This window comes from Ruditapes philippinarum, unplaced genomic scaffold, assembly GCF_026571515.1.
Source record: "Ruditapes philippinarum isolate M1 unplaced genomic scaffold, ASM2657151v2 ctg337_1_1_1_1, whole genome shotgun sequence".
In the NCBI taxonomy this organism is placed as follows: Eukaryota; Metazoa; Mollusca; class Bivalvia; order Venerida; family Veneridae; genus Ruditapes; species Ruditapes philippinarum.
Genome location: NW_026866767.1, coordinates 70999 through 143087, shown reverse-complemented (window position 1 = coordinate 143087; position 72089 = coordinate 70999). Strand labels below are relative to the sequence as shown.

The 72089-nt window shown below is 33.3% G+C and overlaps 5 protein-coding genes and 1 long non-coding RNA gene across 8 annotated transcripts in view; 3 read left to right on the top strand and 3 right to left on the bottom strand.

Moving 5' to 3' along the window:
• LOC132733631 (uncharacterized) overlaps positions 1–4118 on the bottom strand; it is a 22171-nt gene extending 18053 nt beyond the window's left edge. The window contains exon 1 of the mRNA XM_060720293.1: positions 3964–4118. The gene's annotated coding sequence lies outside the window, so the exon portion shown is untranslated. The remainder of the gene's footprint in view (positions 1–3963) is intronic.
• A 4401-nt stretch (positions 4119–8519) lies between these two features.
• LOC132733630 (uncharacterized) lies at positions 8520–13846 on the top strand. Of its 2 annotated transcripts, none has more exons than XR_009626189.1 (2): positions 8520–8921; positions 13437–13846. It is a non-coding gene; the product is annotated as an uncharacterized LOC132733630 (long non-coding RNA). The 2 variants fall into 2 exon arrangements; XR_009626190.1 differs by lacking the exon at positions 8520–8921 and adding an exon at positions 8991–9366.
• Positions 13847–20845: 6999 nt separating this feature from the next.
• Positions 20846–37214, bottom strand: LOC132733629 (uncharacterized). The gene is made up of 15 exons (XM_060720292.1): positions 37056–37214; positions 35097–35204; positions 33026–34153; positions 30658–30803; positions 29991–30121; positions 29287–29413; positions 28378–28626; positions 27712–27973; positions 26816–26923; positions 26168–26246; positions 25624–25734; positions 25123–25254; positions 23833–23922; positions 22308–22480; positions 20846–21507 (listed from the first exon to the last, which is right to left on the bottom strand). The coding sequence occupies exons 1-15, from the start codon at positions 37137–37139 to the stop codon at positions 21373–21375; spliced, it is 3063 nt and encodes a 1020-aa protein (XP_060576275.1). The 5' UTR covers positions 37140–37214; the 3' UTR covers positions 20846–21372.
• Positions 37215–40365: 3151 nt separating this feature from the next.
• On the top strand, positions 40366–51847 carry LOC132733628 (retinol dehydrogenase 12-like). Its single transcript, XM_060720291.1, has 7 exons — positions 40366–41130; positions 42104–42244; positions 42726–42917; positions 43779–43937; positions 44188–44307; positions 48284–48479; positions 51057–51847. The coding sequence occupies exons 1-7, from the start codon at positions 41046–41048 to the stop codon at positions 51157–51159; spliced, it is 996 nt and encodes a 331-aa protein (XP_060576274.1). The 5' UTR covers positions 40366–41045; the 3' UTR covers positions 51160–51847.
• An 833-nt stretch (positions 51848–52680) lies between these two features.
• Positions 52681–56720, top strand: LOC132733627 (solute carrier family 25 member 45-like). The gene is made up of 5 exons (XM_060720290.1): positions 52681–52895; positions 54055–54098; positions 54859–54939; positions 55450–55705; positions 56178–56720. Exons 1-5 carry the CDS (start codon positions 52847–52849, stop codon positions 56648–56650), a joined length of 903 nt encoding a protein of 300 aa, XP_060576273.1. The 5' UTR covers positions 52681–52846; the 3' UTR covers positions 56651–56720.
• Positions 56721–57007: 287 nt separating this feature from the next.
• On the bottom strand, positions 57008–71840 carry LOC132733625 (leucine-rich repeat-containing protein 74B-like). Of its 2 annotated transcripts, XM_060720288.1 has the most exons (12): positions 70997–71840; positions 67824–68008; positions 66763–66870; positions 65961–66054; positions 65420–65475; positions 64991–65008; positions 63040–63121; positions 61367–61452; positions 60551–60745; positions 59443–59538; positions 58290–58648; positions 57008–57910 (listed from the first exon to the last, which is right to left on the bottom strand). In XM_060720288.1, the coding sequence occupies exons 1-12, from the start codon at positions 71190–71192 to the stop codon at positions 57778–57780; spliced, it is 1608 nt and encodes a 535-aa protein (XP_060576271.1). In that variant the 5' UTR covers positions 71193–71840; the 3' UTR covers positions 57008–57777. The 2 variants fall into 2 exon arrangements, with proteins under 2 accessions (XP_060576271.1, XP_060576272.1); XM_060720289.1 differs by lacking the exon at positions 64991–65008 and having other exon boundaries at positions 70997–71839.
• Between the last annotated feature and the right edge of the window lie 249 nt (positions 71841–72089).

The following is a 72089-nucleotide window of genomic DNA, read 5'->3' as shown; positions in this document are numbered from 1 at the left end:
CCCTTCCGTGCATTATTTCAGGCACAAATGGGCACCTGAGTAGAACCACCGACGTTCCGTAAGCTAGCTGGATAGCTTCCTCACATGAAAGAATCCAAAGTCCCTGTTGGGATTCGAACCTCACAGCGGTGAGGGGCAAGTGGTTTAACATAAATAGTATGTCTCTACATATAAACACAAATGAACTCACATCAAAGTGTTTAAATATTCTTATTTTTAAATGGCTTTAAAATTATTACAAATTAAAAATGATTAGTGAGAAACACTTGCATACAACCAGGGCCAAAAAACCCTTCTTTGTATAGGCCGAATATAGACTGCTTCCCCAACCAAACTAGCCTCTTTTTTTCCCAATTTGGTCCTCAAAATTACCCAGTCTTTGAAATTTCTCATAGAATTTGGAACAAAATTAAATGAGGGTGTTGAATTAAGGTCTTTTACTGCCTTATAATTTTATTAGTATTTCCCAGTGCTTTTTGCATTAAAATTTTGTGTTAAATTTGAGACCCCTTTTCTCAAAGTATGCCAAAATCACGCACATTTTTCCCAAGAAAAAGGCTGTGGCCCCTTACACCATAATTGGAGCTTATATACTTATAAACTCCTGATTTAGAGCCCGTGGTCTATGCCAGGATATAGCCGAACCTGATCCGCAATAAAGCTTAAATAAATTAAATGTTAAAAAAACAGGTGCTTGACATTCCACGCATGAAATTGGATAAAATTTGTATCAACTAATCAAGTGTGCAAAAGGCGTTGCATTTTATGGTATAGACTAGTCCTACAGTACAGCTCGCGCGGAATGTACTTTTTTCCTTTTCCCTCCGCGGAACTTGAGAGGAAAATCGCCGAGAAACTCCATAAAACTCCGCAATTTTCGGAGGTGCCGCGGAGACAGAAATTCGCCGAAAGCGGCGGTATTTTACTTAAAAAACTGTGCATTTCAATCCTCCGCGATTCTCCGTGCCTTTTCTTTCAATTGGTGCAAATAAAATTCATAAAAATGATCAAAATAAAAGAAATTGTTTCTTGTAAATGTATGTTGTAGATCTACTTTCGATTTCAGCAAGGATATTATCTGTTACCTGGCCGGTATTCCGGACCATTGCACACGTGTTTATATTTATACCTATGACATAATAATAGAGATGAGCGTATATTATATCATATGCATATGTATATTATTTAAACTTGATGAATGCAGACTTGTTCATAATTTTATGAGACACCTATTATGCGTTGTCTTTCAACGAATTTATTTCAAACAATTCATGTTAACAGAAGATCTAAACTTTTGTAAAAGTGATTGTTGTTGTTGTTCTTGTAGTAACTGTGTACGGTTTTAATGTTAGGCCTAATTGTTTTTGTGTATCATCAAATTCAATACATTTATATACATGTTTATCTTTAGATCCATCGTCTCTTCCCATCATTTTATTTCTAACGAGTCATCTTTGAAAATAGATTGTACACTCGTGTTTGTAATAATAATAATTTCTATATTTGTTTTCATTTCAGGACCTTAGCAGTTTTAATAGTTCAGAAAAAGAAGCGAGTTGTATTCTCCTTAAGAGTTCAACTTCACATTCTCTTCCCTTTTCTTTTCCTTAATCTTGTACTTTTGGATTGAGATTATCTACATATTATATGAAGTTCGGTGGAGAAATTTCACGGATTAAGGCTGCGTCGATCTTCGGAAGATATGTACTGTAAGCTTTGAAGACGTCAAGACAGACTTTCTGAATGATAAAACTTAGGATTTGTCGGATGGTCCTTATCAAAAGGCACAATGTATCCTCATTACAAAAAAAAAGAATTATAACAAACAACTTTTGACAAGCATGTGCACATCTGAGCAAAAAGATAAGTACATGTATGTGCAAACGGCGCTCAGTCATTGGCGTTGACGTCAAACAACATACTCAAAAAATGTTCACTTACCAAATATATCATCTATGCAAATGTTGAATATTGAATAAATATGTTCCTCTACCATGAGGAGACTTACTGTTGGATAGTTCTTAATGTCTCCGTATGTGATTACATACCCACCTTCTGTAAAGCGTTATATCCATGTACATGTATGTTTGCCGGCTTTAAAAAAAAAGGGGGGGAGGCAATGAACAATGATACACAGTATAACATTCATAATATTCTTTGTTCACTTCTTTTATTTGTCAACCTTTGTAGAACAAATATTATTAGTATTAGTTATACTTCAAGTAAGAAGTTATTTAGATAAGGCACATCGTCTCTGGAAACTCTTGAAATCTTCCATGCATGGTCATCTTGCTGAAAAAAAAAACGTTAATGATTATAAATGATTGATAGAATAAAAAGTATTTTGAAACCAATATCATTATACACTAAATGAGAAAAAAGAACGTTCAATCTTATTTATTGAAAATGAAGTCGGTATAGTTTTTCACCAGTGTGTATACATTTATATTGAGAAGAGAAACTGTATAAAACACAGATATATTTTATCGTAAATTATTATAGAGAATTGTAAAAGGTGAAGACATTATAATTTTCGCTGTTGACACATAAAATTATCAGTGAGGACGTACTAGTTTTGTTGTACAAATTTGTGGACATTTGAAATAGACATCGTGTACGCGTTGGGAAACGTATAGGTCAAGAACTACATGTATATAAACAGGTAACCAATGTCTTATAAACTTTAAAATCTTAAAGAAAAAGAAACTTTATAATTTGTGTTGTTGACCAAATTAAATATGTGAAGTCATGAGCAAAGCATGGAGACCGACGTATTTTAAAAAACATGCATGTAAAATATAAAACAATATAGGTGTAGTATTACATGTACACGTCAAATTTTCAAAACTGTTGATCTTATTTCTTTACAAAATATAAATAGGGTTGTTATAGTTTTTCATGTTGACACATTTACCACAGAGCTATCTGTAATAAAAATCTCTGCATTTACGGGTGATTGAAATAACGGATATATCTACAGTACATGTATATCTAGCTCCGAGGCCTATTTCCAACATAGGCCAACATTTCCAATGGGCTTCAAAACATAAAAAAAACTTATATACACCTACAGTATCCTTGTCCTAAAAACAGCAACAAAAAATGCCAAATAAAGTATAAAACCAAAATACGATGCAGACATGATTCAGCGGTACGGTGTTCAAGAAGATTGTTCACAAGAAATACTACGATCGATTAATCAAGTGGACCTACAAATTTCAAAACAAAAATAAATAACAATTAAGATTCTTTAATGAAAAATGAAAATTACTTTAATGAAAAGGGATAATTTTAAAATATAATATCAACTTATAAATCGTGATTTTCTTGGAGAATCTCCGCGGTAATACCTTTACACTCTCTAAAACTCCGCGATTGTGGTCCAGGTTGTTTCTCCGCGATTACGCTCAGAAAAACGCGGTGGATTAAGAAGGAGTTTGCTTAAACGTCGATCGCGGAGGAAGCATAAAAAATGTACATTCCGCGCGAGCTGTACTGTAATTATAAGACCTTTAATGTAACCTATTTCTGATTTCATGTTTTTCCTTCATTAATCTGATATTTTACATTTTTCAATTTCCATTTTAAGTTAGGTCTTAACAGATCATTGCAAAAACGTGTAGCAAACAATTTGACATTAAACATCGATTTAGATCTAATGCATTTAAACGAATATCTTTATATTGGGAAATATGAATATCCTATGAAAAAATTATATTGTCCAATTATTTGGACTAGGTATAGACTAGAGGGGTATCTTTGTCGTTATTTTTTTATTATTTGCTAATATTTTTCAATTATTTATAGAAAGTCAAGCTCCTGTGGTTTAAACCACTAACAACGTCATCCGGATATAGACATATCCGAAACACAAACACTTACACACGTGTTGCAACTTCAAAAATATTGAGAAAAGTCATATGAAGCGTTATTCATTATGTAGTTCAAGATTCAAAGTAGTACCTTGTTTACTTATTTCCGTTCTTGTGACGACTAGGATTTAACAATTTAAAGCTGGATGCAAATAAATAGTGTTTTCTTCTTGCTCAAAATGTGTTTCCTGTTGTTGTTGTTGTTGTTGAATTATAGTCAAACGTCCTCACGTCGATTCGGTCTCAAAATAGAGGGAGAGAAAAAAAGAATCCCTAAAAACGTCTAAAATTGAAAATGTTGCAGGCTCGGTCTGATTGAGTTTGTTCATGGACGGCACTGGAAAGTGCAAGCTACCGTTCACCCCCTAAGAAAGATCAAGTCTCGCTAAAAAATCAAATTCAAATTGGCCTTATTCGAAATAGGTCCCTATAAAATATCTGCTAGCTTAAGTTAGACATCATTTAAGTCTGAGCACCCAAGTCGAAATGTTTGTGTAGTATGACAATAAACAAAAATATATATTTATATTATAACTGTAAACTAAGAAGTTTAAAAATCAACTGGTAAAAATATATTAATTTTTTTCAATTAAATAGTTGTGTTTTTCCCAACTTTTATATATATATTTTCAACAACAAAAAATGATTACTGATATCAGATAAGTAGCCTACTTTCTGGCAGAGTTATATAACACCAGGAATATTGTTTCCATTTTTATCATTCTTAACAATTCGTGCTCTACTGTATTAACTGGTGCATTAATTGTCATCCTAGAAAATGTAGCGATTTTCACGGAAATGACGAGCAAGATTAATTATCTTCTAATATTTTCTCTTTTTCTGCATTTAAACAGAGACGTCATAGCTTACATTTTATCTACATATCTGATTTAAGTTTCCTTTTACAGCAGTAAAATTTTGTTCCTACACCACTGAATGCGATGCAATCCCAAAGCGTTATTAATCATAACTTGGCAGGGCTAATTAAGGCACTTTGGAGTCCACTCAGACTCTTTAAGTGGCTAAACAAAACTCGACTATTTTTTCTAATAACAATGTACATTAATAAAAAAGAAATCATTTTATCCCACTGACCATTAACACTCCAATGTCTCTTACCTCTGGCCCAGGAAAGTATATAGATATATAATGTTGATAATAATAATTTTATGCATACTCATGCATTACCTTATAACTATAAGTGCGATCTGGACCATGTGGACAGCGCAATTTTCTCAGACTCTTTTTTCTAGTATTACGTACGCTGGCATCTCTCATTTTAAATATTACATGTAACAGGGTCATTTTTAGCATATTTCCCGTTATTAGTAATTTACTACTTCGCTACTGTACCTGTTCCTGTAACTTGATAATTGTTTCTTTATGATTTCTTCTTCTTCTTCTTCTTTCCGATTATAAATTAAACATGCACTGAAAGAAAATTCGATACTATATACAGTATATATCCAACTTATATATTTCATCACTATCTCGGAAATATGGAATCAAGTTTACTTATAAACATGTATATATACTGGTTATCTTGTAAATGCGGTTATGACCAAGCCCTAATTATATTAGGGCGTATAATTTACGTTTTTGATGTTAGTCTTGATTTCGTACCAAGTTACAGGGTGAGAAAAATGTGCAGCCTGACCGGGACTCGAACCCGGGACCCTCGGAATACCGTTCCGCGGCTCTACCGACTGAGCTATCCGGCCGCTTACACATCTTCTCCCCTAAATAGTGAACAGTTCTGAACCGTGACAAACTCCCCTGCTATATTGAAATTCGTCCTCGAATTTCACAGAGTTACAGAGCAATGTAAATTAAACTCTGAGCTATATCAGTCACGGTCCCCCGTTGGGCGCCAAATGTCACAGGGTGAGAAAAATGTGCAGCCTGACCGGGACTCGAACCCGGGACCCTCGGAATACCGTACCGCGGCTCTACCGACTGAGCTATCCGGCCGCTTACACATCTTCTCCCCTAAATAGTGAACAGTTCTGAACCGTGACATACTCCCCTGCTATATTGAAATTCGTCCTCGAATTTCACAGAGTTACAGAGCAATGTAAATTAAACTCTGAGCTATATCAGTCACGGCCCCACGTTGGGCGCCAAATGTCACAGGGTGAGAAAAATGTGCAGCCTGACCGGGACTCGAACCCGGGACCCTCGGAATACCGTTCCGCGGCTCTACCGACTGAGCTATCCGGCCGCTTACACATCTTCTCCCCTAAATAGTGAACAGTTCTGAACCGTGACAATACCTCTGTTTGATTGGTGATTTGACCTATATTATCGTATGGATGTGAAGTTTGGGGTGCTTATAATTATGAAGAGGTAGATAAATTTCATATTCTCTTTTGTAAATATACATCTACATCATACTGCTTCAAAATCGTAATCGATTACACTAAGCAGGCATATATTTATCACATAAACCGCGGCGCAGGAGTGTAATAAAGCCATTAAATAAAAACGATATTACACTAGTGTAATAACACTGACGTGACGTCATTTGCGCCATATAGAAACATAGCGTTAAAGCGCGCTAATGTTAGCGTTTCACTATGGGCAAAAAAATACTCATTTTAACAGTTTACTGTTCTTATTTTATATACGTGATAAATAGAATATCACATTCGTGTAGATTCAATACTGAATTTATTAAACTCGTTGAATAAAACAATATTATGCTCGCCAGAGGCTCGCATAATATGATTTTATTCAACTCGTTTAATAAATTTAGTATGAAACTACACTCATTCAATATCCTCTATATATTACACGCCCGTTTAACTCACAACGAGTGAAAAATGTCCATCGGTAAAAATGTTGTGAGCAACTTCCGTTCCTCGTTGTGAGCATCCATCTATGACGTGTGACACGATAAACAAGGTGAGTTTTTCATAATTTTTGAAGATTACAGTCATTTATGTAAAAATATCGAAATGCAGTTAGCTAGCGATGTGTTTTCCGAGTATGCACATGTAAAGATATTGCCTGTTGGTGGACAATTTGATGGAAATACCGTGCGACGCAGTCACTCGGGGTACGTAGCTGGAAAACTGGAGACAACTTCTCTTTGGACCTAATTTAACATTGAAAACGTCGATTCTGGTGACGTTTTGTGCATTCTAACCTAAAACAGATGCCCACAAGTCTTCAGCGTAAATTATTATCTGAAAGTTTTCATAGAAACGAAGAAATACCCTTTTTTGCTTTAAATGTTTTTGGACAATTTGACCTTCAAGGTAAAGGCCATTCAGGGGTCAAGGTAAAAAAATACAGGTCCGTAGGAAGGTCTTGTGCTAAGTGATGGTGTGTTCAAATATGAATCAAATCCGTTTACTAATAAGGAAGTTATGGCCAATGTTAAAGATTTCGGACGGATTGACGGACAGTTCAAAACTAATATGCCTCCCTTTGGGGTATGCACAACGTCTTGAAAAGAAATGCAGCTGTGCAACAACGTTTTAATTGCATTGGTAGATTGAAAATTATATTTTCACCATCTGAATTACATATTAAAACTATACACGCACTGCGCTTGTCTTGCTCACAACGAGGTTATGGTGCTCACAACGATGATTAAAGCAAAAAGGGTATTTCTTCGTTTCTATGAAGACGTTTGAACAGATAATAATTTACGCTGAAGACTTGTGGGCATCTGTTTTAGGTTAGAATGCACAAAACGTCACCAGAATCGACGTTTTCAATGTTAAATTAGGTCCAAAGAGAAGTTGTCTCCAGTTTTCCAGCTACCCCGAGTGACTGCGTCGCACGGTATTTCCATCAACTTGTCCACCAACAGGCAATATCTTTACATGTGCATACTCGGAAAACACATCGCTAGCTAACTGCATTCCAATATTTTTACATAAATGTCTGTAATCTTCAAAAATTATGAAAAACCCACCTTGTTTATCGTGTCACACGTCACAGCGAGGAACGGAAGTTGCTCACAACATTTTTATCGATGGACATTTTTCACTCGTTGTGAGTTAAACGGGCGTGTATTAGGTGTAAAGAAACAAACTCCTATATATATATACATATGCGGTATAATGGTGAACTCGTCCGATTGCCAATAAAATGAAACTTGGTAAAAAAAAGTTGTTTCATTGCACTGTCATACAACATCTGAATTTTTCTATATATTTATTTACCTTTATAGACAACATTTACTTAGTTTTTTTTTTCTGAAGATTTTTTTAAGCTCTGTATTTTTTTAATGATTGGGATAGCACTTGGTGTGCGGACGAAGGTGTTTATGAGACAAACATACATGTATGTGAGGAATATTTGTGCCCTAGGAGGACACGTTTTTGGCTTTGACCACGTCATTTTGAAATTTGTTTTTGATAAATGCTCGCTGTTCAAAAAAAAATCGCACGGAAGGTTAATTATAATTCGTTAAATATAACATCTTGTTAATATAGCCATGCCATAATCATTTCTTAAATTTCGTTATGCCATTTTGATAATTGACTACAATCAAATGTACCGATATTTAAAGATACAATTTAATTATGAGGTTTTTAGATATTCATTTGCAACTTAAAAATATTACTGAACAATTAAGAAAAATATTATCATTAATTCAATTTAAATAGTTTCGAAATTCTAAAATACTTTATTATCGAGGGATTAACAACAGTTATTACTCCCAACCATGGGTTAAATTATTCAACTGTAGCAAATGGCTATACAGCTCTACCATTTGGCGAATCATTGTAGTGGCGAATCATTGTTGTGGCGAGACATTTAAAACTCGAATTCATGTAAACAAATAGGTTAAAAATGGCTACACACGTTGGGGTAGATGTCGGAGTATTTGTTGGAAGTAGCACAATCGAGAAGAAGAATGCGTCAATATTCGCTGGGCTTGCCTTTCTTGTGGGTGTTTTTGTTGGATACAGTTTAAAAGGATTAAGAATAGCCTACTTAAAAAAGAAACACGATTTCTTTGATAGGCAGGCTAAGAAAGCGAAAGAACAGCTGACGAGATAGAGGTTAAGCATGCAGATGTGTTCGATTGTCGTAAGTTGAATTAATCATCTAACAGGCTTAATCGAGTAAAAATGAATTCAAACCTAACAGTATTATAATAAACAGTAGGATTTAATACGTCAAAACCTTGATGTAATATAATTATTCTCTTCTACAAGAAATAATGACAGAGTTGAGTGCACGTACACACGTGCGAAATAGGTTTAACGTTACCATGTATACGAATTGCTTTTTTGCGAGCAGTATACGTGTTTATACATGTACATGTATTGATGTAGGCGTAGTACAATAAATTGATACAAAAATGTCGGACGTACTTGATATTGAGATAGGAAAAGATGGTTTAGAGGTCGAAGCAAGTGGTACTGTATTAGTAGTGATAGCTGGATTAACATTTATTGTTGGATTAGCTGTTGGTGGTATGATAGGATTTAAAATCGGCAAACAAGTCGGCAAACGAGATTAACAAGACTTAGTAAGCATTGATCTTTTCTACACTTCTCATAATAAATAACGGGTGCTACACAGGAACATTATTTACGATTACAAATATCAATCATGATCAGTGTCTTTCAAAATTATTTCAATTCTATTTGAAAGACCCTGTCATGATTGCATGGGCTAACAAATTTTTATGCGCATAGTTCAGAACAAAAACTACAATGTATAAACAAAATAATCAGTTCTTGGAAAACATTTTTTTTGCGTTTCATAAAAACTATAGGAGCCTATGTACATTCGTCATTGTTTCCAGCCGGATATATTGTACAGTGTTTTATTATGTTAATCTTTTTTTGTCGAATTTATTTTAGTTCGATTGTGTTGGATCGATGCTTTAAGCTTATTGAAACACTCCCGAATCTGTTCTTTGATCCAACCAGTACTAAGCAAAAATTAAGTGTATTTATAATGTATCTGAAACTACGCGACCAACGATTCTTATTGAAACTGGTTAACCACATGGCCGATGTGTCCAACTTCGAATCAGCACTTCGGATAAGTATACACCTTCTACATACCCCCTTCTTTAGATATTTGCATATCAGATTTTAGCTCACCTGGGCACATGATCATGGTTAACTTTGTAGTTTCGGATCATAAGCTGTCCGTCCACAATTGTTTCTCCTCTGTAATCATTTTGCCAAATTTTGTAACACTTGCTTAGGATGTTTTAAGCATGAAACCCTAATGAAATTCGACCACGTTTATTCAAATTATACCTCTAGGTTAAAACGCATCCGCCCTGAGGGTCATCACTTGAGTGCACTTAGTCTTAAACGGTTTTTTATAACGTAAGGCCTTGAGCTTAGATATTTGGTGTCTACATAATATTATAGATTACCGCCACTAAGCTTACAAATACAATCATGACCCTGTTGTCAAATTCGCCTCGAAAGTTACTTAGTTTTACTTGTACAGGAAAACCATTTAAAAAAGTGTCTTCTTCATGTAGGATTGCATATATATAGACAAGTACTTAGTTTGATCAAATCATAATCCTAGGGTCATAACTGACACCATCCAATTGACGATTGTTTTTGCCTTCATCAACAATACATGATTTTCCCGCTAACAAATCTCCTAACTCTTGTGTGGTAAGTGCATACACAAGGTATACAACTGGGCAGAAAATATTGTTTGAGCGACATCGTTTTAAATATACAATTAAAACGCCTACCGGAAATAAAACATTCGATCATATCTCTTTGTATCTTTTATCTTTGCTAAGAGGTTGATGATATTAAAGATTCGAATTTTAATGTATAGTTATATAGTATGCAAACTTTAACGTATTTTCTCACGTAAAATAACATGCCTCGCTTCAGTTGGTGGTTTTTGATCATTTAATCTCTTTAAAATGTTACGTGTATAATAAATAATCCATTCATGTTAAATGCAGGATAAACATATTTCGTTGTGAATATCCTTAAATATTTGAACTACATACATGTACTGCCTCATTGCTTTCGTATTTAAATTCATTATGATAGGTATCGTATAAGTACCTAATCTCACACCCAACCTATTCTCAAACCTTTCATTATTTTTCGTTATTCGTTATTTTTGCGACGGACGCGCCCTCAGGCGCGTTCAGAGCTAAGTCATCTACACATGGGATTTCGTTGGCTACACTCGCGCAATGTGTCCTAAACCAATTAACAGCCCAAGAAATAGTACATGAATTTGATCCTTCAAAACTCCCATACTTTGTCTGGATATCTTAATGTCTTCCATATTTAGCCTTTTCAATTTCAAATTAAGTTATCCAAGTTAAAATATGAACGTATATTATTGATAAAAACGTTGTAGTCCCGTAGTATTATTGCGCAATATGCAAATTACTGCTGAAACGATTTACCGCTGTCGAAAAAGTAGGACAGCAAATTATACTACAATAAAGGTGTAACCTCTGAGTTCCAAGACATTATTAGTAGGAAATAAATATTTCTACATTATACAAAACATTATTATTAACAAATCAAAAGTTTTTCGTGACTCTAGGATAACTCGCGCATTAATAAAAGAAGAACTATTTTCGTGACTCATACCGCGGGTTTAGCTGAATATTCAGCAGTTATTAATATATTAGATACAATACAATGGCTAGTATAAATATCTATTTTTGAAAATGCATGTAAGACACTTTACCGCCATGTAGTCTTTCATGGTAAGGAAGTTATAATATCAGTTCTACTTCCGATTCTTGTGGTTTGTTTACATATTTTACTAGGTCATGATATGAGTTAACCTTCGCTATTCTAAAAATAGATTCTGCTTCACCTGTTCTGATTTTTGGACAGGCGATTAGGAAGTACACATTAAACATGTAATTAATAAACCAGCGGATTGTAATGCAATACTTTTAGAAATGCTATACAATTGTAAGAAGCAAACAAGTTGAAAATGGAATTTAGTGTGAAGTTGAAAAGGACAACTAAACACTGTAGTGCTTAAGTGACATTTAAATTAAAATAAAAACGATGTGCTCTGGCCTCTACATATTTACCTTGTAAATAAAAAAAATCTAAGAAATACACTATTAATTGCTGATGATTTTAACCAATTTTTTTTTAATGAGACATATCCAAGAGAAATAAAAATACAAATGACTTATATTTTATTGTCTGTATGCCCACTATGATATAACACGAAGCAATTCTAAATAGCATTCTCAAATGTATATAATGTATTATGTTTGAAGTTTATTTGCCTGGATTTATTCTAGAAATATTTCGTTGATCGTTTTCTTTCTATTTACATATCATTTATTAGAATAAATCGATAAGGGCACTGATTTACAAGTTTGACCAGAGTTTTTAGGCATAATTAAATTTCATTCTGTATTTAAGTGCTTGAAAGTAGAAAATCTGAATTATATCAATTTGGGACACAAAATATATTGCTCTACAAATCTCGAACTTGTATGGAACAAAATTTCTCTGTTATATATTTTGTGTTTTGTTTTTGTTTTGTTTTTTTCTAAAAGAAGCCTTAATGTCTCTCCGGTTGCATGTCCGTCGCATTCAGTGCTGCAGCACTTTGATTTTTACTAGAAGTGACTATGATGTTTTCAGTTTGTCTGCATAAAAGCTTAGTTTCTGACAGACATGTCTGCTGCTGTCAAATAAAAACAGTGCATAGGAACAAATATTTACATTACATATTTTATTATTTAGCGTAATTTCATACAAATTGCTATTACAATTTGTAGGTCCTGTAAATACACCATTAACTTTTTGTGAAAATGAATATTAGAGACAAAATATCTTAAAGCAGGTACCTGCATCCTGTAGGGTACTTCATTTTCATGTGATAGTCATATAACAATCACTTCATTGGCTAAACTAAACAGTAGAATTTTAGAGATACTTGGAGGGGTTTGAGATTGGGTTCTTTATTTTAAGAGGCCATGTCAGTTTTACAAAATAGGGCTGTGCTTTTCCAAGATGGAAAAAGAGCTTTTTTAATTGTTGAATTTCAACCAAATTATACAGAAATGTTACATAAAGATTAAAGTGAACATATGTAAAGAATTTTCATAAAGATATTTTCTTATTTATATTAAAAGACATCTTGAATGCTTAGAGGTTTAAGAACTGGTTTGTCAACGATACATTACTAGTATAAATCATTATTCATTCTTAGATACAATACATAACACTGAATTAATAATGAAAACTCAAACAAACTGTAAAAAAATGTTTAAAAAATGTGTGAGTCTTTATTAGAAAAATTTAAAAATGCAAATAAATGCTAGCTTGTCTGTTTCTAAGAGAATGTCCAGCTGTTATCATCGCTGTTGCGTCGTCGTCGTTTTCGTCGTGCAAAAACTTTAATGTAGCACATTACTAAGTATCAGTATGAAACTTGAAAAGTTAGCGAATCATGACATGGAACAGTACCAGCAGTCTGACAAGGGGCATCATTCTGAAAGCTATATTTTGGGGGTTATGCCCCTTTTAGAATTTTTACCAGACGAGCGTAATCAACACCGCATGCGGTGCTCTTGTTTTTATACTAAATATATTTTATTGTTAATTTCAGGGATCTACAACATGCTATGCAATGTTCAGGACCAGGTCGAATTGAAGATGAACTGTCGAACACTGACAAATGTATTAAAAAAAACGACAACCATTAACTGGGACAACAACAATAACAACAACAACAACGTTTTTCTTGTGGGATTTTTAGTCTTTATCTTCAAGCATAACATTTTATAAATGAAGAAAATTTAACTAATCCTATTCTGTTACAACTCCGAAGCATGAACTGTAGAATTGGAACTGTGATAATTTGGTGTAACATATTTTTATGTTTTTGTAAAAAACAATTCTGTGTTTTGATGATGCATTTGTTACGTTCGAACTTCCATTATATCAACGTAATAGCCCATTAATTTGTATAATTTATTTAGCTATTTGTGAAACCGTTGGATAAAGTGTTGGAATGTTTTAGTTTTCATTATCTTTAATAATATATGTATACTTACGTTTCATGATAAAAGATGAATTAATTTACCATACAGGTAGGTTATCATGCAAACATGTAACACCGTGCCTACATGTAATTCGGCCCCATAAAGGAATAATTTCTCTGAAACTGATAGAATCGTATTTGTAGGTATTTGGTTAAAATTGATTAAAACACAAATGTTATCCTATCACGTGAGGCAAGGAAATATATTTTAGAAAGGAACCTACACGAATACTTACAAAGTATGGTAACCAACTATCATCTTTCGGATTTTGTGTCGTGATATTTTGTGTCCTGATTTTTGTTATTTTGCGACAGCGAAAGTGAGTCTTTACGTCCCAATATCCGGTGGCAGATACAGTAAACTATGGTAAAAGAAATCTGGAATTTGACAACATTATGGCCTTTTTAAACGTGGAAAATTTTACATTATCAATCACCATCAATCAGTGTGAATAGTCGAGCGCGATGTCCTACCGACATCTCTTGTTATTTACCATTTATATTTAGACAGTATTGTCCTACTGTTAGATCTTAGTAACAAATACAACTAGTAGTGTTCCAGTAATGGTGATTAATAAATGAACTGAACGTTTAAAATCATATAGTATCATTCAAATTATAAAGCCTTACTGTATATATTTTAATTGGTTTTACGCGATTTTATCGCATTTTTGTTCATATCTCGGCTTTCGGTCTATCTAACTGCCTTCCGTAAATTTCCTCGCAAATAAATATAAAAGTGACAGACAAGGGCTGTTGGTGCCAAGCAAATGGCCTGCCTATCAAGCCGTCATTCGTACTAGGTGTAGCACTGCACCATCCTCGTCGAATCTACGCTGTCTCTATTGAGCTAAACTGGCGATATAAAGCGTCCGATGAAGACTTTGGAATAAAGATGATACAAGAAGTAAATGGACTAATAAATGTTCTTCCTTTTAGAAATCAGTATTACTTGCAGTGTGGCCATACCACGTGACATTGACGTCATTTTTGGCATCATTTCCAAGACAAATATTGCTCGATTCGGAAAAGAAAATAGCCGTAAATATTTTATTTCTGTATCAATCTCTTTGGGATATGCACCAGTCTACGGGGAAAAATATAAGTTTTCCACAGAATATTAGATCTTCGTCAGTTTATAAGCCGTTTTATCAAACACTTTGCATAACCTTGGAAGTTGCTTGTATTAGAGCGGACTTCGGTTGCAAGCTATTTCGTTTTCTGGCGTTATTTGGTCTACGCCATGATAAATAGGTCAGGTTTACATCAACCGGGGGTACAGACAGCAAAATCCTACCTTAATATGTTTATATGGTTATCATTTATGGCGTAAATCTTGCCATTTTCTTCAATTGTCAATTCTGGCACCAGTTCCAAGTCGAAAAAAAAGGACTTCAGTTTAAAGCAGATTTATGAATCTGTTGCAAATGCGAAGCAACATGCCTACCGTTCTCTCTCTATAATTATGTTAACCATAAAAATATTTGTTATTTACTGTACGATTTACATAAACACAAATGAATATTCGAATGATTTTTACTTGCTGCGCTATAAGTGATTTTAAAAGTCGTAAAATTGTTGTCTGTACATGTGTATTTGTAAAGAAATTGATTTACTCTTTAATCATTGTTCTTTCATGGTAATGATTATGAAAAATCTATATGTGTCATGTAGCAATAATAAACGTATTCAAAACAGAGAGAAAACTGAAACCCAAAACGGCGAAATTGACTTAGCTAGAATGTCCAATGAACGTGCACATTCAGGATCACTTCCATTTTTATGCTGTAAAGCGTTATGCCTCAACGCGGCAATTTCAAAGTCAAAGAGTATTCTTTTGTAGAGTTATTTATACGTATAACCATAATGTTATAAACCTGTAGCAATGTTTAAGTATAATAGATTCAGCTTTTTAATACAGTGGCACTCGTTGATAAAAAATATTTTACATCCTGTTTTCATACCCACGGTGAACTGGATATAACTTCGTTCACTTAAGAACACTAAACACTATTTATTTTATTATTGCATTTACTTCTGATGATAAACTACATATCTGACAAATTTAGTTAATTATATCAGTCAATGAGAGCTCACCAATACACATTGTAAAGAGAGGAAGGGAACGGAATATTTATGGTTTGAAAACATTCAAATTGAGTAGAATTTTTAACAATAATGTCTCTTCCAACTGAATAAAAACGATAGGGCTATTTGGGACTATTTCTTATCGATGTGGTAATTGGATGTAAATGCATGGATTATTGCACGCGGCATGACCTGCAGATGTCATTAACAGGATTTTTGTTGCATATTAAGATTTAAAGAAGGACCACATATTAAAATCTTAAACATGATAAACATAATGCATATGCCAAATAAATGAATTATCTGATATGTGAATAAAGAAGTAAGTAATTTGACAGTTGAAGAATAAAAATTGAATATACTCTTCAAATGTAATCGTAATTTTACTTAGCTTATGTTAGCTATCAATAATTCTATGAACGCATCAGTGTCATATATTGACCCCAGTCGTGTTGCTATTACATATATGTTAATGTAAATATTTATATAATTATTGATAATCATTGTTATGTCCGACTTTTAGAATGTTTTGTTTCAAGAAATTTGACTTTGATCGATGGCTGTTGGTTTGTAAAATCATTTATCTGTTTACTATTTCCTACTTTGTTTACTCCACATGGCGTCCATTCTCGTTTTTTATTGGCGACTCAGGGCTATTTCGGGCCTTTTTTGATAAATAGAGAATCATAAGTAACGCATTTAAGTAACGATACTAGCTACAGTCTCACTTACATCCCGGCAGTGCCCCGGTAGACGTCCGGGGTGATCCGGGAACGACCGGGGTACGACCGGGAACAACCGGGGTACATCCGTAACTCTGCCGGCAACGTCCTGGATGACCCGGGATGATCCGGGAACATCCGGCATTTGACCCCGGATGGAATAAGATATTTAATATCACCGGGGTGGTCAGGGATGATCCGGGAAGGTATAGCTTTGCCGGCATCATCCTTAGCTCTGCCGGGAACGACCGGGGTGATACCGGGAAAGCACCGTAGCTCTGCCGGCACAAACCGGGAATAATCCGGGGTATGATATAGCCGGTAGAGCTACGGTAGAGCTACGGTAGAACCCCGGTATATGCCGGCAGAGCCCCGGTAACTACAGGCAGAGCCCCGGAGGATAAAGGTAGAGCTACGGTTGATCCCGGTAGAGCCCCGGCAAAGCCCGGATCATTAAAAAAATAAGGACAATTTGTGATGATTGAACTTGTTTTTATTAAAAGCCTTCCCATTTCCCTTCTATCCAGTATGGCATAAGGATTTTTCAGAAAATCATCATGAATTACTATTCTGGAAGTAAAGATATTATATTAAATAAAAGTTATGTATCAAAGTTATCATTTTCGGGCGTTTTCAATCCACCGGGGTTCTACCGGGGCTCTGCTTGGATCGGCCTGGGCTCTGCCGGGGTTTTACCTGGATCGACCGGGGCTCTGCCTGGGTCAACCGGGGCTCTTCCGGCGTCATCCGAGAGGACCGGGGAAGCACCGGCATGAACCGTAGCTTCACCTGGGCTCTGCCTGGATGATCCGGAGCGAATCCTGGGTGGTTAGTAGGGAACTACCGTAGTGCTGCCGGGGTAAGTGTGACCGCAACAATAATTCCATCCCGGATCGTCCCGGATCATCCCGGTAACTTACCGGGATGGTCCTGGGCTCTGCCGGGAGTAAGTGAGACCGAGGCTTTACACGCAAAGTTCCAAGTTATATGTAATGCTATTTAAAATTGTTCTACACAAAGAACAAAATCTGACTGATGATAAATATAGTTAAATAAGCATAAAATGTGAACGTCATGTTAATGCGCGTGACAATTAGATTCAGGATTTTAAGTCTAAATTGTGATTTTTGTTTATCAAACTTTATAGAAATTTATTATACGGCAATTCCAGAAAAATATATACCTTTTCAAAGTCTCTCTTTTGAGGACAGAAGAACCTATTCGTCACCTTCACGAGTGTCAGTGTTTGTCAGTTACTCTTTACAAAAAAATAGACTGAAAAAAATTACCTTAAGCCTTTTTACAACACTCGTGTTATATAGTGTAACCCTTTATGTAGCATTGTTTTATTTTAACTCTTTCTCTCACTGAGAGCACATTTATCTCTTATCAATTTCGCCATTGTGAAATAGAATAAATCACATTTTACTACATAGGATAAGATGAGCAATACTTTAAACATCTTCAAAACGAAACCAAAATATTATTTTTCGGTGCACTATTGCGATACAAGTAAGTGTTATTGCTTTAAGGACCAATCAGTTTTTTCACAATCTCTTTGTGAAAGATCAACAATGAAACAGTAAATTGTAGAAAGAGAACGGTAGGCATGTTGCTTTGCATTTGCAACAGAGTCTATAATCTGCTTTAAACTGTAGTCCCTTTTTTCGACTTGGAACTGGTGCCAGAATTGACAATTGAAGAAAATGGCAAGATTTACGCCATAAATAGTAAACATATAAACATATTAAGGTAGGATTTTGCCGTCTGTACCCCCGGTTGATGTAAACCTGACCTATTAATCATGGTGTAGACCAAATAACGCCAGAAAACGAAATAGCTTGCAACCGAAGCCCGCTCTAATACAAGCAACTTCCAAGGTTATGCAAAGTGTTTGATAAAACGGCTTATAAACTGACGAAGATCTTATATTTTGTTGAAAGCTTATATTTTTCCCCGTAGACTGGTGCATATCCCAAAGTTATTGGTACATAAATAAAATATTTACGGCTATTTTCTTTTCCGAATCGAGCAATATTTGTCTTGGAAATGATGCCAAAAATGACGTAAATGTCACGTGGTATTGCCACACTGACTTGATGCCTGTTAAAATTTCAGAATTAAATCGGTTAATTAATTTGTTATAAAACTTTGGTGCTGAAATTAACTATTTTTTCCTCCCTGAATGAATGCCAATAACAACTGCGTTTTCACGCTTCATACGTACATGCGATGATTTTCAACGCATCATCCATGCGGTGATTTTCAACGCATAAACAGAGGGACCAAGTTTATGGGCAACGTTCAATGCATACAGCAAAAACTGCGTATACGGGGCATAGCTGTGCCTTTTGGCTTAATAATGGGATTAAACTCTTACCATTTAATACAAAGCTGAAATAGAGTTAAAATATTTTAACAAACACGATTTTGATGATGATTATGATCAGAGGTGGCGTTGGTTGTGGTGATGATGATGATGATGTCAGAGGTGTCTACGGCGGTGGTGATGATGGTGGAGGTGTAGCCGTGGGTGATCATAAGGAGCATAGAGTAAAATAACATATTTTAAGGAAATGTTTTTCGGGAGGGGGACACACCGTGTATACACATAGACAATGGAAAATTACACTAACGCACCTTGATAGTTTTCTTCAATAAAGTAAACAAGAAAAATCAGAGACCAAGGTCCGGTAAACAAGGCGTTTGAGGAAGTTGTGTCACATTTTCTTTTTCTATGTAAAAGTCCGGCGGTAGGACTACGTTTTTGACACATTTGACAGCTTATTGTACCAGTAAATGTTTGTCCATTTGAAACAGGAATTTGAACAATAGGTACATATCAGTATGGAAAAATATGGCATACAAAACTTTTTCCCGCGTTTTTTTATCCGTTTGGCAATGCCTGGTATATTGACACGCGTCTGGGGCTCATAATACACCTTTGGGTAATTCGGAAATACTATGATTGTCACAAATTTTGTACTTTTTAAAAGGATATTTGGCAATTTATACACGAGTGGCCTTTTGTTTTTCCGTCAAGAGGAGTGGGCCCATTTAGACAACACATAGTACCCATGTATCTTACACGATTCGTCATATATCTGTGAAGCTGATCGTGATAACGCGACCTTTTATGTAGGCCCTTAATGAATTATCACATATTGACCAGTTTTCAAATTTTTTTTTCATATAGCTATAGTATAAATGACTACACAAACGGATTTTCAAGAACTTTCGAAAAACTGCACGAAAATTTGTGAAATTTCGTGCCATTACTCATAAACCCGTCCGCATGAAATAGCCACTATTTCCACGTGATTCTCAATACCATACAGTACGGAGGCGCATCAGTGACATAACTAAATGAACAAAACTCGTACATTCTTTTCGTCCCCAATTTAAATATAGTCCGGCTACTGTGAAAATTATATTTTGTAAAATCACTGTCGATTGAAAAGCATACTGTGTGCTACCAAAAAATGCAAAAGCTTTAATTTTTATGACATCATTTCAAATCAAATTCTTAGGCCATCTTGGACACCTTAATCTATGAACACCAATAACAGGGAATAATGCACAATCATGAACTGCAAGCAATACTCTTTGATATATGACAACTTTTGTTGTTTTTTTGTTCATTTTAGCCCCGACTGTCATCCTACTAAAGTTGTTTGTGCAGAGTATACAGAGTTTTAACTTGTATTTCTTGCATATCAGACTGGCGTTTCCGTGAGTTTTACCAATGCCATGGGCGGGTGACCGAGGGACGGATATTCCGATCCGAACCGCAAACATATGTCAGATATTTTTTCTTGCATATTCTACCATATTCCATTATATTTTAAATTCTTTATCTTTATTTTCAATGAAAATTTATATCATTACAACCGTAACTACTTTCATTTAACAGCGTATGAATTACAAAATCATTCATAACGGTAAAATGACGTCATCTTTATCGTGCCATTGTACAGCACGCGACTCATCTGGAACCCCCCATGCCAGATGAAATTTCCGGCATGGGTAAAACTAACGGAAACGCCAGTCTGATATGCAAGAAATTCCGGTCCGAACCACAACATATGACAGATATTATTAATCTGGTACATGGAGTACACAATATATTATTATAGTTTAATAACTGGAAACAGACACAAACCCTTTTTGTCATATTTTCACAATTTATTCACCATAAATAAAATTAAAATACATTCAATAACAGAAAAAATGCCTCTTAAAAATAGCACTTAAAACTCTAAGCCTTTATATTGATTGTCAATGTGACCTTCAAAGTTTTCCATTAATAAAAATACAATATGTAATACTGAATTACTGATGTGACCACACATAATGGTAGTCCTCATGATTAATTAATTTGTCTAAATAGTTAATTCTCAGACCATGGTTCATTAATATGGCTAAATCTTGCATGATTTTGTAATATTTCAAGTGGTCAGATTAAAAGAATAATTTACCCCAGAATTGTGTAATGGATTTGCCAATATTTAAATTTGGAATGGTGCATTCAAAATGCAATTTGAGCTACAAACAGTACAGAAATTACATATCATGCAAGGAACAAGAAATACAATAAATGTAAATTATATTAAAATTCAAACATTCAAACACACATTTAATGTGAGAAATCAATACATGTATACAATATTAATGTAATATATCACAGTAAATCAACAAACACAAGATGACAAATCTACTCTGTATTCCCATTGGTTACCATAGAAACCAGTACATAAATATCCTCCTGGACCCTTAGGACCAAAGTCTGGCCCTGTGATCACATAATCTGGCACCAAATTGGAAAACTGAAATAAAACATGAGATGTTTATAAAAAATGCACGTCCCCCTTGTCAGCATACATGTATGTCATTACTTGCACGCAATGTAACTCAGAAACCCTTTGATACAGATAGCCCGCCTTGAACCTTCAGTTCTGGTGAGCTAACAAATGGGGTGTAACTTTGCCAAAATGACTTTTAGGATACATTATTTGCTCTTCTGAAATGGTGACATATTTAGATGGTAAACATGTTCATCAAGCTTAAAGTGAATAATTTTGAAAGTTTTTGAGAAAATGGATGCTAATAAAATTGCTTACTAGAGCTAAAATTCTTGACAAAAATTTTAACCAGGGCTAAAATTATCAGTTGAAAAGTGGTATAACTGTGGGTAATATACTTTTAAGATTATCTGCCCTTTTAAATGGCATCCTTAAGTAACAATTAACATGTTTACAGAGTCTGGAGTGAATAGTTTTAATACTTTCAAAGAAAAGAGACTGTAACGAAATTAACTAATGCCAATGCCAAAAAGAAGATTATTACAATAGCTCCACTTCTTTTCACAAAAAAGTGGAGATAATTAAATACAAATGTAAATTGATGGCATAATTTTTATAGTTACCAATTACCTTTGTTTAAAATTTTGTGAAAATATTCAAAGTACTGTTAAATTTATCACAGGATCCTGTTTTTGCAGACGGATAGACAGACATATAGTGAGAGATGACAAAAGCTCACCTTGAGCATGTTTTGATAGAAAACTGCACATATACATGAAATACCTTACAATAAAGGAGCTTGTCAAATGATAATTGAAGTTTACCGGAGATCTTGTCATGGGAGGTATAGTTGGTGCAGCTAAAGTAACAACATCTTCCATTCCTTCTCTGTCTAGACCAAACAATATTAGTGCTAAATGATTTACACCATTCGGGGTCAAAGTGAGGACACCAGTCCGAGGCGACGAGTACCTGCATCCAGCAAGAGATATTGCATCTGAAATTATTGAAAAAAATGAGCCGCGTCACGACAAAACCAACATAATGGGTTTGCGACCAGCATGGATCCAGACCAGCCTGCGCATCCGCGCAGTCTGATCAGGATCCATGCTGTTCGCTATCAGTTTCTTTTCTTGTTATAGGATCCATGCTGGTCGCAAACGCATTATGTTGGTTTTGTCGTGACACGGCTCAAATGTACTTCATAAATCCAACAATGTCAATGTTACATAGTTAACACTAAATTACCCTTTTCCATTCTTCATGTAAATAAAGTGTATCTTTAAAGGGACTTGACATGAAGGGTTTAGAAATAGTTCCTGAGATTTGTGTACCATTTGATGTAGGTCTGGACCAATTACTTCTGTGCAAATTTTCAGATCATTCACTTACTCCCCTGTTTCCAGAATAATCATTTTCATTGTTTAAAATGACAAAAAAAAAATCAAATTGGGCTAAGAATCGCTAAAAAAAATCAATATTCAATTTAATCCTGTGTATATTTCTTTTGCAGATTTTCCATTTTGAGTTTTTCACAGTCATGATCTATGTAAGAAATTCAAATTTCATGGTTTTAGACTTTTTGATCTCAGTGTAGCTCCTTTAATGGATATATCCATCTTTCAATCTGGACAAAACCATTTTCTAGGGTAAATTTCAAAATAAGTACTGACTGAATAGCAGCACAGACATGTAAGCTGATCTTGATATGCACTAGCCATGTGGGTTTAAACTAGTTGCTGCCAACAGGTTAAAGTTAAAAGCCTGGAACAAAATGTGGACAATAAGAAGATGGGTATTTAACACCAGGTAACAAGCATTCTAAAAACTTCAGCATCTCATTGACAACTACTCTTAAGTAAACTATTGACACAGATTAATAACACAGTTAGGAAGACCAAAAAGAAATAATTTGTTTACATGACAAAAGACATACACAGAAGGAATAAGGTCAGATCAAGAGTGGTACAATTTCTATTGTAAAGATCTAGTTAATCTTGCTTATGCACTTAAATGAAAGCTTACACTTAACTCATTGTAACATATATTAATTGTACACATGTACACAATATTGTATGCAGTAATTGAAAGTTGACCACTAGCATTTTTGTACTAAAATTAATATACAATGTACTTGAACATGCTACTTTTGTAATGTCATTATGTAAGACCTTTGATTGTACATTGTATTTAAAAATCTCACTTATGCTCATAAAAAAATTCCACTATAATAATGTCTATAAACAGTATGTAAACCATATAAGTAAATGCCTTGGTACTCAATAAGATTTCCCCTAAAAAGGTTTAAAAACAACAAGTGAACAAAAATAAAAAAACTTGCAGACTTACTTTCATGATATTGTAATGGTGTATTGTGTAGCAGAGATCTTGTATGAATATTTTCATCTACACTTCCAAGCACAATTACATTTGACGAAGCTACATAAAATAATAAACACAAACATTTTACTTTAAAGTGAATTGGTCTATAATGCTAAGTTTGAAATACAATTAATAAGTATGTTGATAGAATGTTGAGAGTATTTAGAATCATTCAAAACCACAAGCTACAAATGAATTTAATAAGTATATTGTTTTCAAATATGAGATACATTGTACATTATACGATATAACATATTTCTATATATAGCAGAAAATAAAATGTTCTTGAACAAAATATTATTAATCAAATTAATGTTCACACTAAATACCTTGGAACTTTATACACATTATTTTTTCAAGCTATATATTATAAGAATATCCAAATGATACATCTCTATTGTATTTAACAATAAGGCCATCCTTAAAAAAATGTTTGTTTGCAGTAACCCGACCCAGAATTTTCAAGGTGGGTAGGTAGGTCGATTTTTTTTTTTTTTTTTTTTTTTTTTTTTATTGAACTGTACTCCCAAATAAACATGGAATTTCAAAATGCTGGACAATATATGCTTTGATAATCTGGTAACAATTAATAAATTGATAACTGAATTCTAATTTAATAAGAACTACATTTTATTTCTTCTATTAACCTTTAAAAGAACGAAAACAAAGCACAAGGCATAATTTTCTGATTAAAAAAAAAAATTATTTTTTTATCCAGACCATGAAAAAAAAATTGAGTAGGGGCAAATTTTGTGAGTCGGTCGCATTACTGCAAACGAACATTTTTTTAAGGATGGCCTAATGAATATTTAAAATGCTTAATTTTCACTAACTCCTTTTTTCAAAAGAAATTATTCAAATTGTAAAAAATGTCCAAAAACTTTCAGTCTTGCAACACTTTTCATTTAAACTGGGTGAAGAAAAGCACAAAAATATGATTTATTTCTGAGTATACTTCTTTATTATCTTTTGTATATCTTTCTGTTTAAAGTGTCCTGACTAATCTCTGCAACAAATTAAGATTGTAGGCTTTTGGACCTTTCGTTCAATCAGTATTATATTTGATATTCTATAAACCAATCAATCTATCAAATGTGTCACTTTCTTTCAGTAGTCAAGCAATTTGATCATCTCAACAATTATTTCATCCATGTAACAAAACATGTAACAAAAGAAATGAAATATTCTGAAATACTAGAAAGTAGAATGTTAATGATCATCAGAAGAAGAGAGTAACACCTTAAACTATACATTCACCTAAATCCGATTGCTGAACATCTACGTCTTTTACGATATCGGTCCTTGTGTCAGAGGTAAGAAAGAAAAGGTTACTGATATATACAGCTGCCTGCTGGATGTACATCTGACTGTCTTCTGAACCTTGTGTACCTGCATCATACAGAGAGACAAGCTAGTTAGCATACATGTACATGTATTTATTATATACATATCCAAAAAAAATAAAGAATATACAGTATAGCAAGGGGGCACATGGTTAGAAGTCAAAGACTTTAACCACTGAGTCATAGTTGCCCCTATTTTTAAATTCAACTTCCTTAATTCAAGCAAAACCAGACTTAAATTCCTCATCCATACAGCATGGTTTTAGGTTTAAAAATAAACTTGTGAAAAAAAGATACTATTTTCAATTGTGAATACCAGTATGATTCAATATCGCCTGTAAAATTCACTGAAAAAATCTTATGTATTAAACATTTAGCAGATATAGAGAAAAGTCATTTATGAAAGAATACTAACCCAATATTATTTTAAAATGATTTTCAGCAATTCTTCTAGCTGGTCCAAGAGTAAGGGGTCCTCTACTAGTATGGCTATGTACATCATTGTTTTCACACTTTTGCCAACTTCCTGAAATCAAAATGATGTATACATTTAATTGTCAAATTTATATTTGCAAGCTGCATTTTTATCAAATATTTTTATACTCAACTAGAAAGAATCATGCATGGATATAACAGATAAGAAAAACTTCTGATAAGCAGTTTCTAAATAGAGGATGAATAACTCATTACTACACTTTAGGGAAGACGAAGTCTCTGTAATTTAAAGGGACTCCACTGTGAATTATTTATATGATTGGACTTCTGACTTTTGTATACCATTTGATGAAGGTCTAGTTATATAAATGGAACATTAATATAGGAAAGTTATTTCCAGTCCCATCAAGTCATAAAACCTCAGTGGAGTCCCTTTAGAGAACAAAATATATAGTGGCATAGTACATTAAAGTGTAAATGTTAATAAATTGTAAATTTTTATACATTATAAACGTTATTTAAACCTGATTTATAGCAAAGATCTATTTGTCCAATCTCTTTCAAAAGTGACATTTCATCTGAAGAAATCTGTGTTCCATCAATCTGAAAACAAGCACCAAGTACTGTTTTAACAAAAGGGAATGCTAGTTATAAACCTTGGTCAGGATTATGACATAATGGACATATGTAAATGAATCTTATCGAAACGTTTCTCAAAATGAAAATTGTTATGTAAAAATTCATCCCAGTCCATGACCTAGGTATGAAGTTTGATATATATAAATACCTTCAATAGTTTATTTAAAGTCAAGTTTCACATAAAACCAAAATTAAAAGATTTGCTGACAGTTTGACTTGTAGGATACCACCCCATATCATCTCTATAGTTGAGCTAAAAATGGTACAGCATTTGCACATATAAATGTCTGCTATAATATAAAAATAGAGGATCCCTTATTCTCTCTCAATCATATTAAAAGATACCGTTATCCTATGGTATTTACTATGCTCATCTTTAGTTAAACTATTTTTATTCCATAAATTATTGAAATCTAGGAAGTTCTTACTGAATATGAGAATATAATATTAGAGCTGTAAAGTCAGTGTATGAATCCTGGACTATTAATGTATTTACTTTAACATCCAGTCATTGATAATAGCTAAATTATTACCTTGAGATTGGCTTGATGCCACTGAATTTTCCTTATGTGAGACGATGAGATGCTGAGTCGTAACACATTCCGAGATACCATGTTAATTTCGCTACCCGACACTGTAACCTGAAAAACAAGAGTTGTTGGTAGGACTGCATGCTCAACTTAACTATATTCATAGCTTGACAATAAAACAAGAGCCTGGATAATGTAGAATTTTCTTAGTTTTCTGAAAAAGTCCAAACTTCTACCAACTCCATATTAAGAGTTAATGATCTTAGACAGTGACCTATAGTGTAGATAAGTTTGTAAGTTTCAACCCTTTAGTAGCTTTGGAGGTACTGACTTGCATGCAAAAACTTAACCAAAGTATGACTCTGTCACCAGGGGGAGTACAATAGCTTTCCCTATTCTTCCAATATTCGAGGTAAAAACCAACAAAGAGTTACTTTTCTAAGGAGAAAGTTTTATATTGATGAAATTAAAGACTCTTTCAAACAAAATAGTTACACCAACAGAGTAACATCTTTCAAGGCTGACATATGTTTATAATATCAAAAGAAATTCATGGCTTATAAGCCTTGTGCCAAACATATGAATAAGGATTTAATGCTGCATGGCAGCTGATAATAAAGTTGCCTTGTACATTGAACTCCATGTTAGTATTGTTTATATTTTCTGGTCCTTGTGGATTATTGTTCAAATACTTACTAATTTTGAAAACTAAATACTGCTTTGAAAGGTGGCTTGACATAGATGTTACACTTGTTTCTCAACAACAGACTGAATAAAACCAAGCCTGCAATTTTCACCTTTTTTCTTTTTGTTTTCATCGTTTGCAAAGGATCTCCCCTTTTTAAGAATTCTATTATCAAAAGAATAGTAATCCCAAAAATATACGAAATTCAACAGACCTGTAATTCTGATCTTCTGTAAGGGGTTATTTGTTGTATGACCTTTAACCCATACATGCCCTCTCCAAGAGCAGGGTTATAACAAACCAGTCTAAACGAGACAGACTGGTACTTGTACTGATCACCTGATGATGATGGACTGTCACATGTTTCAGCAGTGCAGAAACCAGTCTCCTCCGATTTGCTCAGGTAAGATTCTATATGACCATTGACAAAATCTCTCAGGTATTTATCATTAACTGCACCTCCGTCATTTGTTTCTCTGGAAAATAAATGGACATAAAGTTGTTACTTTACACTCTTGTACATTACAAACTTTTAAACTAAACATAATACCCTTTAAAACTATGCCTTTAAGTTTTGTATGGTGTGTACCTGCCCTAGATTTTAATGGTACATTCACCAACAATTTTGTTATGGACCATTTTGCAATCATTTGCTGCAGCCATTCATTAACATTGGAAATAGAGAAAGAGGTTTATTTTATAATAAGAGCAAAATTCAATATTAATTTCATTTTATTTATGTCTCTTTCTTTGACCTTAACATAGATTAATTCATTAAATGGTATAAATTTATGACAGTATATTGAATATATAAAAAAAGCAGAAACAATAACAATAACTTTGAGTAAATTAATTAAATAATTAATTATTTAATACTTACACTGTATCCCACCACCAGTGTTCTTTTCCAGTCACCTCTGTATAGTTAACTAACATCCCTTGCTCACTAAGTAACCGGTACATTCTCCTAGTAAACCATGGATGAACCGTACGATCAGCGCCACCTATCCGGAGTACAACCGGAACACCATGTAGATTGGTAACATGCTGATCGGCATCATTTTCAACAATACAAGACTCCAGTATAAATTTCGTAGCCGGTTCAACATGACTGGTAGCTATATCATGTCTATGTATATAAAAAAATTTAAATTAATTTAGAGGCCGCTTCAACATGAAAGAAAAAATCTACCTGAACATAACTTTAACAAAGTGAGTCAAGAAAATACACAATATACATCAAACATCTGCTTATTTCATTATGTAAATGAAATTACACTTAAACTCTGTTTAATAAACAATTTCACTCGAACTCTCTATTAAAAAGCATTTCTCATTTCAAAATCCTTCAAATATTTTGTGACATTTGGTCATGCCTATGTTGAACTTAAACATCTTTGGCACAGTTCAACATAAAATTCAATGTTTTACAACATTTAATGTGTCTGCTACACACAAAATATAAATTAGTAAGCTCACAATAAACACTCAATGAAGACAAAATGAAAATGTTGAATCAGTTGATGATAGATATATAGTATAAATAACCTCAATACTCTCTAGCAAGAACTCAGAACTTTCCTTTTATCATAACCCCTACAAAAGCATATACATTTGTACAGTTAAACATGTGAACAAAGGGAGAGACCAGAAAATGGCCTTTATTGACAACTGGGCTTTGTTACTTTGTTCTATTTAATCAATGAAAGGTTGTCAAAGAGTGACCTATATTTGCAGGGTGACCTTTATTCAGAGGTGGTCTTTAGTACAGGTTTGACTGTATATATACCTGAAAAACAGGTTACTATCCCCATATTCCTCCTTCTTGATCCAGCCTGCCAGTGCAACAAGTGCTAGGGCTCTATCAGGGTAGTGTGTGGCTATATGCCATGCCCCATGACCACCCATTGAATGACCTTAAAACAATAATCAAAGAACCACAATATTCATAAAGCTGCTTATTTGTTTGCTTGTCTGACATTTAAGTTGTTTTAAATTACTTTTTGATCTCATCTTGACAGTCGGTCCAGCTTACTTTCAGTAAAGACTAAATTTACTGCAAATTCATCAATCAATTCTTATTTCAATCAATGACAGCAATAAGAATTTTGACTGGTTATATGATCTTATATATATACAATTGTTTGCAACATAAACTTTATCTGATGGCTCAGTAATAAAAGCTTACAACCATTAACACTAGGTCATATAAATGTTTTTAATTACTAATATTCTCTGTTAACTTTTATGGTGTTGGAAGATTTTATAGGTTCTCTTTTGTGCATTATTTCAGGCCAGAGCTGAAACCTTTAAGTAGAACCATTGCTATAAGAACCACTGACCTTCTGTAAACTGACTGAATAGCTTCCACACATAAGAGTATTCAAAACTTATGGCATGATTCAAACATACAGCTGTGCGAGGCAAGATATTTGAAAAATTGAAACTTAACGATTGTGATAAGGCATCATCATGATATATTGTTATAGATACCTGCATATACAACACGTTTACTGTCTGCTTTATTGACAATCCAGTCAGCAGCAGACGTCATTTCCTCCAGACTTTCTAATGCCGAGATAGCTGTCAGCAGTCCTGGGCCTTCCCAGTTGTGTGCACCATGTCTAAAATTAATAAAATATACATATAAAACATCAAGAATACAAGGAATTGTGATTCAGCTTTAATACTTTAAAAATATCTTTTGCTGTAAGCTAAAAAAACTGCCATAGTCTCAGTTCATGATATGATAAAGACTGCAATTATTTACAATGGATTTTGATAAACAAGAAATATGTTCAAAGAACACAAACTCTCCCACAATTCACAATTTTGTCAGTCTATAGACAATGGGATGGACACAATGGTTTATCTTAATGCTCCCACACCCAAAGTGGGGGGCATAAAAAACAACTTGTTTGCTTATGAATGTATTTGTTCATATTGATTAAATATAAAATAATCTCAAAACTATGAAATTAGAATGATGGCACATTCCATTGTTATGACAAATTCCTTTATATTTTATACCAAATCACAATCAATATATAAAATTTTACTGGTAAAAATTTGTAATATATGCTTCACTGTTAGGAGCAAAATTAAGTGTTTTCTTTGGCAAATATGTTGCTTTAGATAAAAATGAAAATTCTGTACTCACCTGGTAGGAGCTAATGTCCAAGCTTTAGGAAAACCAAACACAAATTCGCCATTCACCATATGTTTGTAGCTATCAGCCTGATTCTGTGGAGGTATTGTCGTTCCGTGAAGTGATAACATAGTTGGACACACTCCACCTGGACAGTCCTGTGATGATATATTTGTTAATTAAGGATAAATAAAAAAATACATCAAAGTTTATCATGTTCATATGTCTTGGTTTGACATAGTTGTCACTAAAATAAGCATGTACATGTACAATGAATGTAGATATACATGTATTTTTAGTTTTACATCATAATATGCTGATGAATAGAGATATAACATAACATTGAAATAATGCATGCATCACAATTGGCTGTTTTAAGGGTGTTTTTCTTGCTATAATTTAGGGGGGGGGAGAGGGGTGTGTTCCAAATTTTGCAAATGTGTTTTTTGTCCATTCAACTATTGCAACAGTATTCACATTAAACAAAAATTAAACTATTACAGTCTGTATGGAATGAACACAGATATTCATCCCATGTCACTTGAGACCATGCAGAAGGATGGGCAGACGAACGTGCTCAAAGTTTGGTATTTAAGTGACTACTCAATTTGTTCTCTCTTTTGTTTTTTAAGCCACGTAAGAGAAAACGTAGCCACATAAGAGCTTACTGAATGAATAGCATCAGAGGAAATTTACTGTTACCTATTGTTCCCATAGCCCTCTAAGTATCTATATGTTTGTACGGATGGACAATGCCATAGAACAAATTTTACAATATGTTCTGACGTTTCTTATGGGTTGTAAAAACAAACCCTTTGACAGCTGGCTCAATGGATAGCAAAATAATACAATTCAAACCCACATATGGAAACATCAGAGCACATGTAACTTTCAATAATGACTTTGTGAAAGTTCACAAAAACAGTAGTTTTGACTGAAGCAGTATATTATAATTTTACAATAAGAAAGAGTGTTATACCTGTAATGGTTGAATGCCTGCTGCATGCTGCACTGATCCATCATGGTCTATAAACGTGAACAAAAATGACTGTATCCTGGTTCGACACCGGAGCTGTACCAGCAATATGACAGAACCGGCACTTGTGGTAAACTTTAAATTAAATTCTATATCCCAAGATGATTCCGGATAGGAACATCCTGAAATAACCTTAGTGTCACTGCCCTTGACTTTTAACTTTAAAATGATTGGACAAATCTGACCAGGCGCTATGTGAACACTTGTATCTTTGAGACGAACTTCAAGTGTATTTAGGATTTCTGTTTTTTTTGAATTTATATCAGAAAGTGTAACCTTTGTAATTTTAAGATACTTTGATCTATGATAGTTTTTACAATTGGGAATGTAAGATATTGACTAAAACAGTCTTCCATCAACCAAATCAGGCAAAAAAAGGCAAACTAGCAACTTTTTAGCAAAAATTGGCTTAGTGGTTTATGAGGAGATGTCATTTAAAGTAAAAGTTTACGGACGGACGGACGCCGGACGTAAAGCGATCACAAAAGCTCACCCTGTCACTTTGTGACAGGTGAGCTAAAAATACAACAAAGTTTATCATGTTCTAATGTCTAGGTTTTACACAGTTGTCATTAAATAAGCATGTACATGTACAATGAATGTAGAAATACATGTATTTTTAGTTTAACATAATTATATGCTGATGAATAGAGATATAAAATAACATTGAAAGAATGCATGCATCACAACTGGCTGTTTTTAGGGTGTTTTTCTTGCTATAATTTAGATGTTTTTTTTGGAGGGGGTGGGGCGGAGGCAGGGGGGTTCCAAATTTTGCCAATGTGTTTTTTTTCCATTCAACTATTGCAACAGTATTCACATTAAACAAAAATTAAACAAGTACAGTCTGTATGTATGGAATGAACACAGATATTCATCCCATGTCACTTGAGACCATGCAGAAGGACGGGCAGACGGACGTGCTCAAAGTTTGATATTTAAGTGGCTTCTCAATTGTTCTCTCTTTTATTTTTTAGCCACTTTAGAGAAAAAGTAGCCACATAAGAGCTTACTGAACGAATAGCATCAAAGGAAATTTACTGTTACCTATTGTTCCCATAGCCCTCTAAGTATCTATATGTTTGTATGGATGGACAATGCCATAGAACAAATTTTACAATATGTTCTGATGTTTCTTATGGGTTGTAAAAACAAACCCTTTGACAGCTGGCTCAATGGATAGCAAAATAAAACAATTCAAACCCACATATGGAAACATCAGAGGAAGAGCACATGTAACTTTCCATAATGACTTTGTGATAGTTCTGTACAACGAGTCCACAAAAACAGCATTTTTGACTGTAGCAGTATATTATAATTCTACAATAAGAAAGAGAGTTATACCTGTAACGGTTGAATGCCTGCTGCATGCTGCACTGACCCATCATGGTCTATAAATGTGAACAAAAATGACTGTATCCCAGTCCGACACCGGAGCTGTACTGGCAACATAACAGAACCTGCACTTGTCGTAAACTTTAAATTAAATTCTATATCCCAAGATGATTCCGGAAAGGAACATCCTGAAATAACCTTAGTGTCAATGCCCTTGACTTTTAACTTTAAAATGATTGGATAAATCTGACCAGGTGCTATATGAACACTTGTATCTTTGAGACGAACTTCAAGTGTATTTAGGATTTCTGTTTGTTTGGAATTCAAATCAGAAAGTGTAACCTTTGTAATTTTAAGATACTTTGATCTATGATAATTTACAATTGGGAATGTAAGATATTGACTAAACAGTCTTCCATCAACCAAATCAGGCAAAAAACTAGCAGGCAACACTTCAAGGGTGTTCTTTGGAACTTTTAGTTTACATAAAAATTGAGCATTTCCTTTCGTTCTAAGTTTGATGTAAATTGTATGAAGACCAGAGTCAAGTTTGACCCCATACCAGTATTTATCCCTATGATAAACATCTCCGCTTACTGGTATATTGTCTACATAGATAGTATGAACACCAACACATTGTATAAGTATATTAAGGTCATTTTCATTAACTTCAAATTCTCCGACCACCCAACCCTGCCATTCAGTAATGCCCATTGACCCCAAAGAACTGACTAAGTCATTCCAATTGATTGCAGGAGTTATCTGAACAGCTTTGTCAACAGCTGCCTGCTTCATGTGTTTCCACTGAATTTCTCCTCCAGGCAACAATTCTGAAAACATCTTGACATTTTTCTTGAATCTTGTTTTTGAGACATTTCTGATTCCCCCAAATGCTTCCACAGGGTCACCATCCACTTCGATTTTCCCAATAACAAAAGGCCCTATGAATGACCACTCTTTTACATGAGAAGATATCCTTCCAGTAAGTTTGGCTGCTTGTTTGAAGCAAACTGCTGCTTGTGATTTCTGCCCCAGATCTTGAAACAATGTTCCTAGTATATTCCACATTGTCCCTGAGGTCTGCAGGTCTTTTTCTTTCATACCTTCTAGAACACATGTCACCGTATATTCTAAATTCTACAAGAAGAAATTAGGAAACAGAAAAGTTTAATAGTTTAAATTTATTTATTACAATAAGCTTTAACAAATCTTGATTAATATCATTAATAAAGATACAACAAGGTTAGGGCTGTAACAATGACTCAGATACCCAGATTTTCGTGATTCAGACCTTGACAATATAATGGTATTGTTAGTCCTAAGATCACTGGATCACCGTTCACACCTATTATTAATAAATAATTCTTTAATTATTGCATAAAACTGACTGGGACAAACATTTTTTTGTTCCAGCATAAACTAGAACTTAAACGTCAGAAAACTATCATTCCACTGTTTAACTTCATCTTGTTTACATTTAGTTTATACAAATTTATTTTAGTTTGATTGTATTGGAAGCTGTAAGCTTATTGAAACACTCTCGAATCCGTTCCTGGAACCAACCAGTACTAAGCAATGAATATAATTTTCCTTGCTCAAGGAAACAACGGCTGGCTCCTGACAGGGTTTGAACCCACACGGTCAGCAATCCTTAGATTACTAGTCTGACGCATTGCCCACTCGGCCATGCCACATGTTTACATTTCACATGCATATATATATATGCCCTGCTCTCAAACATTTTTTTTAGCTACATTTTAACTTCAATTCTAAACTGTTGTTATTAAGAAAGTAATGCACATGTAGAACTCATTCTCTAAAAATGATCACATGTTGTTTTCAGTATCAGTATCAATTTGTTTTAGAAATTAGACTGTCAGATTTTAAATTGCAATTCCCTTTTCCTCAAAGTAAATTTGTAAAAACAGTAAAACTAAAACAATATTTATCCAGAGCCATCAGTGTTATCAATAATTAATGTATAAGCAACCTGGAATTATGAAAACCATTTTATCACTATGAAATGTCATGTAACTGTTGTTCCATAACAACATTAAGATTTTGTGTTATTAATTATTACCTTTGAGTTAAGTCTGAGGTGATCAAGATTTCTTTGAGTGTATTTCTTCATTGAACACTGTATGCCTTTATCTAGGAGCGCTTTCCGCTGCTTATCTATAAAGTTTATCTGGTAAATGGAAATAAGAAAATAGAGGATATTAAATGAGTGTAAGTTTAATACTGAATTTATTGAACGAGTTGAATAAAATTATATTATGCTTGCCTCTGTCAATAAGTTCAATAAATTTAGTAATGACTAATAAACTTACACAAATTTAATATTCTTTTTATCACATACCAAAAACAAAGATTGTTTGAAGTGAATAAGAACCAGTTTTCATTTGTTGCCCCTACAGTATAATGCTAACATTTAGCGCATCTTTAAAGGCCGGGGAATGTGAACTCAGATATCCGTACGGATGGCCATTAAGCATATTAGGTACAAGAGGCGGGGTTTTATTATCATGACCTGAGGTCAGCATGCTTGTAAATATAAACATGTGGTCTGCAATAGTATAGGAGAGTTCAGCATTCAGGAGAGATAAAGAAGTTGTGTATTTATTGGGGGGTAATGATTTTGCAATTTGATGAAAAGGTAATAGCAGTGCTGTCAGGATGTATATTGCAATTACATATTTTTACAATGAAGAGTATAATTTATGAAATCGGTGATAGTCAGTATATACAAACAGTAAATACTAATTGTTTAGAAATGCCTTGTATATAGAAAAAATGTAACTTACATTTATCTGTTTGTCCACTTGACTCTTTTATTTTTTTGGGAAACAAAACTTATTTTTTTATGAATTCTGGTGAACTAAATTATGGTTATGAAAAGTAAAGCAAAAACTGCTGCTCTACAAGGGGACAGGCGATTTAGAAAATATGTGTGGCACAGGCGTGATATTATACCGAAATGTGTTTTAAACATTGTGAGGGAGTGGTTCCCGAATCCAGTTGGTGAACCATACATGGGCCACTTGTGGGAATAGACAGTGATGCACATTTGGGTGATATGTTTCTTTTACAGAACAATCAATATATCAACAATTAACTTATTATGATGTCATTTCAAGTTAACAAATTCATGATTGTAGGGATGGAATATAACACAATCAATAAATAAAAATTCAAGTTCATTGCTTGCATAGTATTTCTCTAGTAGTATTTATTGCCTTAGTATTTATTTCCCCGCCATCTATCAAACTCTACTGTGAGAATGTTTATACCTAGAGAGATGTAGTTGGCTGAGAGAAAGGTCATAACCTCTGTACAACTGTCAATCAAATACACAGGGAAATTTGGATTTTGTAACTGTTTTCAAAAAAAGATTTTTTTAAAGTAGTACTTCTAAGTATCACAGAGATCTGTAACTTTCAAGGAATGTTGCTTACATGATAAAGAAGTGATGTGCCAATTTATAGCAAATAATATGAGGTATGTCTCTCTAAATTTTGAAATTTCATTTTTCTATCTCTCTCTGATTATGCTAGCAGACAGCATACAGAGTTCAACAGCAGTGGCCATTTTTCTGCTTGTCTGCCTTTTATACTTGTTCCCAGGCCTTTAAGCTATGTTTATGTAAGAAAATTACGTCACATCAAAATATATTCTCGGATGTGCAATACTGTATTTACAGAGCCATAAAAGCAGCACAGTACAATGCATGTGATAAATATGTTTTAAGCATGTACATGTACAAATGTGTTGATTCCATGTCAGAACAAAGTAAAAAAAAATATCCAGATCAACTTTTTCTGACAATTATGCATACTCATAATTTAACGTAATCTTGTTCCGCGAAATTTTATATTGCAGTGTTAAACATGTTTTGGACCAGAAACTTCTCAAAAAGAGAGAAAAGTAAACTACATTGTAATTAATACACACAAAATGTATACATCGTCGCGAAAACATATGAAATTCTGCAAAGTACACAATTTCTTACATTTTGAAGACTTGATATACATGTACTTACATCAATATCAGACGATTTCAAGGCAACACCAGTGAGATGAATGCATACTATTACAAGAGATGTCAGTATCAGATTCCTGATCATTTTGTTTTTTAGAGATTGTTAAAATTTGCAAATTTTCCGGGAAAGTTAGAAAGTTCTCCTTATTGGAGAGTACTCTGCGCAGGTTCCAAAGTACTAAATACAAGCTGATGCCCTGTTTCGGTGACGGCCCACAGGCAGTCGGTGCGTGGCTTGGATAGTACATGACCACGCCCACTTATTTTTTTTAATAATTTTTATTTCACTAATATAATATTTCTTTCACTCAAAATGTTTTTAAAATGTATCATGTTCAATAAAACAAAAAAGGAAAACTGTTTTTAAAAATTTCTTACATATATACTTTAAATATAGTATACTATATTTATAGTACATATGGGATGAAATTTTTCAAAAAAATCTTTCCTTTGTTGATGTATTGAAAATTAGATATTTTAAAAACATTTTGAGGGAAAAAATATTTTATTAGTGAAAAAAAAAATATTTATAAAAATAAGTGGGCGTGGTCATGTACATGTATACTATCCAAGCCACGCACCGACTGCCTTTGTGACGGCCCAGTTTCAGTGACCTTTTTATAGAAAAGCAATATTTCAAAGTGTTAATGCAAGTGGAACTGTTTATGTTAACTTATTACATTGATAAATGGTCAGAAAATACAAAATTGTGTATCTGGCATACTATTTTTTCTGGAAATCCTCTTTTAAAGCATTTTTCTTATTACTTTTTTATTTACAGAATATTGCATAATTTTTTTAACAAAAGCTAAAATTGAAATTGTTTTTTTTTAGCATTTTATGACTGTCAGCCTATTTTCTCCATGTCTGCAATTTAACGTACTGAGCTGATAAACATGAAAATATAAGCAAACAATGAAGTTAAAATACACAATTTCCTTATATATTTTTCGTCAAAGATTGAAGAAATTTAAAAAATGAAGAGTATTTTCTTACCACTGAATTTTGTTGAAAGAAGTATTATTGTATTGTAAAACTCAGATTTATTGTTGAAAAATATCAATACTTGAAAACCAACTTCTCATTGAAGATAAAAAAAAACACTTTTTACATGTTGTGTCAATTTTACCTACCCCACCCCCTACTGTTTCATACATTTCCCTTTTCTGAAACCGTCCTAATTAATGTGCCCCATGTCTTGTCTTTATTAAAGCATATTTTTAGTATTGATATTTTCTATTGCTCAGTTTGTGTGTGCATACCATATGCTTTGACCATTTCTTGCTTATGCTTCGATCTTGGTTAGAAATTAGATAGCGGTCACTGAAATAGGGCCCATTCTGTATCTATGAGCTAAATAAGGGTATGTTTGGTTGATATGGTAAAAAATATTCATTCATAAATATATTGCTATTGTTTGTGTTTGAATTAATGAAGAAATGTAACTTTTGAAGAATCTGAAGTTAAAGTAAGTGTCCTTAAATATTTTTTATAAATCATTGTGCTCAGAACACTCTTAGGGTCACTGAAACTGGTCCTTCAGCGATATAATAATTATTTTCAATCATAACTATTTATTTATGCATTATATCTTACAATATTATATATTTTGTTAAGTTGTTATTTTTTTCCATAATGACACTGGGTGCACATCCACCTCAATTATTTATGAAAGCATGGTTCGCATACATGCATGTCCAGGATGAGTCCTTCGGTCATTGAAAGACATCGCATTTTCTTTTTTTTTACAGTTTTACGTTTATTGGAACACGCGATTAAAGCGGATTTGACCAATGTAAAAAATAGCTTCAAATCCGCGGTTTACGTCTAAATATTTGAAATAATCCGGGATGAGAGAAAAAGTCACTGCCTTAATCATGCATATTCTAAGATCGACGTTTGTCGTGATAAAGCATCTAAAAATACTCCAGTCATGGATTTTGTTTCAAAGTGCAAGCTGAAACACGAATGGTCTTTGAGTTCCTATGCACCAGTAATAATTACGAACTATATAGTATTGCACACTTCCTTCTTTTGATTGAAATATAATTTATTTATAAATTTGGAAAGATAATATATCACAATTGTCAAATCAAAATCAACATATAAAACTTACATTTAAGTATGTTTTTGACTTTAACGCTTATGACGTTGTGACAACGTTCTTTTTGCACGCGCCTTATGCGCATTATTATGTTTGCTTAGATATGTAATGTAAAGACCATAATGTGTTTAATTGTTATAATTTTTGTTCCTTGTAAAGAGGACATATCACGCATTTATATAATGTTTGTTATATGAACTTTTAATAAATTAAAACAATATTGTGATAGAAAACCCAGGAAGAAAATAGTTATAGACCAAAGAGGACAGTGGACTGTGACCCCAAAGTCCAACATTGACCACGGAGTTGCAAATATTGGTCTTGCGCATGACGCAGAATCTCAATGAGATGAAGACAAATGCCAAATAAGTTGACAATACATCATGTGATGAAAGAGTTACTTAGCTTAAAGGTAAAACAGGATTTTAACTTTGAACTTAAAAATGACAATGACCTTGAAAATACGGAAATGATTCTTGCATTTGACACATCGGCTGACAGTGTTGAAAATATGTGCCAAATATTTTAAGAGTTCATCACGTTATGACAAGGTTTAAGTCGAATAGGATTTACCTTTGACTGCTATGTACGACCTTGACTTTGAAGGTGCAGACTACGTCTTACACAAGATACATTGGTGAAAGTTTACAAATTTCTTTTGAAATCCCATCATACATGGAAATTATTGTCGGGACACAAACTCCTACGGCATAAAAACTAAATAGTCGAATCCCTTGCTGTGACCATGAAATAGACCTAGATCTTCTGCGCGACACACTAGCTGCCCCTTTATGGTGACAAGTGTAATAGTTCTAACTAAAATCCCATGCTTGCAGAAGTTATGGACAGGACACAAACTTAAACAAAATTGAAACTATGGAAAATACACAAGTTCAATCTCTTGCTGTAACCATGACCTTTGTGTTAGAGGCCTTGTTCTTAGAAGCGACAAAATGTCTACATAAAGTGGTCTTATGTGCCGATTAATTTTGAAGTCTCATGATGATAGAGGAGTTATATATTGCCTGAATACGAACTCTAACAGAGGTATATGAAAAATGCAGCAAGTTAAATAGCCTGTTAGCTGTGTCCTTGAACTTACAGTCAGGGTCTTGCGCGTGACACATTGTCTTCTATTGCAATTGGTAGTCATGCGTTTACCAATTTAGTTTCAAATTTCAAACACTCATACGCATGCACGCACTCACGGGCATAGTTACCAAAGAAATAGAACCATAGTTTAAAACCAATAGTTTTCATGGTTTAAGAGAAATAAAACTTAAGTGGTATGCGGATTTTTGTAAGGATTGAAGATGATGTTTGAGCTACATGAGATACAAGTAATGTAAGACAATTTCATAGTTAACTGGATATAATAATATTATATATTAAACATTACTCTGCGTATTATGCTAGTTATAAATGATTTTTTAAAGGTTATATGTCCCAATATGAAAGGTTGTAAGCTGATAAATCAGGAGCTGCTAAGCTGTGATCTGATATTGATACCTAATGAATACTAGTATATAATATATATACTGCACAACTTCTTGATTCAATTTAAGAAAAAAAGAAGAAAGAAAATAATCCGTACAATTGCAGCATCTGTGTAATTTTATTTTATATAAACGTCACGATTATCCAATAAAAATTGCGGCTTTAAAACACCCGAAATCAAGACGTGAGTGGAGATAAAGAAGTGGAGATATTGAAGTTAAATTCACGAATGACGGTTTGACTGGGACGATTTTATGAACCGTATACAATGTACTTGTATTTGAATCAGATCATAATCATATACGTTGTGCATAAATAGAGCAGTCGAATTTTTACATGACTAACTAACTTATAAATATAGAGTAGATTATCAATATCATCAAAAGGGAAATGGATACTTTGTCAATATATTTAAGCGATATTTTTGAAGTTGCACAGGAGCAAAGATTTGTTATCGCATGTATTTTAACGTCAGGTAAGATTATAGATTTAACTTTTAAAATCGTGTTTAAACTAGGTCGCCGTTTAGTAAACCCTGCATTTAATTATAGGACTTATATATACTGTTTGTTATGCGTTAAGTACTGCACGTTAAATATGCATGGTGGCCTATCTGTGACATGTATAGTTGTTCTTGTGACGAAAAACTAAATGGCAATAACTAGTAGCCGTACTTTTTAAATCTAAATTCGTTGTGTAAAAAAAACTTATACATTGTAATTATAAACTTGCATGCATTCGTGAACACAATCTAATTTTAATGTAAATTTGTTATACATGTATATAAATCTTAATTTTTTCTTATTTATAATTAATGTGTTTTTTAACGAGCATGTAACAGTTTTGTTTATGTTCAATCCCGAATGATATAGAAACGTCCGATCCCGATTAATAAATAATTACGGTGTCCTGTAATGCCCAGTTAAAAATCCTCTAAATTTAAACAAATCTATAAGTTCAGTCATCGGACGAGGCGAAAGTTATGCTCTCATGTTTATATTTATATAAATATTTGTTTTAGCTTGACAGTAAGATAACATTTTTCAAACTTATATCGATTTATAACGATTTTGGTTCCCAGCCTAAGTTAGAAAGGCCATTGTTGTCCAGTTGGACTCGAAATCAGGATATGTCCCTGGCCTATATAAATACATGCTTGGTTCCTGGCCTTGGGTACGCATGTGTTACATAATAGAATTGAGCCTGGTATATTACCACTGCTGTCAGTTAGACTCGATCCTAAATATTTCTTTAAGCAGAGATCTTTCTCCACCAGTAAAGTTGGAAAGTTGTCATATGACTTTCACTGTGTCGGCCCGACGTAACCCCCCCCCACCAACCAAAAGAAATAATAGAATACAAATGTTGATGTTCATGAATATAACCACAGAATAAAGTGGTTCAGTGGTTCATGAATTTTAACACCAGTTTTCAATAAAACATTGTAGCATGTGGAATATTTGCATTGAGAAGATACGCGGCCGGTGGCGTATGCAGATGTCGTACTGACATGACCGGGAAAACCGTGCTGATCACTGGAGCTAATACAGGCATTGGAAAAGAAACAGCGCGTGATCTGGCTCGCAGGGGTAAATATATTAACTCATTACATGCGGACAATTTTCGTCTAATATTCATGCTTTTAATCATTGCAAGCTATGATGTAACTAATCAACATGGGTATTTATCCAATGCTCATTGTTTTGTGTGTTTTGTATTGTGGTGTTCAATCTATTTACATGTATATCATAACCGAGTGCCTTCGACAATTATTTTAATTTGTGCTCTCTTACTTTTGAAGTAATTTGTTAGTTTTGGCAATTTTCGTGTGTTTTTCTTTTCGTAGTTACATTATAAAACCATTCATACTTATACATGTTTGTCTACTCTCACCGCTTCCGATCTCGCACAACTCATAAAAATATTCTTACATGAAGTGCAGGTCAAGTATATTGAGACATTAAAAAAATTCACATGTTAAAAACAAATCCTCTCCGTGACTGGTGCACTGCAGCACGTGTTCTAAGTGTTTCTGATTGATGATATCTTTATTCCCATTTACTATTTCAGGGGCACGTGTTTTGTTGGCATGTCGTGATATTGTAAAGGCAGAAAAAGCAGCGGAGGACATCCGAAGATCAACCGGAAGTGATGATGTTGTTATATATAATCTTGATCTGGCATCATTGACGTCAGTTCGTCAATGTGCGGAACAAGTCATAAATAATGAGCCCCGGCTAGACGTTCTGATTAATAATGCTGGTACTATATACATGTATTATCATGATAATGATCATCACTTACCATCACCACCACCATCATCATAATCATTATCATCGTCGCAACCATCAAAGTCATCATAATCATCATATTCTCTTCATCAAGTTTTTGTTCAACGTACATAGACACTATCAATATTATATGCCGACTTTTCACAAGGGGGAAGTCCCTGGGTGCTATTTCTGGCATAATTTCGGATAAAAGCATACGCCTGATTAAGACTTTCTTTTTTATTTCTTTTTTATCATCATCGTCACAAGCTGCAGTAGCCGCAGCTATATGCGATTATCATACATTATGGAATTCATTAGTACGAGTACACATCTGTCAAAACTATGTTTGAAGAGGCGCTAGCCAAGTCTCTAATAAGTAATAAAGGTAATTTGCAGTTGTGTAGATTGTTCTCAACAATGTGGAGATTATGACTTCTTTATTTCGCCATTTTTTGACATTTTTACAGAACTTTGTTTCCCAAGTACACAAATGATTAGATAAGAATATTTGGAATCTAAAAATGAAACGGGGCTAAATGGAGTACGATATGTATGAGATGATGACATTTTGAACTTCGAAAATAAAAATGAGGCTAAATAGGATTTGATACAACTATGTTGGACCCTGAAAATGAAAACAAGGCTTTATGGGGGTACAATATGCATATGATATGGGACTCTGGAAATGGAAACGAGGCGAAATTGATAAATGATTTATATAGGAACATCACGTGGTTCAAACGCTAAAATATTGGTCTTATCTTATAAGGTGTGAAATGATTTTAAATATTCCATTAGTTGATTTACTCTGATATTGATAAATATTTTTAAATTTAAATGGTCATTTCAGGTGTTATGATAATGCCATATTGCAAGACTGAAGACGGATTTGAGATGCAATTTGGAACCAACCATCTTGGTCATTTCTTGCTTACGAATCTTCTATTAGATTTACTGAAGAAATCGGCCCCAAGTAGAATTATAAATGTATCTTCGTCGGCGCACCGAAGTAAATATAACATTATTATTTAGTTCTATGAGATTTAATCTATTTCTTAATTATAAATTATCTATTTTTGTTTTTCATTCATGAAAATTCCCAAAAATGAAAATGTATTTGCAAGTTTGAAATGAATATGATTTTATTGTCTTATCAATACACATATTTACTTTAAAGATGCTTAATTATAATAATAGAAGTCGTAGTAAATAAATAAAGAAACTAAGTAAAAACATATTATATCTCTTTCAATTTTAAGTGGGACATATCAACTTTGACGATTTGAACGGAGAAAAGAGCTATTCTCGTGTCGGAGCCTATGCCCAGAGTAAAGCAGCAAATATATTATTCACAAGAGAGTTAAGTAAACGTCTTAAAGGTAAACGTCTCATCTTTTGAAATTTCTTTTCAAGTCATTTGAGCCGCGTCATGACAAAACCAACACAATGGGTTTGCGACCAGCATGGATCCAGACCAGCCTGCGCATCCGCGCAGTCTGATCAGGATCCATGTTGTTCGCTATCAGTTTCTCTACTTGTAATAGAGTTGGTAAGCGAACAGCATGGATCCTGATCTCCGCGCAGGCTGATCTGGATCCATGCTGGTCGCAAACCCATTATGTTGGTTTTGTCGTGACGCGGCTCATTTGTTAATGACTTAAATGCTTTCATTTACAGTCAAACTTGTGCTAAAGACCACCTCTGAATAAATATAACCCTGCAAATATTGACCACGTTTTAATAACCCTCCATTGGTGCAATGGAATAAAATAACCTTTGATTAAAGACCTCTTGTCAATAAAGGCCATGATTTGGATCTCATTGAGTGGCTATTGTTCACAAGTTTGACTGTATTATATTTTGTTATTATGGCCAGACACTCACATTGATATTTCCATAGACTTACATTATAGGAAATGGTCCCTTATCCTACCTTAAAATTCAGTTTTCATGCTAAAGAGGAAATAAGTTTCTCAATAAATAAAGGGAGGTAATTCACCAAAGTTGTGCATAATCACACCCTTTTTATACATTTATCTACCAGAATAAGTGCTTTTTCTGTTTATAGACACATCACAGACACTAAAGCTGTGTTATAATTGTGCCTAATATGATTGTGAAAAAGTAGATCAACTTTTACATATCAATAAAACTTTTCTACAAAATAATTCTAACCTTGGCCATTATGATGCACATTCAATTATGCATTAAACAGACATAAGGTCTAAAAACTATGGCATTATACAATTGTGAGTGTGTAAATATGTATTACCAAGTAGAAAACAATAAATTCTTTTTTTTTTTTTTTTTTTTTTTATTGTCCTCGTCAAATGATGCTGAAGGGTCGAGGGCATCCCAAACAGCATCTTACAATGTCATTTCATGTATAATTTTAAACTGTATACAATGACAAGAAACAATTATATAAGATACATGTATATAGGAAAGTTACTTAAAAGCTATAATATTAAACAAACAAAAAAAACAAAAAAAAATCCACAATAACTTGCCCACCTTTGTTACATGAACCATTGGTAGAATTTTCTTTGCTAAAAATTTAAATATAAACTTAATCTGAGGCGTCCTGAAAAATATTTTGGACCAGTTTCCATTCTTTTTCAAAATCTGATAATGTATTTCTTTTGAAAGCTATTTTTCTGTTTAAATTGTATTGAAATTGAAGAAAAAATTTGAGTCTAGGGAATGTCAAAGTTCCGTTTAAAAATCTATTTTGAAAAATGAACTGTTTTATTAATAGTAATGTATTATACAGTGGTATATTGTTTGTACCTAGGATAGTTTTTCTTTCATTCACTTGGAATTGTATATTATTTCTTTCACATACTAATTTTACCTCATTGAGAAGCCTAGATGTATGAACACATGACCAAAAGAGATGCTCAATGCTTTCATTTTCTACATTACAATAAGAACAAAGTGGGGAGTCTTTCAATTTTAGTTTGAAAAGGTACTCATTTACTGGTAATATTCTATGTAGTATTCTAAATTGTAGCCATTGTGCACTAGTATTTTTGGTGTTGTTAAACGGCAAACTATAATAAGATTTCCATTTGTTTGTTCAACTGAAAATTTATGTTGCCATTTAATCTGACTTGTTGGTTTTTTCAGTGTTATTGTTTAAAATATTTTGTATATGGCATTGGTACCGTTGTTTATTCTTAAATTATGACTGATAAAGTAAGTAGGCAAGAAGGGTTGTTGTTGCTTATCTATTATATTTACATTGATTTTCATTTTTTTTAAGAAATTTCTTAATACTATTTTTTGATTCCCATATAGTGGCAGTATATTTATACTCAAACCAAATAGTTTTTGTAAATGATCTTTAGTCAAGATTATATTATCTTTATCAAAAATGTCATTAATACATGTAACACCTTTTTGGTACCAAGATTTGTAAAAAACACTTTTATCACCAATTACAATATTGTGATTGTAGAATAACGTGTGATTGTAGAATAACGGAAAACAATAAATTCTTATCACTATTTTGCATCTAAACCACATAATAAGAGGCTATTCAGAGGCAACCTAACTGAATTATGCTACATTTTTCAATGGATTTCAATTTCTAAGTATGTGTTGATATTCATGCCCTGAAACCAAGTAAATTTTAAGACAGAAGCCTTAAAATGCTATTTATTTGAAGCTTTAATGCTATCTATGCCTGGAAATGAAACACAAAACATTCTTATATGGGAAACAGACAAAGAAGCAATTTATTTGTGACATTCTATTTAAAAATATTTGAGCAAAAATGGAAAAAAATAGTGCCGAGCGAAGAAATTTCCGCCCTAAATAAAGTCGAAAAGTTAATCGAAACAGCACCCTAGACTTTTTAAGTATTATATATTAGTATTGAACCTGACAAAATGCATTTGTAGTGATATACCTGCAACACCCATCAAAAATGGCCAATGTGCTTACATCAGGTCCTGTCAAGTTATACATGAATTGTCTTCAAACCTGGCATGTGTATAGCCAATGTAAACAGCATTTCTTTGAAATCTGAAAAAAATTTTTAATGCCCAAGGTCTACACTATTCATCATCAACATATCACCAATTGATTATCACTCAAATTCACTGTTCAAAGAAAATATAAAACCATTATTACTCTTATGTAACACTAATACTCTTGTTCATATGTAAAACAATGCTGTAGATTGACCCCTTTGACACATTATCTGCTGTAAACACCAACAGTTGCCATTGAAATAATGAAATTTCATACCCTAGACAGGCTGTATACATCCATTCTTCCAAAATATCAGCTTTTCATGGTGTAATCAATGAAGACAAAGTACTACTGTGAATTATGACAGTTCCAATTTCCTTCTCTTTAGGCAGACACTCACATTGATATTTCCATAGACTTACATTATAGGAAAATGGTCCCTTATCCTACCTTAAAATTCAGTTTTCATGCTAAAGAGGTATTTTTTCTAACAGAATGAAATGCCTGACACATAAAAATGTTCCTGTTTATAGGGGTAGCCAACCAAATTTTTGCAAAATGACTTCCAAGACGATTACCCCCCATTTCATTGAAAATTTTCTGCTGATCACAGGACTGACACACACTTTTTATAAATGCAAAATATCCAAGTCAAAATTATCACAGAGAGACTCATGAAATATTTCATTTTCTTCAGAAAACATTGTAGTCTTACTTTTTAAATTAGTTTTTATACTTAAAAATACCCCACTTTCATCCAATCGCCTCATGTATAAACTGAATCATACGGTTTTCCCTGCACTTTTTTTCAGCCAATCGCTGGCCGTGTTACAATGCGTTACCCTGACCTTATGACAGATTGTATTTTTCTATCGCGAATATCAGTAATTCTTATGAAATTGATAATTCGTAAGAAATTAGTTTTAAAACCTTACTAACTTTCACATTTTTATATAAAATTGACCGACTGGTAAAGGTTGCTGACGTAGGACCTGGTGCCTGTAACACAGCAAGCAGGTATTTCTAAAGCCGTCCGGTCAGCTCAATAGCAGGACCATTGGACAGTGAATCGGGCTGTCCAGGTTCGATTCCCGGACGGGGCAGGTCACTTTCGCTGTTATTGTCGACGGTCATTCGCACAGTACCATTGCTGTTATCAGTTTCTGGCAACTTGTACTGGTAAACTGTTTGACAGCCTGCCCAGGAACGATGCCGTGGCTGAACTGTGCTCCGGTTAATTCAGTGTGGCTTACTGACGTGATCCGGAGTGAAAACTACCAACACCACCACCACAGGCATTTCTATCTCATATCTATTACAAATATATAGCATAATTTTTATGTGCTCAGAAATTACGTTCTTTCTTTTTCATTAAAGGTACAGGTGTTACAGCCAATTCTCTCCACCCAGGACTTATAAATACCGAGTTATTACGGCATGCACCATTACTATCACGAATAATCGGATTTCCTGTGCCATATTTGGTTTTCAAAACAGTAGCACAAGGCGCACAGACGACAATTCACTGCGCGGTTTCTAAGGAACTGGATGGTGTGTCCGGAAAATATTTCAGGTAACAATGTCATGCTAGTTTTTCATTTAACAAAATTTCTGCAAAAGAAGAACATATCAGCTAGCTTCTCTAGTTTATCAACAACTACTCATGATCAATAATACTTGAAATGATAATTTTGATATTATTGTGTCCGTCATTTTGCTGAAGAGGTCAGATGTTTGACATTACAAACTATTTACGTATTTTTTATTATGCCCCCGCCATGTAATGGCCGGGGCATATAGTGTTACCCTGTTCCGTCCTTCCGTCATTCCGTCCTTCCGTCCTTCCGTCATTCCGTCCTTCCGTCATTCTGTCATTCCGTCATCATCAGTTTCCGTTCATTATCTTAGTAACCGTTGCACATATTCAACTCAAATTTGACATATGGATATGTCATGAGAAAATACAGGTCAAGTTCGAATTTGGTCATGGTTCGATGATTTTTGGCAGAGTTATGCCCCTTTTACTTTGAAAATAATATGAAATTTTCAGTTTCCGTTCATTATCTCCCCAACGGTACAACACATTCAACTCAAATTTGACATATGGATATGTCATGAGAAAATACAGGTCAAGTTCGAATTTGGTCATGGTTCAACGATTTTTGGCAGAGTTATGCCCCTTTTACTTTGAAAATAATATGAAATTTTCAGTTTCCGTTCATTATCTCCCCAACCGTACAACACATTCAACTCAAATTTGACATATGGATATGTCATGAGAAAATACAGGTCAAGTTCGAATTTGGTCATGATTCGATGATTTTTGCAGAGTTATGTCCCTTTTACTTTGAAAATAATATGAAATTTTCAGTTTCCGTTCATTATCTCCCCAACGGTACAACACATTCAACTCAAATTTGACATATGGATATGTCATGAGAAAATACAGGTCAAGTTTGAATTTGGTCATGGTTCGATGATTTTGGCAGAGTTATGCTCCTTTTACTTTGAAAATAATATGAAATTTTCAGTTTCTGTTTATTATCTCCCCAACAGTTCAACACATTCAACTCAAATTTGACATATGGATATTTTTTTGGAATGCCAAGGTCAAGTTCGAATTTGGTCATGGTTCAATAATTTTTGTCAGAGTAATGCCCTTTTCACTCCGAAAAAAATATGAAATTTACAGTTTCTGTTCATTATCTACCCAACAGTGTTACATATTCAACTAAAATTTGACATATGGATATGTCAAATGAATGGGCAGGTCAAGTTGGAATTTGGTCATGGTTCGATGATTTTTTGGCAGAGTTATGTCCCTTTCACTTCGAAAATAATATAGATACATCTTAGGAATAGGCAGTTTAAGTTTGAATTTGGTTGTGGTTCAATGATTTTGGACAAACTTATCTTTCTTGAATATTGGAAATAATTTTGAACTTTCAGATTCAGCACTCATACTTTTGTGGAAATGTATGTAGCCATTATTTTGGCTACAAATATGAAATATGCTATTTTCAAAAGGTTAAGACTGAATAATTTCAGTGCTTTGAACATTGTATGAAAATGGTTTGTGTTAACATTGAAAAGTTTTAAGGGCTTTGAACTTAAAATGAAAACAATAATTTGTGCAAACAAATTTGGAACTAAATCTGAAATTTTGGCTGCATGCTGGGGCATCCGTGGCATGATGACACATTTCTAGTTTATATTAAATAATTATGTCAGTTTTATTCCATGTGATTTGCAAGGCCATTTAGCATTAAATGAATTTATATGAAAATTCATATATATATTGTTAATATCCATCGTCGTTTAAGAAGAAAAAACACGTATGTTCTCCGAAAGAAAAGGCCTTTCGACTTCTTGCGCGGATGACAATTTTCAAGTCTTTTAACAACAAAAAAAGGCTAAAGGGCCATTTAAACGATTCGATAAGTTGATAAGATAAAATATATAGGCTACATCAGAAATCTGACAATGATGGTACTTTGATGTAATTATATTTCTATGTTAATCATTATAACGAATATAACTCTTTCCCTTCGGCAATATTGCTTACCTCCCGATGGAAAACCCATACATCGCATGGAAACATATTGAGATAGGGTTAAAACTGGTCTAAAAAGGCCTTTTGATAAATTGTGTATGGACAACATGTATGTATTCATACCTTATTAAAATAGATTATGTCTACATTTTACATTGATACATTAATGCTCTCATACTCTGAGAGTGTAACCTTTTGTTACGAAGAATAATTCATTAGAATATCTGATAGGTGCTTATTTTATTTAGATATACACATTGCACTATTTCAGTGACTGTGTTATTACACTGTTTCAGTGACTGTGTTATTACACTATTTCAGTGACTGTGTTATTACACTATTTCAGTTGACTTTGTTATTACACTATTTCAGTGACTGTGATATTACACTATTTCAGCGACTGTGTTATTACACTATTTTAGCGACTGTGTTATTACACTATTTCAGTGTCTGTGTTATTACACTATTTTAGCGACTGTGTTATTACACTATTTCAGTGATTGTGTTATTACACTATTTTAGCGACTGTGTTATTACACTGTTTCAGCGACTGTGTTATTACACTATTTTAGCGACTGTGTTATTACACTATTTCAGTGACTGTGTTATTAAGGAAGAAGCATCACAGGTTCAACAAGATGACACTGCACTCAGATTATGGAAGATATCAGCACAAATGACTAAAATCACAGACACATGATAGCGTGTTATTAATTAATTAATGCATGCATGTCCCCTTATTTCGGATGTTTCATAAAGATCCATATAGGACTAGAATGTTTCGAAAGAATACCACAGACAAGAACATATTAAATGTGTTTTTATGAACTCTGGCTTAAGATGTAATGAAATAAGTTTATTCAACTAAGGATTACTAACAATTGTATTAGTTTATTTAACTAAGGATGACTAACAAGTGCTTTCGGATACATGAGTAAGACTTGAGTTACATTTGGACAAGTCAAAATGACAAAGGAATAAAGCACATAAAGGATAACTTTTGAACTAAAAACAAACCAAAATACATAACATACTCACAGCACTGTCGTATGGATAATCTAAAGATATGATGATCAAACTTGTTAATTAAATTAACTTCAAAGTACCTCAACAAAGCACAAGAATAATCTCCTTACGTTACGATTTGGTGATCAACCTTTCTAAATAGCAGATTAGCTAAAAGCCCAACATAAACTGCTGAAAAAAGAAAAGTTATCGGTGTAGCGATGTGACATAGCCAGAGTTGTCACCAGAACTCTGTTGTACCGGTATATCAACAGCATTTTGTTTGTCACTTAGGCTACTTTATATCTTAGAGAAAACATGAATACATAGGTTGATAATAAGCTAGATATTTTGATATTTTACTTTAAATGCCCGTTATTTGAAGAAGTGGGGCTGATTATTAGGCCTTACAGTTTTTACATGCAGATTGCAGATTATTGTTTGCAAATTTATGACATTTTTATGATTTAAAGTATGGCAACTACCTAACTTGTAAAGTAACCCTTAAATAGATTGGTTACAGAAAAGAGCAAAAATTTATTTTACCGGTAGACTTGTCATTAATAAACAATATGAGTGTATAGGCATGAAAAGATTTTTGAATATATTGATTTATTGTTGCGTTTGTTATAAAGAAAAATTCACATTCACAAATGAATTATGATTTGATTTCGGTTGGTTTCGGTCGGTAAAACGTAGCGTTTACCTTTTGGTGGAATAAGAGCATGTACATGTATGTGATTGTGATTAAATAAAGAGGATTAAATCAATATTTATTTTATTTCATTATATTATCTCCCACCCTAAGTAGTACAATTATTTATTTTTATGATTTTTTGCAAGAACTAAACATGACCCCTCCAAAAAAAAACAAAAAAAAAAACAACAAACAAACAACAACAACAACAACAACAACAACAAAAAAAACATCAACAATAAAATTAGCGTGTTTTCGCTCCGCGTCCCCGCCATTTTAACACTTTTCGCTTGGCGGGGTCGCGGGGTGAAAACACGAATGACACAAATCAGCCACTATACTAAATAGATCAATAAAATCTATTATATACAACATGGTGAAAGTGACCTCCAAATCAAACTGAACGAAATAAATAATTAATATAAACCTACCTATTTAAAAATGTTTAAACAATGTCTTAACTACCCCATGACCCCGTTACAATGTAATATGACATTTTATAATGTTATCAAATTCATAACGGTATGTGTACTATATACGTACAGTTTAGTATAAGTATAGAAAGTAAATATGAATTTATACATGCACTATATACATTAAATAGTGCACTGGTGATAAAGCTTTGATGGATATTATAGCAAATATTTTGACTGACTTGATACGTTTGGCACCCTAGTGTAAAACAATGCCTTCAGATACAGTGATACATGATTATATTGCCGGTGCTGTTGGTGGTAAGTGTGATTTATACTGATATCGTCGATGCGATTGGTGGTAAGTGTGATTTATACTAATATCGCCGGTGCGGTTGGTGGTAAGTGTGATTTATACTGATATCGTCGATGCAATTGGTGGTAAGTGTGATTTATATTGATATTACCGGTGCTATTGGTGGTAAGTGTGATTTGTACTGATTTTACCGGTGCTGTTGGTGGTAAATGTGATTTATACTTATATCGCCGGTGCTGTTGGTGATAAGTGTGATTTATACTTATATCGCCGGTGCTGTTGGTGATAAGTGTGATTTATACTAATATTGCCAGTGCTGTTGGTGGTAAGTGTGATTTATACTAATATCGCCGGTGCTGTTGGTGGTAAGTGTGATTTATACTGATATTGCCGGTGCTATTAATGATAAGTGTGATTTGCAAATATATTGCCTTTGCGATGGGGGTTTAGTGTGATTTATCTTAATGGCGGTACCGTTGGTGGTAAGTTTACATTAAATTAATGATATATAATGTACATGTATGTAATCTTTAAAAAATGTACACATTTTGTTCAGATGTGTGTTCAAATCATAAAATGCCATTTTCTTGTGAAATAGGTCAAAATAGAGATATTGAAACATAAGTTACATATAAATGGAATATTAGCACGATATACATGTATCATCGCAATATAAAATTTAATTAAACTTCAAAATTTCAATAAGAATGTCGAACATTGTACATGTTATTACGATATTGATTTATTGAAGAGTTGTTTCCCCTTTATTAAAATGCTAATGAAGTAAAACAAAACATTTTTAAAACAGATACAGATCATATGCATTTGTTTACATATCATTCCTTTTATATTATCGATGATTTTCCATATTAGTGATAATCCCCGTTTATTGAAAAAAGTGTTTGTTTTTTTCAATATACGGGGATGATCACTAATATGGGGGGGGGGAATTGAGTGCCCGAGATACAGATGCTGCTTGTGACATTTTATTAATTAATCAATTAATTAATTTTAATAGGAAATAAAAACATGGATGAAAATATCAAGTTTAATACTTCATCATGTGATTTTAAATATGAAACAATATAATTTATTCTATATGCATATATAGTATGCATGTACCAGTGCCCTTTTCCCGCGCTTTTATCTCCATGTATTTTACAGGTGCAGCAGGACTTATTGTTGGACATCCCTTTGATACCACGAAGGTTTATAAATAGTACTTATTTTATATTCCTTTTTAAAATTTGAATATATTAAATTTATTTCAAAGCAAGATTTATTGATAAAACATAAGGAAAATTAGCATTTAAAAAAATTGTCATTTGAGGTAAACTTAATAAAGGTATTCTTCGTGTTTTCCCAGCAAATCCGGGAGAACGTACACACTTTACAGAACATTTTCTTTGAAAATTAGCGCAATAGGTTGTAAATGCAACTGCACCGTTAACATATGGGTAAAAATTTCTTTTCCTTATCGTGGAAATAGGTTTGTAAACTCAAAACCGAGTCTGCAATGGTGAGCTAAGCCTTCTCTCCTTTGTCAATGCCAATTTATTGCTAAATCAGAAATACATGTAGATGCGAATATTCAAGACATAACTTACAGAAGTAACAACATAAGTAATAATAAGATGCCGATTTTAGTAGTATTTGGCAAATACTTTTTGCTTTGGCAGTCTCCTTTATTTATAACATCGCATCACTTTCAGTCAATTACAGTCAAACCCGTGTTTAAGATTGTCTTCGAATAAATATCACCTTGTAAATAAAGACCTCTTTTTGACAGCCCTTCATTGATACAAACAAACTCCAAATAAACACCACTTGTCTATAAATACAATTGGATTGCTTTGGATCACAGGTTTGACTGTATCAAGATTAACGTTTGGTAAGTCTATAGATCTTAGACAAATCAAAGAGAACGGAAAACAAAAGTGATTAATTACATGTGTTTCAATTTGGCAGGTTCAGTTACAGTCTCAACACCATGGTCATGAGTACAAGGGGACGTTCGACGCTATTAAGAATATCAACAAGTTTGGTATTGTAAGAGGTCAATTTTTTTTCTACACCGATAAAATTACATAACGGACAAGTCCTGTTTTGAATTTGGCATGATCCAATATCATTTTAAGGGGTTTCAATAGAAAAAAAGAGCGCTAGAATTGAACAGACGACAGTAAAGAGTCTGGTCACACGACACAGAATTGTAACTTGGCCTAATTGTATTCTGATGGTACAGATTTTTTTTAAATTGTGATGGCTTGTGCTTTTGCTTTTAGCAAACTTTTGTTATAATATTCTTTGACTTCCTAGATGCTCTTCATATAATATCTCTTTTCCTAACTATCGCTCAAATACCAGCGATCAATTAAATACTTTATTACTTTTTTGCAACACCCGAGGTTAGTAAAAATCATCTGTCATATGACCTAAATTGTGTTGGTGCGACATAAAACAAAACAAAACAAAACAGACACACTACGAAATACTGTTTAGATATTCGTCATGTTTTATTGATAATAAAAGCGATGACAAATAAATTTTCGTTTTCAGATTAAAGGCTTCTATAGGGGCTTATCATGGCCACTGGTTTCATTTGGAATTGTGAATTCTACCTTCTTCGGAGTGTATGGCCATACTTTGACATATTTAGAAAAGGACAAATCGAAGCGGAAGTCCAATTATTTACACATATATATGGCCGGATGTGTAGGTGGCGCTGCACAGCTTGTATTTGTTGTTCCGGTTGATTACATTAAAACAGCACTGCAGTCTCAGATTCCACATGATACACCCGGAGTTAACAAAGGTGAGATCTAACATTCCTTTGACATCTGGTTTATGCCTGTCTTCCCTCTCCTTTCACCATTCTCACTTTATTACTAAGCTTCTCATAGAAACTTCATTGACACTCCCCATTTTTTGGCTCTTTTCGCCATACTTGGGTAAACTATAATTGGTAATCGTCTCATATTCCGAGTGCAGTTACTTATAATGTATCTGACATGAGCCTCTAAACTTGGATGGGTATTAAGATCGATGGGGTCAAGTTCTTTGTCACTGAGCTTTCAGATGGAATTCCATACTTGTCTCATAGTAAGGCCATGTTTAGCTTTATCAAAACGACATCGGATTGCACTTATTCTTCTTGCTTAGTTGATTAAATATAATGAAGATATACCATGTATAAATTGAATCAATTAAATTATTACATCTCAAAAACACAGAGTCATTAGTGACTGATTGGTAGGTTTTTAAACATAGGACCTCTTCTCTTTCAGATGTAGCCAAACAGTATTTCAAAGGACCTTGGGATTGTGCAAAGTCTATTTATAGAAATAAGGGCCTTTTTGGTTTTTACAAAGGAGGCTTGGCAATGGCTTACCGGGAAATACCATCGTATGGTATATACTGTCTCACGTATGAAGTTCTAAGCGAGAAGATGCACGAATATGGCCTCACTGACTCAGGAGGTATTGTTGCTAGTCTGGTATCTGGCGGTATTGCCGGTTCACTGACATGGGCCTCTATTATACCATTTGACGTCATAAAAAGTCGGTACCAGGCGGACTTCTCTGGAGAATATCGAGGTTTTATGCACTGCGCACGGATGCTCTATAAAGAAGGCGGGGTTCGAATTTTCTACACGGGATTTCTAGTCACATGTCTACGAGCGTTTCCGGTGAATGCCGTCACTTTTACTATTTATACACAAACTCTAAAGAAGTTGGAAAACTCTAGTTTGGACAATTGAATCCCGGTTTGACATAACATGTGATACATTCAAGCTGCATAGTGAATTTTAATAAATTGATAAATATTTACTCCATTTTGTCAAGGCAAAAGGAAACTGGTATTAAGGAAGAGAGAGTCAAACCTTTTACCTACGGGAACCTATAGCCATTAGACTTTTCCACCAGTAAAGAATAGGGCATATCAGTGCAATATGACCAGGCTCTATATTTATGGGTGACTTACTATAACCTTCAATCTTGATATCCCCAAAATTGACAATGGGCAATTCCAAAAAAGGAGATGAACAAACCTATTTAAGAAATTCATCTAGTTAATGGTTAATACTTATCCAAATAAGTAGGCTGTAAAGACCATGAAGAGTCAACTAATTTATTGCAACTATATAATAAAAGAATAAATAAAAGAACACATTGAATAGATTTCATATAAATTATTTTATAACGTTTATATCATATGGCAAATCCATATTTGTCGGTACAACTGTAAGAACCTAATTTACATGAATATTAAAAATATTTTTAAAACAATTCAAGTCTTAAAACGCTCGTCCTGTTATGTAATCTTTCAAAAAAGATATGGCTACTGTTCATAAACAATGTGCTTTCCTATAATATAAAATTCGTTTATGAATGAACAAGGCATCTACTTGAGAACCGCTTGATCCCCACACTTCACAGCCATAACATTTATACACATATATGCGCTAAAACAATTACTTTTTTATTGAATTGAGCATCGCCTTTCTTTAACATGATATATCTTGGTGCTTGACATTGTTTCGTATAAATATGAATAAAATTTGTTTAAAAAATGTGCTTAAATGGTTTTTATTTCCAGGCTAATAACTCAACACAGTTCTATAAATTATGGCAATCATGGCATGTTTTAATTGCTTTATTATTTTGTAAGTTCTGTGCAACTTAGAAAAAAAAATACACAATGTAAAATTGTGTGTATATAATTTTATACATAAAGACTACTGTATAGCAGATATTTTTTTATCCCGTGAACGTTTTAATTTTGTAACAAAACATTTTCATTGTTGTGACATCAACATCTACAAATACATTTAGCACTTTTCCAACTGCCGTTTTTGTCGAAGGCACTCACCGATGGCGTTCTACTTTAAGGCCTATCAGTAATTTGCGGTGTCGAACTATCTCTCGGCTCCATAGCAGACGACACTCTACTTGTGGAGCCGGTTTTAAGGTACTTTGTTAAACGTCGCTTATGTCTATCAAATCCATCCATAAATTCCCTGAAAAATGAAGGTTACTCGTTAGTAATTTCAAACGACATAAAATGAGGTAAAACCTAAGGTCTTTCAGTGGGACTGACATTTCATTTTCGCAAATGTCGATGCCCAAGGCCTTCCCTACGGCGTGCAAGTACCGAGGGGAAGAGAGAACAATTTGAAAGAAACAATGTAGCTGTTAGTGAAATAACAATCATCATCATCATCAAGATCATCACCATCATCATTATCATCATCATTATCTTCTTCATCATCATTATCACCACCATCATCATTATCATCATCATCATCATCATCATCAACAACAACATATCAGTAACTAATAATAACAAATACAATTATTTACATTTACAACATTAAAAACATGAACTAAACTATTTACCCCAAATCAATTTCGCCATCTTTGTCGGCATCCAGAATATCTAACAATTGCTTCAACTCCTTTTCATCCAGTGGACAACCGACCTTCTTGAGTCCAAGTCTGAATTCATCTCGTGTGAGAGTACAGCTTTTGTCTTTATCGAACGCTTTAAATATATCAAACACTTTCATCTTCATATCTTCAATAAAGTTAATGAACACAAGTATTGGATCTTTCTTCCAAGCCTCTGTCTGAGTTTTAGCTTCAGCCTTGCACATATCGCGAGCGTTCATGAAACCTCCAAGATGAACTTTGAACTGTGGTCGAATGTTTTGTACCTCTTCAAGAACAGTATAAAACTCCCTCGGTACACACGCATCCTGAATGGAAAAAACAACAACAAATTTTTAGTTACATGATAATGTCGTGAATCGATTACCTATCTTTCACATATCAGATATTTGGTTTATACTTAAACCGCACAGTCTCGAATCCGTTCGTGGAACCAACCAATACTATGCAAAGATTGTAAATTTTTGTGCTGAACGAAACGACGGCTCGCCACTGAAGGGTTTGAACCCACACGGATAGCGATCCTTTGATCACTATTCCGACCTGTTAACCAATCGGCTTTGCCACAGATAGAACAAATATCATAATATAGATCTAAGAAAATCATAAACATGTTGTTTAAAACAAAAAAGTATCCTATCCATTTTCATTTAAACCTAACTTCGGACACTTCGCATCAACACGTGAAAAAATTTATGGAAGGACCGTTGACATGTCATTTGTTGTCGAAAATTGACGCCAGATTATGAAATGACTTGAAACGAATAAAATGCTGTTCAATATGTTTTAGTTTATACTACATATGTAATTTATTTTTGTTTGATTGTGTTGGTATCTGTAAGCTTATTTAAACCCCTTGAGTCTGTACTTAGAACCAACCAGTAATAAGAAATGAGTGTAAAGTTTCTTGCTCTCAACGGTTTGCCCCTGACAGGGGTTAAATTCACACGGCTAGCAGTCCATAAATTACCAGTCCGACGCGTCAACCACTCGACCACACCAACATGTTTTATTAATTCTTTCTATAAATGCACGTGAAAATGGAGCGAGAGAATGTTTTCTGAACACGTTATTACGTCACATAGGATAATTCTAATATTACCGCTATTTCAAACTCCTCGAGGACGCTGCAGTCGCTTTTCAGCAACAGTGTTAATGCCACTACTGGCCCTTCACTTGTGATAGGGTTATTTGTTAACTGAAAATATGACAACAACAAATATATGAACCAATCCAGTATGTAAAAAAGAACTGCTTGATTTTTTTAATCTTTCATATTTCTGACAAATAAATGATTTTTAAGTTTGACAAATTTGTTTCAGTTTTTAAAATGTTCAAAAGATTCAGTGAATGAGAAATATATACATGTATGTTAAATGAACTCCACTGACGCACAAAAGCCTACAAATAGAAAATTTAATTTCTTACTAAGGTGGAGCATTTCAAAAATATGCAAAAGATAATTGAGAATTATACTCAGAAAAAAAATTGAGAATTGTAAATTAGTGCTATTCATAGTCCAGTTTGAGTGAAAAGCGTTACAACCTTTTTCAATAATTAAAAATCATTGCACCTGCAACAAATGGAACAATACTCTCGAAAATATTTCCAGTCCTGTCATTTCAAAAAACCTCAGATGATTCTCTTTTAAATCATGTTATCGGGACAAACTTAACATTTTGTCGAAACAATATCTCCTTCTTAAACACCTGAAAATTTCAAAATCATACTGCTTGTATTTTATCTGTGTTTCCAGGCTATCACTTCATTTTTACCCGTTTAAAACAGTTTTGAGTTTTATTGTGTTATGTTTGTTAAGTTTTTTGATATGCTGTTACTGTTATATGTTTTTTCAAGATAAATGTTCCATTTGACGAAAATCTAGGCTTATAACTTGTGTGCAAAATTTCAGATCATTCGCTCTTTCCTTTTTTGTCAGAATAATCTTTTTAATTGTGAAAAATGACTCCAAATTAAAAAGCCTCGCAAAGCTTTTTACTCAAATCGGACTAAAAATAGCATAAAGATACTATTATCAATTTATAAATTATCTTTCGCTTATATTTCTGATTTAAGTACCCCAGCTGATCTATGTAAGAAATTAAAACAAAATGTACTCAGTGAAGTTCCTTTTAAAAAATCATCGTTACACTAAAAAGAAAACAGTTCAACTGTAAATCAAGGAAACTTACAAGTTTTAATTTTCTTACCCGAATTACTTTGAGGGTCTCATTTTTAGCAATGTACTTGAACAAGGTTGTGACACCTATAGAGCCAACTCTGTTAGATGTCAGGTTGATTTCAGTAAGTTTTCTGTTGTTTGCCAATGCTTTACCCAGAAGTTCAGCGCCATCGTTATCCACCCCGTTTGATGTAAGGTCGAGAACTAATAAACTATTGTTTTCCTGTATATAAATATTCAAATAAAGACGTTATAAGAAGTTACATAGATCAATAGAAGTTATAGTTGAAAGAATTATCATATGGATATACAAATGTGAGTTGCTCTTAATTTGTTTTTAAAATTTTACACGAACTTATTAAATTTTTGTTTTTATACTCGAATCTGGAACTGAGGAGTAAACACGAGACTAATAAAAAAAAGTTAAACAAAGAAAATTATTGAGTCTGTTCAAGAAAGATAGAGAAAAGCGCAAAGCACCCCTCCCACTTTTAAGCAGAATTCAATCATCAACATGATCAAGTATTGGAATCAATGATCACAAAGGACCAAAAAATAAAAAAAAATTCATATATGATTTGTTAGCAGAATGATTAATGACAGAGCCGCATAAGGGTCTTCGGATTGTTTCATGTGAGAAAAGTGCCCTGCTAGTTTACGGAACGACGATGATTCTACTCTGGTGCCAGTTTGTGTCTGAAACAATGCTGAGAGAGACCTGAGGTTTTTTCCCCACCAGTAAAGCTGTAAAGTCGCTGTATGACATACTGTGTTGGTGTGACATAAAACCCAAACAAACAAAAAAATTATGAACGGGAAAACAATCAATGATAAAATTACCTACCCCAATTCCTTTTGCAATACAAGATATCCCTGACTTTCGAATTTGGTTCCAGGCTAAGTTTAGGTGTGTAAGCGTTTCATTGTCTCCTGTAAAACAATATTTGACAGGTTTCCATAAGTAATTTTTTTATATTAAGCATTAGTTGCAGAATAGACAAAAACACCAGGGTAATATAAAGGACTGCGTGTATTGTTGTTTGTCTCGAATTCGTTAAACTCGTAGAACCTGGAATGAATTTCCTTATTTCAAGTTTCAGACAGACTTGGAAAAAAGACAATTATTGATTAACATAATAATAATAATAATAATAATAATAATAATAATAATAATAATAATAATAATAATAATAACTAGAAATGTGTCATCATGCCACGGATGCCCCCGCATGCAGCCAAAATTTCAGATGTTATAATATTTAGTTCCAAATTTGTTTGCACAAATTATTGTTTTCATTTAAAGTTCAAAGCCCTTAAAACTTTTCAATGTTAACACAAACCATTTCCATACAATGTTGAAGGCACTGAAATTATTCAGTCTTAACCTTTTGAAAATAGCATATTTCATATTTGTAGCCAAATAATGGCTACATACATTTCAACAAAAGTATGAGTGCTGAAACTGAAAGTTCAAAATTTTTCCAATTTTCAAGAAAGATAAGTTTGTCCAAAATCATTGACCACGACCAAATTCAAACTTAAACTGCTTATTCCTAAGATGTATCTATATTATTTTCAAAGTGAAAGGGACATAACTCTGCCAAAAAAATCATCGAACCATGACCAAATTCCAACTTGACCTGCCCATTCCTTTGACATATCCATATTCAAAATTTGAGTTGAATATGTAACACTGCTGGGTAGATAATGAACAAAACTGTAAATTTCATATTAATTTCAAAGTGAAAGGGGCATTACTCTGCAAAAATCATTGAACAATGAACACATTCGAACTGGGCCTGGGCATTCCAAAAAATATCCATATGTCAAATTTGAGTTGAATGTGTTGTACTATTGGGGAGATAATAAACAGAAACTGAAAATTTCATATTATTTTCAAAGTAAAAGGAGCATAACTCTGCCAAAAATCATCGAACCATGACAAAATTGGAACTTGACCTGTGTTTTCTAATGACATATCCATATGTCAAATTTGAGTTGAATGTGTTGTACCGTTGTGGAGATAATGAACGGAAACTCAAAATTTCATATTATTTTCAAAGTAAAAGGGGCATAACTCTGCCAAAAATCATCGAACCATGACCAAATTCGAACTTGACCTGTATTTTCTCATGACATATCCATATGTAAAATTTGAGTTGAATGTGTTGTACCGTTGGGGAGATAATGAACGGAAACTGAAAATTTCATATTATTTTCAAAGTAAAAGGGGCATAACTCTGCCAAAAATCATCGAACCATGACCAAATTCGAACTTGACCTGTATTTTCTAATGACATATCCATATGTCAAATTTGAGTTGAATATGTGCAACCGTTACTAAGATAATGAACGGAAACTGATGATGACGGAATGACAGAATGACGGAATGACGGAAGGACGGAATGACGGAAGGACGGAATGACGGAAGGACGGAAGGACGGAAGGACGGAACAGGGTAACACTATATGCCCCGGCCATTACATGGCGGGGGCATAATAAAAATAACTAAGTTACCAATTGCGTGTCCAAGAATCTGTCCACCAATATCTCCAAGGTCATTGTGCGAGAGGTCAAGGTTACGTAGGCCTGTAAATTGCTGAAAATGGTATGACAGACAGATGTACTAATGTTTTCATGTTTAGGTCACACTTAATGATTAACTAGCATAATATGTATGTTAACTATTCTGTTTATGCCTGGCATAATTTGGTTTTAAAGCTGCATGTCTCCAGATGAGCCAAAATATTTCGAAATAATCAAACTTAAGATATTAAGAAAAATAAAACTATCTAAGTTAAGTAATAATCTACATGTTTTGTGTTATTTATCTTGTAATATTTATTATCGTATTTTTACCCCGTGACTAACGCAGTAAGGGCTATTTTTGCATCTGTTGGCCTTTTTGATACTTTACGTGGAATGTTATTGTCGTTGGCAATGTGATAATTACTTTCTTTATCCACAACATTTTACTTTTATTTTCAAAAAAAAAAGCATGAATCTGGAGGCATGTTACTTTATAAGGAAATCATTAATTAAACATTATAACTACTAAGGATTTAAGAAAACAATTACAATTGACAAAATAAACGGGAAAATATCGCTTCAAAAACACCATTTTAATTATCAGAGTTCGAAAACGCAGTTAATATTCATAAAAGTGATTATTTAATATATTTATTAAATTATGAATCTGGTCTGAATAGCCATTGAGTTTGCCAGTCAAGTTTTAGGGTAAAGAGTATATGGTAAATAAGCGGAACATGAGATGGGCATAAACAATTACACACATGCTGTTATATTTTCACATAATTATTCATCAGTCAATTAAAATAAAATTAAAATTCAAGAATAAGGTTTCTCTATCTAAAATACGTACATTTGTATAAATGTATTTATTTGCTAGGAAATGTTACATCCTAAAACAATTATAAACATTCTCTGTATACTATGGTGTACCGTTAAAGCCATCGCGACACACGCATAGCTCGAAACATCGAAGACACGAAATTACGATTATGAATATTCGAGATGGTGAAAAGTCGAAAAAACGATGATAAAAAGTTGAAAGTATAACAGTGCATAGTCTAAATAACGAAACCACGATAGCAAAACTCTATACAATTTCGTGTTTTCATCATCGCGGTTTCGTTATTTCGACTTTTCACCATCGTAATTTCCGCGTTTTTCGTTGTTTCGAGTTATGTTTTTGTCGCGATGACCCTAACGGGGCACCGTACTATACCAAGCGAAACAAAATGCTGTAACGACACAAAAGACAAAAGATTGCTTTTGAAAATTTGCAGTAGCTGATACTTGTTAGTAATGTCAGTATGTATTGAATATGGGATTACAATTTATTTCGAGTGCAGAAACTGTTGTTTCTCGGGTGTGTCCCGATAAAATGATTGTAAATCAAAATTCAAAACTTGTAAACTCTAGGAACAATTAAAATATGACAATAGCAATCTTATCGTCAAAATCTTAATGAATTCAAACCAATGATTTTTGGTTGACCAAACTCGCTAAATATATTTAGTCATTCTGGCGGACAATGAGAAATGAATAGTAACACTGTTTCATATTTAAAAAAAAAACAACAACAAAACGTTGTCTTTGATTAACGCAAATAATTCTAAGGGTATACATTTTCAGGAAGTACTGACGCTAAGTACTTGAAATTGAACTCTAGTTAAAATTGGATGACAAAAATGATTTCTTCATGCAGCTATTTAGTGATTTCTTTATTATGATAAAACAGCATATACAGCAATGCATATGTTGTGAAAAAGCAGCAAGGCAAACACTTGCACAGTGCTTACAATACAGTGGTTATATATTAACTATGTTTTATAGAAATTATGGCTACAATTTTACTATCTACTTTTTAATACATTTTTGTAAGTTAGTTTATATATATATTTATATTATGCGTGTTATAGCAAACTACAATATCGTTACTTACTCCATTTTTTAATCTCGACTGTTGAATGATTGAATCATAAATATTGAATAAAAAGTATCTATTACAAATTCCTCTTTAAGATCTATATGTATGGAACAATTCAAATCTTTCAAATATTGCAACTGATCTATTTACTCAACAGAAAATATATTTTCATCCTTAATTACATTTGGGATGACTTCCCCGGGAACATTAATACATAAGTGCTATTCATTCAAAAGTTTGTAATAGAATGGTAAATAAGACATTCAAAAATGCTGTCTTTATGGAATAGAATACAAAAGAATATAATATAAAAGTCAATTATATTGATGTATGCGATCAATAGGAATGGTATGTCGCAACGCGCATGCACGCACGCGAACATGCGCGCGCATACAAAAGTTATTTATCTGACTGGCATAATCGTGAAATAAATATATTACTTACTCCGACGTTCAGCATAGCTGCAAAACTTTCGGCATCATGTTCTTTAAAACTGTTACCTACAACAAGCATACAATGCCATGTCACAAAAGAGAGAGAAATTAAGCTTTTTAAATGTCACAATGCTGTTGTAACACTACAGTCTTACCCTGGTAGCAAATTTATGCCATGTGTCGTAAAAGATACCATATCTCGTAAAAGCAAAAAAGTACCTAAAAGCTAAGGCAGGGCACATTTATAGTGCCACATTTTCGTTTTGTTTGACGTTTTGCCTTTCTGCTAGGAATACACGCTCGTTCATGAATAAGACATAGCATAATACAGTCTACTAACATAACAATATAAATATAATTATGATCAAAATTTGAAAAAGTTGTCGTTATTTTGATATCTCAAAGCATGATTAACAAAATTGTCCTCTGAAGAGCATGCCGGAAACATTTTAAGAACAAAATGCAAAACTAGCAATGGTTTGTGCATATAATTTCTTAACAGACATATACAATACAGACACAGTGAGTTGTGTGAGATAAAACTTGTCTACCTGAAAGCTTGAGGTCTGTCAATGTATCATTCACTTTAAACACACTTGCTATCATCTCTGCTGCGTATGAATCTAGATTGTTATCTGACAAATCCTGTAGAATACAAGCAAATTGAAACATGGTCTAGAACTAGTGATTTATGCAAAATCAAGTATGTAAGTACTTTACTTCATTTATTTGTGACGCTGTTGTTGCTGTTGTTGCTGTTGTTGATGTTTCACTTTATGTTTGACTTTTATGTCATTTCTACTCTCTCAGGTTCATAATGACGAATTCCCAAGTTTTAAATAAAAGTGTTAAAAAGAAGGTCTCATGTACCAAACTGTGCAGGATTTCAGCATCTAGTAAGAGCAAGCATCTAAGTGGAACCATCAATATGATGGTAGTTAATAGGATAACTTTCTCACAAGATGGAAATTTAACACCGCTAAGAGGACTTGAACTCACTTCTGCCTGTACTGGAAGACGCAAATGATAAATGTCAGCTTACTTATGCCCACGGTTGTGGAGCCCCTCTCCCCAACTCCAACCCCTCCTCCTGACAATGTAACATTCATTTACTTCGAAAGAAAATGTTTAAGCAAATGGATAAATAAAACTGCATATCCTTTTAAATAGAAATCAAAATATCTATGGTTTCTGATTGTGTCTTTTATATGAAGCATAACTATCTATTGTTCCTGTCTTTTTTTAATGAAGCAATCAATGCCAAAGTATCAGTACCATAAACAATTCGTCGATTCACTGCTTTTAGAACTTGTTTGAAATTTATTTTAAAGGACTGTTTGAAATAATACTTACTAGACATGTTATTATGTCGTTTTCTTTCAACATTTCACAAAGATTTCTGATTCCATCATGTCCAATATAGTTTCCCGCTAAATCTAGCCTATTAGTATACCGGTCGATCTAAAAAAGATAGATATAAAAAAACTATTCAAAACTACGAAGTGAAAACGGATATTCAATTGATATGTGAACTAGTTCTGAATTCAAACGAACACTCAAAATTATATTAGTAATTCGCTTCTATAGAAATTTACATTGAAACAGTAATTCTTATTTTGAAAACATTTCAACTGAAGTGTCTCTGACATTAAAAGATAGCAGTAGCTAACATCATGACGACTATGATGATTGTATAAACCTTAATATATTTATTTTAATCCACGCATAAATAAATTATTAGTAACTCTTATTTATATTATTTTATTTAATCTTGAGCGATTGGCTTCGTTTTTACGCCAAAATAAAGAAAATTTAAATGTGCTTTTTTATAATTTCAAACAGCGTAAAGTAATCACAGTTATTTATTTTCATATCAGCGTGCTCTAAAATTTACTTTTTGGAGCAGTATTTTTTTTTATATCAACGTGGCTCGGTCTTGGTGGAATTTTACCCGTGTGTTAAATTGGTGACGCAAAGATGCCAGGGTTACACAATACTGATAACAGAGCTTCGGGGTACAGAGCATGCATTAAATACAGCAAATTTTCACTTCTCAACTGACTATAACAACATTTAATATGTAGTTACTTGGTACAGTCCGCTTCTTTTGTGAGAAGTAGTTTGACTGAACTACTTTCAACCACATACACAGCCTGTTACACTTATCCCTTTAACAATAAACATAAATTTATGTAATGTTTTTGCCTTGCTTTTGAATTTTGAACAGTCCATTTGAAGTTTAAGGGAACTCAGTATCAAAATACAAGAACTGTGCTACCATGAGTAAAGAGCCTGGTCAAGCTGCATAGGTGCGTTTGCTATCCGGACTCTATACTAAAGACAACGGCTAATCACTTCCAGTAAGGGAAAGAGTTAAATTTTCACAGATTTACGCTAACAAGATATTTACTTACCACAAGTGCAGTTGCCACGGCCCGTATACCTAACGGTCCGAGACCTTGGAAATTTAGATTCATGACTTCTTTATCAATGGCTTTCATAAAACAATGTGCCGGAACTATGTTCAGTTGTCGGCATGCAGCAAGATAAACTTGTTTGACCTGATCTTCTCTGATGTAATGACGAAGTGATTTCGTGTCTTATTATGAAATAGAAAAAATACACAATTCACAATTAACAGAACTTAAACGAGATGTTAACAAATACTTCCAGACAGGAAAAAAAGGGTTCATTTATTAATTTTCTTGTTCCGGGTTGAACATTTTTAAGTCCGAGTTGTATCTAATTAATTTAAAAGAAATAGTTGTCTTTAAGCAATACCGATTGGCTCCATTAAGAAATGAAATTTATGTGAAATTATTATGACGCAATTATGTAAGTGAACATTTTACACATTTTTTTTATTTAAACTATCATTTAGAAGACAATATACTGCATAGTGTGAAGAACACTGAAACGGCCACGAGAATGTCCAGTATTCGATTCCGACCTTTTTATATTGTGCTCAATATTTGACTTCTTATTCAGTTTACATAAATTTCATTGACTATAAGAATTCGATAAATACATTTGTACTCGTGAAAGTAAAATATCCGGGAAAGCTGTGCCAACTTGTTGCTTATTTTTCCATTTATTCATTTTTTCTGTCGGCAAAGCCATTTAAATATTGATCATATATAGAGTTTACAAATTTAAAAACAAAATAAAAACATGTTGGTTAGTAAATGAGTAGCGATTAGGAGATATAATATTGATTTTATAAATATTAATTTACATATTTATTATTTCTTTATAATAAGATTGAACGGTCTCCCCTTTACTCTAAAGAGTCGAAAGGTCGCATGTACATAAAGAAGAAAATCGAAATCAGGATGGCTTTTATAACTTATATTATATTGATGCAACCAAGCTGAAAGAGTTTGGTACATTTTAAAAGTATTAAACAGAAATGATCTGGTAGGAAAACATAAAAAAATGAAGAGCTCAAAGATAAAATCTATCATAATTAGTACAAACGCCACATCATAGCATAAACCATGCATAGAAAGCATTAAAAAAAACAGCAACAACAACAATAAACAAACAATATAAAACAAACTAACGAACAAAAAACACACAAATAAAATAATAAATATCTAAAGACGAAATTTTGATCCGCATCTTGATCCCTATTCATTTTAGTTTGTAAATACGTGTCTAGTCTTTCAAATGACAATATATAAGGCATATTTCTTAGAGGGGCTTACATAAAACACATAGAAGAGCAAGCCTTAAAGCTTTGTGTTTAATTATCAAGAGCGGACACTGTGGTATAGAGATAACTTTGGCTGACTTTAAATCAAGTGATTATGATCTGATCCATAATGCTCCCGCTAGATTCAAACCAACCTCCAATGTATTATTTCGTGCTATAAAGTCATCCAACTAAACAATATCTATTCTTCGTGGATGAGTGATGAAATATTACTGATTTTTAGCAGAAGTTGGTTCGATGTCGGGTTATTTGAAGCGAGGAAACAATTCAGTTAGCTTACACTTGTGGAAGAAAGAGTGCTTACACTTGGGGAAAATATAATGCATAAATTTGTGGAAGAAGGTATGCATCAATAATTCTTGAGAGTCGTGATATAATCAGTGTGACCTTAAAGGCACATTATGCCTAGGAAATAAATAAATGTTCGCTTTTTAAAAAAGGGCAACCATGAATTTTATAATGTTAAAATAATGATTTTAGTGACTTGTTACCTGAATAAAGTAGCGATTAGTGTGAAAAATTCATAAAAGCAGCAAAATGTAAGCAAAAAAGTATTCTGACTTTAATCCAAAATACTAAATCACTATTACTGTACTTCTTCCAAAAAAAACCCAACAGATGAAAAAGATGGTTCAGGTAATTGGCCAATGAGTATATTATGAAACTACACCAAAATTAAAAAGCTTTTGACAATTAAAGCATTTTTGAGGCATAATGGGCCTTTAAACATTAACAGATACAGTTATGTATACAACATCTTAATAAAGTCATAATTCAATGAATCACCCTGGTATCCCAACAGAGGTTTAAATTGTCATAAAGATACCATGCTAATGCACACATACTGTTAATTTGCTGTAAGTATATTGGTTCAGTTTTCAAAAGAATATAATAAACATGTTAAGATCTATAAATTAACTTCAACTTTATACAAATGAGTGTATAGACGTTTTTTATTTCAATTCTAGTGTAGTCTATCCAAAATATTGACAAGTTTCTTTTCGAATGATTATACCCACTGTTCGTGAAAGGGGGTAAATTTAAAACTTTGCACTCCCTCGATAATTGAGTTATAATTACACAATACGAGTGTTTACTTTGTTGAATGGTATAATTTCAATCAATTTGAATTTTTCTCTAACTGTTATGAATGAAAAAGAGGAATTAAAATTATTATTGTTTACTATTGAATACATTGGTAAAATGAAAAATCTTTTGTGTCTATGTTTCAAATAGTTTCAAATAGTTTCAAAAGCTTTATTATAAATAATGTGTTTTTTTCCTACATACCTTTCACGTGGAGATTGTAAATTAAGTACCGAAGTTATAACACACTGTTTAAACAGTGATAAATTATGTAATATTCAGTTCATATTTTCATTCGTATGAAATCGTATTAATTAAGAAATAAACTTGTATAAGTTCAATATAATTATGTTTATATGTTTCGTTATTATAAGAACTGGCCTTAGGTTGACATTATTCTTTTCATTTTTTCTTTCTTTTTCTTAAATTAAAATGTACAAATTCTCAACTCAACCAAGACTTCTTTCGAATAATTCGAACACGCATCCGTGTCTTTTTGTATTATTACTTAATTCAAGGGATGCATTGGGGTCTAGTTAGTGTTTTAATCTTATGACAGCCAACTAAAAGTATACCTGTGATTAAATTTCTATCAGCTCCTTTGTACTGTATTTTTGGTAACAAAATAAAACTTTAACACTTCTTTAACTACTGCTGTATACATGTAAGTCGTTCAAATTCATTCACTACCTTAACTATCTACATCACGTGTATTGACTACTTCAATTTAATGACCATACAAGAATAATAATATATCAAAACTGTTCATAGAATGTAATAAGATACCTTCAGTTTCTAAATCAGTGTCCCATTCCTCGTCAGAATCAAGGACAGCAGGTGTTGATGTTTGTTTTGATCCTCTCCCCGTGCCGGGATGTTGGGCACTGTCCCCGCTCCCCGAACTGTTGTCGTCGTCATCGTCCGGAGTCCTTTGCTGCATAGAAATTTCGTGAAAAACAGTTCGTGCAGAAAGCCTTTCCATCTTGTAATCCGGTTAATTTGACATCATTTGATTTTTGTTGTATTTTTTTGTTGTTGGTTGTGTTGTTGTTGTTGTTGTTTTTTTTTTCAAATATTTTACCGTTGTATCACATTATTAATATATGCATGTGCAAGTGACTATACGACACGTGAATTCACATTGTTGTGATGCGTATAATTCAGATTTTATTTGTATCCGTGCGTTTAAATATCAAATCATAACCCTTTTCAGATTTAAAGTGAAATTTACTGGAATCTACGCATGCATTTTACCCATTTAAATGTAAATAATGGCAAACTTATCCCTTTTCAAACACCAACGGATTTTCTATATTTATATCCCAAACTTATTTTGAAAAATTTAAAACCTGAAATTTTAATATCATTAACTTCACCGTATAGTTACTTACAATAACATGTCAGCAGAAGATACACCAATAAACGCTGTCACTACCTTATAACACTTAACGACTAAACCCCATTTCCATACATCCATGTTTATAAAGGGATTTAGTAAGTTTATGAATTCAATAGAAATATAACGTTAGAGTTCGTTTCAATAAAGCTGTTAAAATAACTTATTCACATAATTAACTGACTGAATCAACTATGTATCCAGTTATAAAATTGAAAAAATGCGCCTAGTCATTTACTTGTAAGTAAAAATAGTTTATATTTTCAATGTAAAACTCCACCCAACTTTGTTTTACACCGGACTACTTCGTTTTAAAGCAGTTTTCTCTAGATTCATGCTATTTTTCATGAAAATTTTGGAAAATTTATTTAAAAGTGAAATAGTTTGAAATGATCAAAGAAATTTAATTTTACTAATTGCAAAGGGTGCTTTCAATCCTCGTAAATTACAAAAAAAAATCAAAAGGTCAAAATACAAAATATG

Bases quoted from the DNA above. Each gene is read 5' to 3' on its own strand.
- LOC132733629 (XM_060720292.1), bottom strand. From the start codon at position 37,139: ATGATCAGGAATCTGATACTGACATCTCTTGTAATAGTATGCATTCAT. The intron at 30,122-30,657 runs GTGAGTACAGAA...TATTAATTTTAG, and splicing joins TGGACATTAGCTCCTACCAG to ACATGGTGCACACAACTGGG. The intron at 26,924-27,711 runs GTCTGTTGAATT...CTTGTTTTTCAG, and splicing joins ACAGAAGATCAGAATTACAG to GTTACAGTGTCGGGTAGCGA.
- LOC132733628 (XM_060720291.1), top strand. From the start codon at position 41,046: ATGGATACTTTGTCAATATATTTAAGCGATATTTTTGAAGTTGCACAG. The intron at 41,131-42,103 runs GTAAGATTATAG...AAAACATTGTAG, and splicing joins CGCATGTATTTTAACGTCAG to CATGTGGAATATTTGCATTG. The intron at 48,480-51,056 runs GTAACAATGTCA...ACACTATTTCAG, and splicing joins GTGTCCGGAAAATATTTCAG to TGACTGTGTTATTAAGGAAG.
- LOC132733627 (XM_060720290.1), top strand. From the start codon at position 52,847: ATGCCTTCAGATACAGTGATACATGATTATATTGCCGGTGCTGTTGGT. The intron at 54,099-54,858 runs GTTTATAAATAG...TCAATTTGGCAG, and splicing joins ATCCCTTTGATACCACGAAG to GTTCAGTTACAGTCTCAACA. The intron at 54,940-55,449 runs GTAAGAGGTCAA...TTTCGTTTTCAG, and splicing joins ATATCAACAAGTTTGGTATT to ATTAAAGGCTTCTATAGGGG.
- LOC132733625 (XM_060720288.1), bottom strand. From the start codon at position 71,192: ATGGAAAGGCTTTCTGCACGAACTGTTTTTCACGAAATTTCTATGCAG. The intron at 65,476-65,960 runs GTAGACAAGTTT...TGCTTGTTGTAG, and splicing joins GACAGACCTCAAGCTTTCAG to GTAACAGTTTTAAAGAACAT. The intron at 60,746-61,366 runs GTAGGTAATTTT...ATTTATATACAG, and splicing joins GTATTGCAAAAGGAATTGGG to GAAAACAATAGTTTATTAGT.